Source organism: Vipera ursinii, assembly GCF_947247035.1.
Source record: "Vipera ursinii genome assembly, chromosome: 9".
Lineage (NCBI taxonomy): Eukaryota > Metazoa > Chordata > Lepidosauria > Squamata > Viperidae > Vipera > Vipera ursinii.
In genome coordinates, this window is record NC_139523.1 from 11568827 (window position 1) to 11629774 (window position 60948).

Here is a 60948-nt window from a genome sequence, read left to right on the forward strand (position 1 = left end):
CACGGTAGGCTTTGGGCAGGGGGAAAACCAGTCAAGGAGGGGGCAGCGCGGGCTGGGGAGAGGGCTGCAAAATGAGGTGAAAAGCCTAACAGATGCCACCTAACACGGGCCCTCAGCTCCCGGGAGAGAGAGGTTGCTTGCGCGAAGGACAGCAGCTGGAACAAGCTGTCATCACGACCCAAACCTCCCCGGAAAATCCGTCCGGGATCACCCTCGAGATGCCAGGCGCAGCCGACTCCGAAAGATCTCCTGCTCCGTTCCAATATAACAGAACTGGAAGGGACCTTGGAGGTCTTCTAGTCCAGCCCCCTGCTCAAGCAGGAGAACCTATATACCATCTCAGAGAGGTGATTGTCTGGCCTCTTCTTAAAAATCTCCAGGGATGGAGCGCCCACAATTTTAGGTGGCAAGCTGTTCCACTGGTTAATTGTCCTGACTGTCAGGAAGTTTCTCCTTAATTCCAGGTTGCTTCTCTCTTTGGTCAGTTTCCAACCATTGTTTCTTCTCCTGCCTTCTGGTGCTTTGGAGAATAACGTGACCCTCCCCCCCCTCTTCTTTGTGGCAGCCCGTCAAATACTGGAATACTGGTGGGAGAACTGCACCGCAGCAGAGGTCCGAAGGCGCTTGCCGAATTTGGGTGCCGCAAGGCAAGCAACGCAATGCAACACTCCGGGCACGCAAGCAGCCGAATAGGACTAGAGCCAGGCAACAGCCACTCTGCAGGGTCCCGGGCAAGCGCGCCAGGTTAATACAGCGCACGCGACGAGAGAGAGAGAGAGACAGCGAGCGAGCGATGGGCAGCCAATGAGAAGGGGCGCGCGCTCGTCCCCCGCGCTCCCCTCCCCAACCCGTGCAATGGAGGCCAAAGACCCGCCTCTCCTGCAACCAATCAGAGCAGCGGACCGAGCAAGCGCCGAGGCCGACTTCCCGGAGCGCGGCACCGCCCCTCGGGGTGCGCGCGGCGGGCCCAGAAGGGGGTGTGTCAGGGAACCCGGGAGAAGTAAAGGGGGGGGAAGGGAGCCCGATAATGGCGGCTAGGAGGAGAGAGCTCGGCGGCGGCTCTGAGGTAAAACATAAACATTGAAAGCGACGCTTGGCCGCGTTCGGGAGGCCGGGGCGCGCCAGGGCGGCGAGGACGCCTTTTGACAGGCCCGGCGAGCGTGGCTAGCAGCTGGTGCGCGGCCCTGGCCAGGGCCCGGGGAGGTTGCAGCGAGCGGCCCGGCCCTCGGGCGCCCGTGTCGCCGGCCTTGGTGCCGCGGGCGAGGCTGCCGCTACCACGGCCGCCTGCTTTCCCGCGCCCGGCGGGTGGCTGCGGGAGGCCGTCGGTGTCCCAATACGGAAGCGCCCGCCGCGGCTGTCAAAGCCCGGCCCGTTCGCACCTAGCTTGACGCCGGGCTGTCGAGTCCGGTGCGGCGGTGGAGAATGAGGCCGGCCGGGGACGCTCTTCGCGGCTGCAGCCGCTCAAGCGCTTGGGAGCCACCCGCGGCGGCGGCGACCGAGGGCGAGCCCGGGGCCAGAGGTGGACGGTGGGTAAACTGCCGGGTTCGGGTCTTTAAAGGTGGTGTTGCCTTGTCCTGTGCCTGAAGGGTTTCCCCCGCCTGGCCTCGGCTGAGATGTCGAGCCCCAGATGGGGTGTTTTCGGCTGCTTTCCACTGGGCACCGGCCCGTTGCCCGCTCCTTCCGCTTGGCGGGGCAGGAGCGTTTGGCGCATCTTTGGGAGCCCCCTTGGACGAGGCCCACAGCGTAGATTAGACCAGCGTTTCCCAACCTTAGGAACTTGAAGATGCGTGGACTTCAACTCCCAGAATTCCCCAGCCAGCTATAGCTGGCTGGGGAATTCTGGGAGTTGAAGTCCACGCATCTTCAAGTTCCTAAGGTTGGGAAACGCTGGATTAGACCGAGCCGAGCTACAGTGGTGCCTATCCCTGAATAAACGCGCCTGGGTTGTACAAGGGTTGCGCTGACATCCCGCTCCAGGTTGTGAAAGAGGAAATTGGGTTCCTCTGGGGTTAATTTCATATCCCTGTTGACAATTCTCCTCCTGAACTGAGTAGAAGAATTTGGACCTTTTCCACCCAGGTGCTTCTTTTGCTTCATAGGAGTATGATATTTGTTTGTTTGTTTGTTTAATTAGTTTTATATACCGGCCTATTCCCGAAGGACTCGGGACGGTTTACAGGGCAAAGTTAAAAGACAAAATATGCTTGACTTGGCATAAGGAGAGCCTGCCAGAGAGTTCAACTGAGCAGTGGGATCAAGCCAGTTTTGTTTGGGGTGGGGGTGTTTGAATAATTTTGCCTCTAAAAAGATATTTCCATAACAACTATAAGCCTGCATTGTTATCTTTAGAATGTGGTGGGTAAAATTCTAGCCAACTCTACTAGAATGTTCAGAACTGAGCAAAGGTATGAGCAAGAAAGGTGATATTTTGTCCATTAAATAAATATATGCAGAAAATATGTTTTGCTGCTGCACAGATTGACCCAGTTTATTTATTTTTTTTAAATCCCATTTATATCCCGCCCTTCTCCGAAGACTCAGGGCGGCTTACAATTTAAGCACAAACCAATGTGCTTAGCAATATTTACGCTTTTATTTTAAAAATGGGTTTATGAAGATAAGTGAAAGTTAAATGGGGAAGGGAATGAGTAGAAGCAGAGCCATACATAAAAATTGTCATGATGTATTTCTGTAACTTTCAATGGCTATGAAAAGCTGTTGAATAGCTATGAATTTCCCAACACAGCTCTCTGCTCAAATATGCTATGTGTATAATACATTCTCCTTTTTTTCTGCCATTGGAGGATATTTAGCAGCATTCCTTGTTTCATTTGATTATGGTGATCTCAGCATTGTTTTTCTACTGCTATAAGAAAAAGATAGCTAAAACATATCTTCCCCTATACTGAGCTTATTATTCAATCTTATCCATTTCATAGAAAAAAATAAGGTGCCCATTTCTGGATTGTTAAAGTATATATGCCTTTGTTTTATACTTTCATGCATCTTTATATGACTTCCTTAATGTTGCTGAGTATTTTGTTTGTAATATTTTTACATATTATCAAATGTTAAAGACTTAACAGAGGTATATTCATATCAGCATTATTTACTGTCCTGTTGGGGGGTACCAGTAGCAAAGTGGGGTACCAGTAATGAGGTTTTGTTTGTTATTCATACTGCATTTTAGGATGTAAAGGGTTTAGAATGTAAATGGTAGAAACATATAAAATTAGCCATAAATAGCATTTATTACATTTTTCAACTATGGTAACTGGATCAGTAAAACTCCTATTTAAAATCATCCAGACATGTTTTCTACAATGAGATAGTTCTTAGCACCAGAATTGTTTTCTCCTGTTCTCTGAAATGATAGATTATACTTGCAGCCAGGTGAGCTATGTTAGGCCTTGACAGGTTCATAAAGCTGCAAAAAGATTTTCAAGTAACGTTATACCAAACTGCTTAAGACTTTCATTCTAACGGCTAGCAGTTGAATAGATACATTATATTACCGGTATATGACTGAATTCATACATGATGTTAAATAATAGTTTCTTGACTAAAGTAATTGCTTCAAATGTGCAAAATGTTAAGCAATAAATCATGCATTATTTTGTCAGGTACAGTGACTGCATTAACAAAAACTCCATTTTTCTCTTTAAGATGCATGAAAACAAAAATCAGGTATATTTTTGTTTTTATTTCCATAGACACCTTGACCTTGAAGATGGTGAGTAGCCAGCCAAAATACGATATAATAAGAGAGGTTGGTCGTGGCAGCTATGGTGTGGTATATGAAGCAGTTGTAAGAAAAACCTCTGCACGTGTTGCGGTGAAGAAAATTCGGTGTCATGCTCCAGAGAACGTAGAATTAGCCTTGCGTGAGTTCTGGGCACTTAGTAGTATTAAAAGCCAACACCCAAATGTAATCCACTTGGAAGAATGCATATTGCAAAAAGACGGCATGGTTCAGAAGATGTCCCATGGTTCCAGTTCTTCACTTTATTTACAGGTAAATAAAGATTAATTGTCCTCCCCATTCAGTATGCTACAGAATTATGAAAGTCTATGAAAACAAATTAGTTTTATTTTATGCCAGATTTATTTTTAAGCACATTGTCAAAAGATCTGCTCAGCAATATATATTTCATTAACGGAATATAGAAATACACTTGGGACATTTAAAATTAACTTTGAAAATTAAAAGCTAAAGCTTTTTGTTTTGTAGCTGTGCTATTTTATTGTTTTTTCAGGTTTGTCTGGTCACAGTTATATAAATAAAGAGTTGTGCTCAGTGGTCCATTAAGTAAGTTTTATTACCAAGAGTTAAATTAACATTTGGCATTTATGCTCATAATGGTAATCTGTGATATCTACCTATAGTTTGTAGTATGTGTCATTTAACATATTATGCTAATTCATGTTGAACAAGCTACCAGCCCATTATGTGATTTTTCTGTCAAGCGCAAAAGACCAGGTCCACACATGATGATTCAGTTAAATTGATTTATTGATAAACAGCCTATGCATAGGAATCTTAACTAAATCATTTGTATCTTCTTTGAATTAGATAAGTGTCCATGGCGTTCAAAGGGGGGACTTAGTTCACTTGTGGCTATGTAGAAATTCTAAGCTGGTCCTCCTTTTAACTCCACCCTCAGGTTCTGCCATTCCTTCTCCTACATCTTGTTTGTTTTGGCTTAGCATATATTGAACACGAACAATTATCGTTTATTAAGCTATAAAGGTTTGGTTTACACAACAGCTATAAACCATCACGTATAATCCGTAAGGATAAATTCCTATTAAGCCCAAACCAAACTAATAACATTTTGGATTAGCGTAATATCTAAACACAGTTTTAGCTGACAAATCAGAAATGAAAGTGTAGTTTGGATTAGCTTTATAAACCACATATAGGCATTTGCAGGAGAGAATGAAATGATGTAATTCATATATTTTTTATAGTGCATCCTGACATAAATGATGCAAGAGAATCCCTTACACTAAAGAACAGAAAATGTTGAGCAAATGGAAAATGATATTAAGTGAACGTAGTTCCAAACCATGATTTACTTTTTTGTTTAGAAGCCAGCATTTTCCTAGATTCGGAGGCCCTTGGATAGTCATTCATTCTCTGATACCTCACGGTTTGATTAATGTGCTGTACATTGGGATTTGAATCATGTATGTTCAATATATACCTGAAATATCTTTCTGTTGTAGCTTGTAGAGACCTCCTTGAAAGGTGAAATTGCCTTTGATCCCAGAAGTGCCTATTATCTTTGGTTTGTGATGGATTTTTGTGATGGAGGTGATATGAATGAATACCTCCTATCCCGTAAGCCCAGCCGTAAGACCAACACTAGTTTTATGCTTCAGCTCAGCAGCGCCCTGGCTTTTCTGCACAAAAATCAGATCATTCACCGTGACCTCAAGCCTGATAACATCTTGATCTCTCAAAGCAGGATGGATGCTAGTGACTTGGAACCTACTTTGAAAGTAGCTGACTTTGGCCTAAGCAAGGTTTGTTCAGCATCAGGACAAAATCCTGAGGAGCCTGTGAATGTAAATAAATGTTTTCTGTCTACAGCTTGTGGCACAGACTTCTACATGGCTCCTGAAGTTTGGGAAGGTCACTACACTGCCAAAGCAGACATTTTTGCATTGGGGATTATAATCTGGGCAATGTTAGAAAGAATCACTTTCATAGACACAGAGACAAAGAAAGAACTCTTGGGCAGTTACGTGAAGCAAGGGACTGAGATTGTACCTGTTGGAGAGGCATTGCTGGAAAATCCAAAAATGGAACTACTCATACCCGTCAAGAAAAAGAAAATGAACGCTCGCATGAAACAGCTGATTAAGGAAATGCTTGCTGCTAACCCACAAGACCGGCCAGATGCTTTTGAACTAGAACTCCGGTTAGTCAAAATTGCGTTTAAAGACAGCAGTTGGGACACGTGACTTGTGAAATGCTTTGCCTTTTTGGCAGGAATGTGTATAACAATGGTGCAGCATTTTAAAGAAGCGAAAACCAGACTTAACTCACTTTTTAAGCGTCAGGGTTCCCTATGTTTTCCCCATTGCATTTCTCTTTATTTTTGTAAGCTAAGCAAAAGGTTGTTCTTGTTTCAGTATCCAAATATGTATATTCCCAAACTACATCTGTAACAAGCATTCCAACTTGTCAGGAAAATTAACAAGTTATGCAATGGTTTTCTAGAAATACTTTATGGAATATTTCAAACATTCCAATTTCTTACTGTAGAATCTTGAATGTCCTTGAAGGAGAAGACTTGCGTGCTGGTAATGCAAATCATCAGTCAACTTTGTAGAGTAAATGTGTATATATTTATGTCATAATGGGTGATGTAACCCCTTCCGATATGGAAAAGATATGTCCCAAATTCATAGAATTGAACGATTGTGACACATTCTTTGATACCCCAGTTTCTGTGTCCATTACTTTTTCTTCCCCATAAAACAGTGTGATGAGACAAAATGAGGTCTACAATATGATGCACAAGGAACCTCTGATTCAAGCACTGTAGGGAAAAATTTAGTTTTGGAAGATTGCATTTGTTTGGAAGGTTGCGTTAAATATGCTGATGGCTCATTCCGGTTGAGGTGCCAACACTTTGTCATGGTAACATTTAGCCATATTTTTCAAGGATAACCAAATGAGTATTTGGTAGACCCACAGTTACTGATCACACCTCTATTTTGTATTGGATCTTCAGTCTTATTTTAATTCAGGATTTTTTTTTAAACTAGCTTTGGGGTTTGTTTTTTTAAAAAAGGAAGATTTTTCTGAAAATCTTCAAGTATGGTTCCCTCAAGATTTAGTTTGTTGTCTGGCAGAGATCCATTACTTCTGTTCCCCATACAATTATAGAAAGTTGGCCACTGTTTTCCTAACATATGTACAGACAGCAGCATATATAAGTAGTCCAACCAGAAGCCTAAATCTTCATTCTGCTACCATTGTGCCATACTGACGGTCCATTACTACTGTTGCCACTGTACTGGATCATAACTGGAGTCTGTACTGCTAAATCTTTCCCTGTTTTTGTTTTCCCCTGAAGCGCTCAGCAACCTGCTTCTCTTCCAAGTTACTGACTTGCAGGTTGCAGCATTTTGTTCGTACATACAATCGAAAAGAATTGCAAACCTGGTACAGTAAACAAATGAAAACTCAATTTATGAGGAAATTGAGAGGAAATAGTGTAGTATATGTCTTCATTTTGTTGTTGAGAATTTTTTATTGTACAGGTTGAAACTGTCCTGGTGCCGTCAGCTACAGCAGAGAAACCAGAAAGTGAACCGCCCTATGTTTTCTTACAAGAAGCACTGTAGAAATTATGTTTTAAAATCCTTGTTTGATACGCCTAGAATCTGAAAAAGTAGATAAGAAAAGGTATTTGTTTACTCCTGAGCTGCTATGTCTACATTAAACAAGGGGACATATTTCTAAAACTTGAAAAATACATGGTTTTTTTTGCTCAGTGTAGTTATCGGTCGTGTAGTATAATCCTTTGCTTGCTAATAGGAAGGAAGTTCACAGAGTTTCGTGAGGTAAGTGTGCATAGGATTGTTAGTTTAATAAGTATGCATAGGATTGTTACTTTAATAGTTGATACAATTTTGGAAAAAAAATCAAATTAAAAATCTTTGCTAAAATAACATTTAAAGAAATGTCACATTTACACAGATATATTTTAAGAGAATTTCAATGGGGTAGCATATGTCTGGCTTGCAGTGCTAAATTGTTTTAGCTGAGGATCCAGGTAATGTCCATCCTTTAAATGAGAGGATAAGAAAAGGGCTTGACTTACATCCTTTTAGAATATCAACGTTTCAAAGTAAACAAACATCTTCATTCTTTAAAGCACCATTTGTGCCTTTAGAGACAAGATTGCATTGCATATAGCAGCGTTTCCCAACCTTAGGAACTTGAAGATGCGTGGACTTCAACTTCCAGAATTCCCCATAGCTGGCTGGGGAATTCTGGGAGTTGAAGTCCACGCATCTTCAAGTTCCTAAGGTTGGGAAACGCTGGCATATAGGATGACTCTTCTGTGGTTATCCTGTGCTTAATAACATTGTATCTCCCATCAGCTGAACAATTACATAATATTTGTGTTAAGCAGAAAGAATGTGAGTGTAGGATCTTGACAGTCCTTGTGTATTAGAAAAACCAGGAACTCTCAACCATTTATGTCCTAACTAGTCTGATTACTACATACAGTTTCTTGGCACTTAACAAGTCTTTCAGATTTTGGATATACTATTTGGTGTACCTTTTAGTGCTGTACAGAATCTACAAATAGAGCAAATTATAATATTGCCCAGTAACACAGTTAATTTTAAAAGTGCACTTGTTTTTTACTTTTAAAAGTTGGGGAAACTTCCCTGGTCACTTCTATTTATGGTGCTTAGTATGTTGGCATTGAATGTCAACTTGATTGTTCCATTTATTACCTACTGAATAATTATCCCTTAAAATATCTGTGTGATTTTTGTTGTTGCCTGTGTTTGGTTTGATTTCCTGTAAATCTTTGAAACCAATTGTAGCAGTTACAGAACAATCCACCAGCATAACATAAAAGAAAAAAATAACTCATCAGCACTTCAAAAGAGAGGGGAGTTTCAAAGCTTTCTCTTATAAATTGTAAATTTTATTTTGTGAAAAATTTATTAAGGGGGAAATTATTGTGTAATTTATTGAGTTCATGATTTTTTTTAAAAAAAATAAAAGTCTGAATTGGCCCATGAATTGTAATATATATATTTTTTGTTCTTATTAGCTAAGTGAATTATCTTTTGTCCACTTCTGCAGGACAGAATTTTACTGTGTGGTGAAGACAGATGGACAGACATGTTTTTTTGAGCACGGACTTGAGTTTGAGCGAATGTTGACATCTCTTTCATTACCATGTCTAGAAGCAGTTTTGAAAAATGGCAACTGGTTCACATGGCCTATTTTAGGAGTTAAAAACAATAGATGGACAATTTTGTCAATTGAGGTACAGCATATCTGGATATTATCTACAAGCTTGGCTTCACCCTTAAATCTCAAAACATTCTGTTTTTGTTAGGATTACTGTTCTGCTTCTTAAATACCTGTTCTTCAAAGTAATGTCCTAATTCAAGCACCAACAGGCACAAAGTTTAATCTGATTGTCTGTTCAGGTTCAGCTAAAGCAACATAGATTCTCTGATAGTAGTTCTATTGGACATGCTTGGCTATAAAACTTTGATGAATAATTTTGTTCACTGTTCATTTCTGTGAAAGAAGTACACAGCCTAATGTACACACCCTGATTTGCAACACAGTTCCCAGAAATCAAGTTGTGTCTATGACTTAGGAGTATATTTTGGCTGATAAAATGAGCACTCCCTACTTGGAAAATAGATCTGGCCGTACTCATTTATTCTTTAGCAATTTTATATTAAAATTATTCTAATGTACCCTATACAAGGCTCTCCTGGAAAATGTTTCAAATCTTTTGATAGTACAAAACGTGGTGGTTCCATTTGTTTGTGCTGGATCTCATTTCCTTAAATTATTTGTTTGTTTGTTTGTTTAGAAAAATTTATTTGCTGCCCATCTCGTATCGAATGACTCTGGGCATAATGTTTTTAATGTTTTAAAGCATAAACCATTAAAAAAGGAAAGATATTAAAATTGACAGTCATGGCACACATCAGATACCGGTAAAACCATTCATAATTACAAACCATTAAAACCAGACGGGAAAGGCAGGAGCTGGATTCACGGAGTGGGCAGGTGGGATTAGGTTTTAATTAATCAACCACTTCCAGTATGAAGCTCCCCCGTCAGATCCCCAAGCCACCCAGCAGAGCCGGGTCAGGAGTGTGGGAGCCAGTCTCACCTCAGGGATTAAGATGTTCCAGAGAGCCACTTAATCATAATTGAAAACTGCTCTGACTGCCGATGCAGCTCCATGTGAAAGTCAATATGCCGATTTTAGTTCTGGAAGGCAGAATGCAGAATGGAATATCTCCTCTGCTAAGGCTTATTTGCGGTCACAGCTGAGCTATTTTAAGAAGGCCTTGGGAAAGAATACCTGGGTACTAATGATGCAATGTTGTTCCTACTTAACTAGGAGTAAATCCCACAGTATAAAATGTAATAAGAGTTGCTTCTGGGCAGATCTATAGAAAATAGTCCTGTAAATGTCCTGCAGGGAAAAAAATAGGTTTACTGTTCCAAATAGTATTTTAAAATGCTATTTGGTGTAAATGGATATAGTTATAGCTGTATCATGAAGTGTATAGTGCATGCATTTTGCTGATTTAATCTTGTTCCTGTCTCAGTTATGGTTCCCAAGGAGAAAACAATATTCCAGCTCCAAGTGCAAATACTCTTGGCTGGGGATCATCTGAATGGAGTTGGCACAACTCACTTTAGAAACTTGGGAGAATTTATAAAGAAGTAAATTCCTCCCATAAAACTGAAAACTAGCTCCTTGCAGATCAGGTTTCAAGAATTTATGCTTCTGCTGCCTCGACCTACTTGCCCCTGCCCTAACTTTTGTGTGCTTATCTACACCTATAGATAAGGAGATGCAGCTTTGGTGGCAATGTGTAGAAATTCACAGTCACTTTCGATTTGTTTGTTTTCTGAGAATGTTTCAAATGGTGCTCTTCCCCATGAATCAGCCAATGAGGGATTCTGTTTGAAACTGCAGCGTAATGATAGACCGTTGCCTGGTGCGGTTAGCTAGATAAATTTTTCATAGAGGAAGCTAAACAACATCTGAGGTTTCTGTCCTTTGAACAATTTCCGTATGAAAACTCACACTGTTCAGTTCAAAATCCTGTTGAAGATACCTGCCCAATTTGTCTTTGTTAACCGCATATTAGGTTTGTATTTTGAATGTTATAAAAAGTGTAAGTTTTCTTTTTTAAAAAAAATATGCATATGCTAGTAGAGCACCTAGCCAACTCTGTCTGACTACAAAAAAACCCTAAGCAAGACGTGGTTAGTATTGGGGATAAACCAGAAAATTTCAGTTTAGTATTTAAGATTACCAAAAAATACTAGGGTTGAAGACTATAGACTAGATAGTACTGTAAGAAAAATATTTTGGAAGAAGACAAAGGCCAAACATTTCCATAATGTTACTAAGAAAACTACAAGGAGTTTTCTGGATGAGTTTAATCTATTGTAAATAGTTTCCCTAACCTGGATGGTTCATTTTAATCATAGCTTATTAATCCACAATGTTCTAAGCCATAAGCCATGTTTATAATCACAGTGACTGGGTTCAGATCCAAACAAATAACGTTATAAATTAAGATGATATGTAGACAGCTTTGTGCAATCCTCTGTTGAAATCTGTTGTGTCCATAATCAAATCTAGGATCTATTTCCTGGAGATCTTTATACATAGCTTGCTTTCCCATGCCTACCTTATAATGCTACCTGTGAGCCAGTATTTTGACAGGCCATATTGTCATTCCTTTTAAAAACACAAAAACACTTTCTCCACCAAGATAACTGCAACTGAGAAATATTGATGTTCCCCAGAATTCTTCAGGCTGGACAACATATAAAATAAATAGATTGGTAACCAACCCAAATCAATTATTTTCTAGACATGATAAAAAAATGTGAGGTTTTTGCTTTTCAAGATGGCATGTTAGGCAGGTTGGGTTAATGCAAAAACTGGAGGAGGAGGAGGAGGAGGAGGATTCAAAAGTAAAGTTTTCATAATTTATGGGTTGAGCAATTCTGGCCAGAAATACACACGATAGGAAAATAGCAACTGGGAATTGTTGCAGTACCGTTTATACCCCCTAGGTGGTGCATTTCCCTAGAATTTGTTTCAAATTTTATTGTTCTTGGCTTGATGATCTCCAACTGCATTCAATCTCACCTGAAGGACAGATGTGATCAGTTAATAATAAGTGAATAATCAAAACAAGTGCCATATCCCAGAATGCTCAGAGGCACCTATTCCTAAATCTGACATTCATGTCATTCCCGTACAAGTCTTGCTGGGGAATCTTAACTTTCAGAAAAAACAATGCACTACATATTTGGCAAGCAGGAAACCTATTTCCTAATCCTGTTCAGGCTCACTTCCTGAGAAAGGCTGAGTAAATGACTGGAGGGAAGCTATTTCCCACAGAAGTGATTAATTCCCTTTTCCAGAATCATCTGACCCCTTTGTCAAAAATAATAGTAATGGGAAACGGTTTATATCGTTTCAGTAATGGCTGGCTGGATTTATAGCACCTATGAAGATAGACCAGAATTTCTATTGCTAAGCAAGGAAGTTGTTAAACGAATAGTGCCTGATTTTAGGACATTTTTTGCCACAGTTCTTAAGTGAATCACTGCAGTTGTTAAATGAATCATGGAACCCAACTTCCCCATTGACATTACTTGTTGGAAGATGGCTGGGAAGGTCACAGATGGCAGTCATGTGACCTTGGAATGCTGCAACCATCATAAATACATGCCAGATGCCAAATGCCTGAATTTTGATCACGGGATCGTGGGCATGCTGCAATGGTTGTAAGTACAAGGACCTATTGTAAATCCCTTTGCCATTGTAACTTTGAACAATCCCTAAATGAATGGTTGTAAATCAATGGGACTATAAAGACTATGATGATGGCTTAATCTCTTTCCAATCCCCTTGCCTTTAACTCAGAGCTATACTCAAGACACAATTAAACAACATAGTTTGCTGCTGTCCGATACAATGAGATGACCAAGGGGGTCTTCAAACTTGGCAACTTTAAGACTTGTGGACTTCAACTCCCAGAATTCCTCAGCCAGGCTGACGAATTCTGGGAGTTGAAGTCCACAAGTCTTAAAGTTGCCAAGTTTGAAGGCCCCTGGTTTAGATGTTTTTTTTCAAGTATTAAGCCCATTGATATAAGACTAGGTGGCAATATTATTTTTCTTGAATCACAAGTAACATGCCTTAAATAACAGCTGCTTCAGATTATGGGTGGAATGGGATTATTGCATTAACCTGTTGAGGTTCGCCCTCTTTAACTGACTGGACATTGTATGCCAGAGAATATTGGAATAGGCCAACTGTGCTTTTAGTCTATTCAAATTATGTTTTGTATAAGCAGCATCTCTGACCAGACTATTTCTGAAAATTTTCTTATCTTCATATTGGAGATAGGCTCATTTCTCTTCGGTTGCTATATAATAATGCACGGTGGGAATGAGCTGTAAGAGGGGAAACGGATGATACCCTGGCTTAGCTTTACTGTCTAATTTGGAAAGCATATCAAACGGGGAAAAAAATTCAACAGCATTAGTTCACAATATCCCTTGCTTATGGGTATGGTTGTTGTTGTTAGCTACGAAGTCGTGTCTGACCCATCGCGACCCTATGGACAACGTTTCTCCAGGCCTTCCTGTTCTCTACCATCTTCTGGAGTCCATTTAAGCTCACGCCTACTGCTTCAGTTGCTCCATCCAGCCACCTCATTCTCTGTCGTCCCCTTCTTCTATTGCCTTCAATCTTTCCCAGCATGAGGCTCTTCTCCAGTGAGTCCTTCCTTCTCATTAGGTGGCCAAAGTATTTGAGCTTTAGCTTCAGGATCTGGCCTTCTAAAGAGCAGTCAGGGTTGATCTCATCTAGGACTGACCAGTTTGATCGCCTTGCAGTCCAAGGGACTCGCAGGAGTCTTCTCCAGCACCATAGTTCAAAGGCCTCCATTCTTTGGCGCTCAGCCTTTCTTATTGTCCAACTTTCACTGCCATACATTGCAACTGAGAAGACCATAGCCCTGACTATACGCACTTTTGTTGACAGGGTGATGTCTCTGCTTTTTAGTGTGCTGTCTAGATTTGCCATGGCTTTCCTCCCCAGGAGCAAGTGTCTTTAAATTTCTTGGCTGCAGTCCCCCTCTGCAGTGATCTCGGAGCCCAGGAAAATAAAGTATGTCACTACCTCCATTTCTTCCCCATCTATTTGCCAGGAATTGAGAGGGCCGGATGCCATGATCTTGGTTTTCTTAATGTTAAGTTGAAATTTAACATTAAGATGGGCATGGTACTTGGCAACAATTCTAAGAGAAATACTACATATCCTGCCATTTGTCTCCAAAACTGCCCTGGGATAAAATTTCCTTTGTTGTTATTATAAAATAAATTTGGCACTCGGCTTTCCAGTGTCGACACATTATCAGAGACTGAACATTCCACATTGGACTTTCTAGATTGATGCTTTCTCTGTGTTATGACCTCTTGAATGCATCATAAAATTCAGGGGGAAAAGTGGTTTGGTGACTAAACACAGTGTCCCAAAATGATAAACTTCTTTTAAAAAAGGAAAAACAAGTTTCCACTGTTTAAAATTCCACAGGTCACCGTGCAAGTTATTCTTTGATTCCAGGAATTGACAACTCAGAATCATCACAAGAGTATGAAAAATAAATGAAATAATATTATGAGGCAGATATACAAGTGTGTGACACAGGTAGTCTTCAACTTACGACCACAGTTAAGTGAGTTGCACCCCATTTTACACCTTTCCCCCACAGTCATTAAGTGAATCATGCGGTCATTAAGCAAATCTGGCTTCCCCCAACTGATTTTGCTTGTTAGAAGCCAGCTGGGAAGTTTACAAAAGGTGATCACATGACCCCAGGACAGTGCAAGTGTCATAAATATATGCCAGTTGCCCAGTGCCCAAATTTTAATCATGTGACCATGGGGATGCTGCAACAGTTGTAGGTATGAAAACCAGTCATAAGACACTTTTTTCAGGGCCATTGTAAGTTCGAACTAAATGAATGGTTGTAAATCAAGGACTGCCTGCAGATACATAGGTAGGTAAGACAACTGTTTTAATTCAGCTTCTAAATTCTTTATAGATAAGGCAGGAAAATATGACGACAATTTACAGAATCCAAAAACCTAAACTGTTGTCTGAAAAGATTTAGAAGGAACCAAGTCTTAAAGTTTGGAGACTCCTGCTCTAGAAGCAAAGTTTCCCAACCTTGGTAACGTTAAGACATATGGACTTCAACTCCCAGAATTCCTCAGTATGACTGGTTGGGGAATTCTGGGAGGTGAAGTTCACACATCTTAAAGTGGCCAAGGATGAGAAACTTTGCTTTTCTAGAGACTTGGACTTATACTTCAACCCATTCCTTAAATCCCTTTCTATGGCATTCACAATACTGCAAATTGTTACTCTGTTCTGCCTCTGTTAATCTTTGCTCTTCCCAAAATAACATGAAAAATGACTGGGAACTGAGATGATTCACATCAAAAGAGTTCTCAGAAACAAGATATTTAAAATTCTTGTTTACACTTCTCTGGCTGGCCACTTCAGCACTGTATCCTCACTTCCAGACTTAGTTTTGTTTGCTTGCTGTGGAAAAGCTCATTTCCCTTTCACTGCTTTTCTTCCTGAACTGTAGTTTCACAGCTTTTGCACTGGAGAGCAGGCACCTTGAAGGAAAATGTAAGTGAAGTTCTCAGAGGTGCCTAGATGGAGATCACCCTCCATTTTTAACCCTGCAACAGCCACCTGGTGAGATAGGCTGACCGCAAGAGCGATGGCCCCAAAGGAAATTCTGCATCTTATAATAATAATAATAATAATAAAGTTGGAAGGGACCTTGGAGGTCATCTAGTCCAACCCCCTGCTCAGGCAGGAAACCTTATACCATTTCAGACAAGTGGCTGGCCAGTCTCTTCTTAAAAACCTCCAGTGTTGGAGCATTCACCACTTCTGGAGGCAGGTTGTTCCACTGGTTAGTTGTTCTAACTGTCAGGAAGTTTCTCCTTAGTTCTAGGTTGCTTCTCTCCTTTCCATCCGTTGCTTCTTGTCCTGCTTTATAATGTACTTCAACCCAGATTTCTCCTGTCCTTACTAACATCTTTCTTAATGGCTGAACTACTCTCTGAGGGAGATGCAGGGTCTCCAAATTTGATGAATAAATTTCATATTTATAAAACCTGCATGACAATCCTATAAATCATGCTGGAAGAGAGTCTGTTTTGTGACTGCTGTTTGTTGTTGTCTAACTATTTCTCTCTGTTCTGGGCCTCCCTCTTTATGATCCCCCCCAAGTATGTTATTTTCCAAGTGGTTGCTGCTGTCTGCTCCCCCTGCGGAACCGGTGTTGTTGCATATGGGTGGGAAAGCAAGGGAAAACCACCTTTCCATTTTTCTTTAAAAAGAAAGAGCATTCTGTGCAACAGAAGATTAGCCACAAAAATAACCCCTGGCTTTTCTCTAAGTTTCTCTTGTGGCTTCCTGCAATTTAAATCTCCTCAGGAAAGAGTGTGACCCAAACTTCCTCTTGGCTGTGTAGGCAGCGAGAATAAGGATGTTCCAGTTTTTAACTCTGTTAGTGCCAAACAAAGATTACCACTGAACATATGCATGAGATCAACGGGATGCTGGTCCATTAAAATCCTTGACTTTCTCTAACCTGATGCTTTCCATTTGGGCTGGATTCCTCTTCTTGGTAGGATAGATGTAAATGCAGACTTCTCTAGAAATGGTCAGTTCGGAGAAGGTTGTGTGTTGTGCCATCCCATAATATATGCTTGTTTTTAAGATGTCACAAGAATTTGTTGGTTTTGTTGCAATCAAGGGCTCTTCCTCATAGGATCTTTCTGTCAGTTCTGAGTCAGCTCAAGCATGTCTAATCTTACCTCATTGACCGTCTGGTAGCAAAGTCAGTTTAGGACCTGGTTCAGCTGCAGCATATTTAAAGTAGCAGCCAATTTGGTTTTTCAGCTTGAACTATTGCATTTCTGTAGAGCAGGGGTCCTTAACCTTGGCAACTTTAAGACTCGGTGAGGAATTCTGAGAATTGAAGTCCACAAGTCTTAAAAGTTGCCAAGGTTGAGGACCCCTGCTGTAGAGATTGTGAACACTGTTCTCCTGGTGGTGGGAACAGTTGCCTCAACCTACCATCTGGCTCCTTTCACTTCTCCCTGATAGAAATTCAATTGTCCTCTTTAAACGCAAGGAAGGAATGGTCCCTTGGCAGCTTTGCATCATCCCCTCATAGCGATTGTTACTTGAGTAAATCATCAAGCAGACACACAACATGAATTAAAACTATAGTATATCGGGGCAGGGTATTGTCTGAATGTTATTCTTTGCACTTTCATATTGACCAGCTGGACAAAATTAACCAATAATATTCCCCACCTATCAAGGTAAGTAGACCTTGTCTATGGAGATTCTTAGTCATCCGGGTCATGGTTGTCCGAAAGGTGCTTTTCAAAAGGCAGTTGGATTTTCCTGGGTTTTTCCTTGAAAATGTTTTGCTTCTCATTCTTGGATCTTGATATCAAACTACTTTTGAGGGGTATGGAAGTGCCTTGAAGTGGTGGGTTGATCTCCTTAGAAATCAAAGACATTAAGTAAATTCATGGCTTTCATGAACAGGTCTTCAAATCAAAGTAGATAAGTCTTCTGTTGATGTAGCCCCAGTTTTGCATTTTCTAAACTGAGCAGAGCTTAGACTAGAATAATCTGCAGCAATCCATTCATTCCATGATCCTGTTATTGCAGGAAAGTTCCATAAATAGAAATTTTAAAATGTGGAGTAGTTTGTTGTACTCCATTTTGGTGTAGTGGTTAAGGCCCCAGGCTACAGATCATGAATTCTAGCTGCCTTAGGCACAAAGCTAGCTGGATGTCCTTGGGCCAGTCATTCTCTCAGCCCTCGGAAGAAAGCAATGGCAAATCACTTCATGCAGTTATCTTACCCAAAAACCCCACAGGGACTAGTCCACACAGTGGTCAAGAGTCAACAATGAGTAGTGTTATGTATTGATAGTTTGTAAAAAAAAATGTTCTTTGTATTGTTCTTCCTTTTTGTGTTTTGATTTCCCCCCCCCATGTTTATGTTTTTTTTAGACATGTTAAAATAAAATAAAACCAGTGGTCTATTTTTTCCTTGTCCAAACTCCCAGTGGTTAGATCCCTTAGCATTAAGACTACTTTGTTACTGAAACTTTGCCCCAATATTTTTTTTCCCCAGTACCAGTTTTGAAGGCTAAAATTCTGTACCCTCACGAACATCTAAGCTACATCATGCTCAAATTGAACCATATTATTTTGGCCTTTGAGACAGGAAAGAAAATAAAATACTACTTAGGCAGTGCCTTCTCCTTTCCTGGCAGTAAAACTAGGAGAATAACAAATGGAATAATTAACAAAGCTGCTCCTTCTCTGTGATTCTCAAAATCAGTTGCCCAAGATGGAGTTATTGGCTTTCTTGTTAAAGACAGTGACCCATAATACCAAGTCCATAGTGGTCAAGACTGGGCTGTAACCTGATTTTAGTTCAATTCTAGATGAAGTTTTAAAAAAGTTTTTAAAAATGCCAGTTTTCAGCATGAGAAGCTGGAACTTCCTGAAGCCTGGATTGTGTTGTTTTCTCATTGATGGGAGTTTCCCACACTCAACCCCCATAATCTCCATCAACAAATTGGGCTATTTTGGGGGTAATTCTTGACTTATAACCATTTGTTTAGCGACTGTTCAAAGTTACAAAGGCACTGAAAAAAGTGACTTAGACTTTTAAGAAGTCCTTCTCACTTAGAAGCATTGCAGCATCCTCATGGTCATGTGATCAAAATTTGGGCAATTGGCAACCAGCATGTATTTATGATGGCTGCAGAATGGGGCTGGTGGTGTTATGTTATCACCATTTGCGGCCTTCCCAGCTGACTTATGACAAGCAAAGCCAACGGGAGAAGCTGGATTTACTTAATGACCGTATGATTAATTTAACAACTGCAGTGATTCATTTATTGCTAAGCACATTGATTTGTGCTTTAGATTGTAAGCCGCCCTGAGTCTTCGGAGAAGGGCGGGATATAAATGGGATTTAAAAAAAAACACAACGGTGGCCAAAAAAGGATGGTAAAAACAGGCGTGGCTTGCTTAAAAACCACCTTGCTTCACAAGGACTGCCTGCATTGTCTTCTGAACACAGGGAGCTTTGTAGGGTGTGTGTGTGTGGGGGGGGGGATGGTACCATGTGTTACTCTTCTGAAGCAGAACTAGTTAGGAAACAAACTCCAGGAGAATGACTGGAACTCTTCCTTATTGAGATTCAGAATCTTGAAATCTTGATTGTGTTTTCCCCTCCCTGCTTCTTGCATCCCAGGGAGATAAGATGGAGTTTCTTTTTCATGCTTCTTTCATTGTCCATGTTTTTATTGATCTGATTTGATTTGTATAGCCACCCACATCACACTGGTGACTCTGGACGACACACAGAATTTAAAAAATCATGCCAACCCCCCCCCCCAATGAGATACAGATGTCAATAAAAATATAACCCTATTAAAATCAAACTGAAACCAGATTAAAACCATAAAACATAATAAATAGGCAAATACAAGTCACACATCGATCAATATAACCTCACAGGGTTATTGTGGGGAAAATAGGAAGAGAAGAGGCTCAACACCTTATTTATGAAAATAAGCCAGGAAATAAACAGGTAAGTTGGTAAGTTAGTAAGTAAACTTCCTCGTGGCATAGCTTGTCCAAATTCATCTCTTTGGCTGGTTGCATCATGATAATTTGTCAGCCTGCCCCATAGTGATTCCATGGATAATCCACTATAGATAACCATATGGACAGGAGTGGGGTGCTGGGTCAAGTTCATTTCATGGGTTCTGTTATTGGTTGACTGGAGAGAGTTCTTGGGGAGCCTGGGGGGGGGTGCGTTAGTCACCAGAACCAGCATGGGGTTATGTGTGTCTTGATTTGGGGTGAGTGGTAGTACCCTTAATCAACTGCAACCTCCCTTCCTTGAGAATAAATCCTATTGACTTCCTTGAATTACAAGATTGTAATTCTCAATCTTGCCAACTTTAAGAGGTATGGATTTCAATTCCCATAATACCCTAGCCAGCATGCTCCCTGGGGAATGATGGGAGTTGGCTGGGGAAGGATGGGTTTTGAAGTCCACGTATCTTAAGTTGCTACAGTTGAGAAACACTGATCAAGGTTACGAATATGGTGCCATGAATGATGTAATTTGGAGCTTTCAAGTTCAGGCTTGGTGTTGTGTATTTTATTTTCAAAATGCTGAGGACATGACTTCTGCAAGCATCTGGGTGAGCTCCTGAACACTCCTGAAGGTAGAATTTAACAAAAGCAGCAGACAGGTGTATTATATTCAGTTCTCTGACCTAACAATAGCAGCCAGCAAAACAACACTTGCAGGTTACTCCGTTCTATCCTCCATGAATTTCCTTTTTTTAAAAAACTGGTAAGCTGTGTTCCATGGCTGCTGAGTAGCCTCAGACTTAATTTAAGTGCTGGGGTGTTTTTTTTAAAAAAAAAACTTTATATTTATCTTCGTAGTATTTTCTTTTATTACCTTAAGGGCAAATTTGTAGATAGCAGAGATCCCACTTTGTCTCCGTTTCTGTGGCCACCCTCTGGAATTAGTCTACAAAGGACTGAATTAGTGCATTTTGACATCTTCAGAATATTTCAATAACCAAGGCATACAGCTCCTTTTATAATTAAAGAGCCCAGGGAGGCTGCTCTTATTATTCCCATACTGCAGATCGGAAGACTGAGACCATCAAATGAATTCTTGGCTGTACCAAGCTGATGGCATGGCCACTTTGCGCCATCAGAATCTAACTAAGTTTACAAAACTTGCATCTAAATTATAGGTGCAGGAAATACAAAATCAAAACACACACACACACACACACACACACACACACACGTGCATCAACATGCTTTCCTTATAAAGAAACCCGTTTTAAGGTCTGGGTTTTTCTGTTCCAGACAGCACAAAATGAAGGCTTTGGCAAAAATATGAAACGCATTGGGCGAAGGGGGTCAAAAGCAGGCTGTTGGAACAACGTGGTTCAGAAGGGGTTAAGACCGAGGAGGGTGTGGATTAGTGTTTTCCTGTCTTGACAGCCTGTATATACAGCAGGCAGACCAGCTGCCGGCTGGCCGCACAGAGTTCACTTCCCTTGCTTGCCCCAAAATCTTCTGGCGCTGGGATGTTATTGAAGATGCTGTCATGCTTTTAAAAGGGGAGCAGAAGGTGAGTCCATAAACAGACCTGGTTACCAGGTTACCATATTGGGCGACCCCCAGATTAGAGAACAGCTGTTCAGGAATTGGCCTTCCCTTGGCTTTTGCTAATGATTCTACTGGCTACGAATTCCCTTCCATTTCATTTGAATTACTTACTGTACACCAGCCAACCTTGGCAGTTTTAAGATGTGTGCACTTCAGCTCCCAGCATTCCCAGTCAGCTGTGCAGGATGGGGAATTCTGGGAGTTGAAGCCAAACTTCTAGAAAGTTGCCAAAGTTGAGAAACACTGGGGTAGACTGTCAATTTAGGTTCAAAGAGAAAATCAAAATACTTTTCAGGCATCTCTCTGTGTGCCTTTTAGTGCTCAACTGTGGTGGGGAGAAAGAAACCCCTTTCCTGGTTATGTATCCATCTAGGCTTAACACGGTATGGTAGGTGAGAATGTGGTTGGCAGCTTTATAATTTGGTGTGTTTTATGAACCTAATCAGTCCGCTTCAGGATGCCTTGTAAACCCCAGCAGTTGTTTTAATTCCATAAAGTAAAGATCATGGGTAGAGTGAGACACGACTGGCAGGGGAAATCTTTACCTTTTTTTACCATTTAATGTGCTATTTTTGTACAATGTTATATATTCATTCACCCAGGTAATGTTTTGGCTGACAGAAATTTAGGCAGACTTAGATCCTAATCTTGTAGACTTCAAGATAGGCTTTCTCAAAGTGGACTTTAGTAGACTTCTATCATAATAAATCCATCAGATCCATAGCATAACTGTCCACAACCGTGCGTCTTACACATGCCTTGGATTATAATATCCATCATCCTTAGATACAGTGAAGTGTGATGGATGCTGTTGTTCACTGAAAGGGAAGCAGGCCTGAGGATGAAGCCGAGGTGGCAGAAGGCAATCCACACATCCAGAAGGCATCAGTTTGGGGTAGATAACCCCCAAAATAGCACAAGATTCTTGTCTGAGTGCCACCTCTTGAGACTGTGTTGGTGTGTTTCCTCTGGTGAGCAAGTCACAATTCAAAATAAGCCTTTGGAGGAGTCTCCTGTGGCTGGTGCGGTGTTTGGCTTCTGGGCATATGTATCCCATTTGGTGAGGTCTGTACTTAAACCTCCAAATTTGGAGGGTGTGGCCCAGAGTGGAAGGAGATTGCTAGTACCAGACTGGTTTATTTATAGCTGTGGATTGAAGAGGCAAAAGTTCAATAGAAATTCGTTTTCTAGCTGGTTTTGTAAATCCTCTTCCTCAGATCCACAGGTCTGAGGGAAAGCTAGCTTCTTGAGGAGAGGAGTCATGACATGGGCTTCTTTTGAAGCCCTTCCATACATTACATGATAGCAAGATCACCAGGTCTCATAAGAAACTGAGGTCGCTATGACTTTTGGATATACTACTAAAGAACACAAGAACATCAGTGATAGTTTTAATTTGGGAGGACGGAGGATTTTTATGGGGTTCCTCTTACCTGTCAGTGAGCCACGCTTCAAGAAAGAGAGAGTAAGTGAGCCAAGCTGCCTTTTTGGTTAGGATCACCAGAGAAACTGTCTTTGGACAGCAGTACCTCACCAGGGCTGCCCAGTTCCAACAAGGAGAATCTTTGGTTTGTCCCCACAACTGGCAGCAAACAATATTTGATTAGGTCTATAACGCTTGGGACGCAGTGGCTCAAAGGGATGTGGTGGCTCAGTGGGTTGGGATGCTGAGCTTGTCGATCTGATGGTTGGCAGTTTGGTGGGTCGAATCCCGAGTGCCGCGTAACAGAGTGAGCACCTGTTACTCGTCCCAGCTTCTGCCAACCTAGCAGTTCTAAAGCACGTAAAAATGCAAGTAGAAAAATAGGGACCACTACGGTGGGAAGGTAACAGCGTTCTGTGCGCCTTTGGCGTCTAGTCATGCCGGCCACATGACCACGGAGACGTCCTCGGACAAGTGCTGGCTCTTTGGCTTTGAAACAGAGATGAGCACCGGCCCCTAGAGTCAGAAACGACTAGCAGGCTGTGCGGGGGAACCTTTACCTTTACCTTATAACGCTTGAGATAGGATGTTATTCTAGATCAGGCGTAGGCAACCTTGGCTCTTTTATGACTCGTGGACTTCAACTCCCAGAATTCCTGAACCAGCATGACTCAGCTTGGAAACCTCTCCCTTTCCCCTCAGCATGGCTGGCTCAGGAATTCTGGGAGTTGGAGTCATAAAAGGGCCAAGTTTGAAGACCCGTTCGAACTGTTTGTAGCCATCTAAGTGTCAACTAATTTTTGCACCCCAAGTATTGGCAATCCAGCTCTGTACTTGAAATAATTTTCGCCCCATATTGTCATGGTTCTGACAGTTCTATGTGGCAACCTAGAATGAAGAGAAAGATGGCTGCAGCCAAGTTCATTCCAGAGTTGACACACATACTAAAATGCTTTGACTCTTTCCTTTCATTTGTCCCACACACGAATATTAGTAATGTGAGGAAAGAGGTGATCTCCACTAAGAGCCAGTTGGGGCAATGATTAAGGTGCTGGAGTAGAAGCCAAGAGATAATGAATCTTAGACAAGTAAAACAACTATTCAATCTAAATATCTTGCCAAATTGATAGGATTCTCTTTTGGGGAACTGGGCGACCTGGCTTCAATTCTTAAATGAGACAATAAGTGGAGAGGGGAGCTGCCTCCTTAAAAAAATATTTGGAAGGAGATGAGAAGAAGGGACAACAGCTGAATGACTGAATATTGGTTTTGCATGTAGAACAGGGGTGTCAAACTCGTAACGTCACATGATGTGTCACGACCTATCACAACTTTTTTGCCATTACCGGCAATGGGTTGGGCGCGGTTTTGCTATGATGCATCCAGCCCACAGGCTGACAGTTTGACACCCCTGGTGTAGAACATCTCATGTTAAAATTGTTTCATTTTTTTAAAAAATCTTAGATATTAAGTGATAGCATGATTCCAACAGGAAAACCTATGCCCGTGACAATAGCTCTCTCCCAAAATATAATCTTTCCATTAGCATGGAAGTTTAAATTCCATTAACAATCTGTGTCACAGTTCCCATATCCATGTTATTTGCATGTAGAAAGAGGCTAAGTATGCTTAAGCGAGATGTTTCAGAACTCTTCAGTCTATTTGGATTAGCGAGGCAGTACCAACTTCATTTCCCAAAGCCAAATGGTTCTGGGTTAGTTACAAGATGCTAGATATCGGGTGTGAATCCAGTTTAGGGATCTATTGGCTCCTGTGAAAATATTTATATATTTTCCATATATAAATAACCATCTGCAAACTCACTGAAGGGCAGAAATAGGCATAAATCATTGCCTTCTACCTATTGAGCTCAATGGCACTCTTTCACATATCAGCCATTCCTTGATTTACCATCTTTCCCATTTTTAATTTCTGTACGAGAGCAGGCCCATTAAAAAGAAGATCAGTGGCAGATATAGGAAGAAATTGTTGAAAATCTTATTTGGGAGCATTTTTTTAAAGGACCTATGGCCCATCACCATAACAATTCCATTTACTATCTTCCTGATTCTGCAAATGATTAACTAGAGAATATCTGGAAAGGAAGGCAAAGTCTCAGCAATTTTTCATTGCAACCTTCTTTGTTCGTTATTTATTCATCCTTTAAAATTAGCAAGGGTGAATGGCTGGGGAACTGGAAATAACCTGAAGAGGCAAAGGCCGCAATAATTTTACTTAATTCCATCAGCATTATGCAATTCTTCAACCTGATATCCTCCAGATGTGCTTAGGTTTACAATTCCCAGGATTCCCAATCAGAGGGACCTGTAAATCTTGGAAGTATAGTTCTGATACCTCTGAAAGGCTTCAGATTGGAGAAGGCTAGCCTAGCATAGACTTCCTCCTTTGTTGAAGAAGCAAAAAACAAATTTGGTCTATGGCATTCTCTATTTATGCTACTGCAAAATTCCTACCACGAGTCAAGGTTGGGATATAGGTGTAGTCAGAGGTATATCAAGAACAAAAGAGTGCATCAAATCCTCTTCTTGTGGAAAAACCATAGGCTCAGGAAACCCTAAATGTGAACAGGAAGACATTTTTGTAGCTCTTTCTGCCCAGCAAAACTCAGTGGGCACATCCTGGATGGATATTCCCAGGTAGATGTTTCCATCGTGTCATTCTGATTGGTTAATACACAAAGGATTCCCGATTCAGATCTCAGAAACTCACTGCATTCTGTCTACCTAACTACTCTTCTGCAAGCAGCTTTGAAACTGAATGGTAGAATTCCTCCAATGGCCGTGTTGGATTCTAGCGCACTCTGCCTATCAGATCCTATCAGTGATCTACCATTTCCACCCATCCTGGACCCTACCAGACTTTTCCAAGATCTTTCCCAGGATGTCTCTCCAGTTGTTCATAAACTCAAACTCTCAACTGGCTCAGTCAAGTTTTGCCAAGAATGAGAGATGTTGGCAGCTTATAATTCAGCGATATCTAAAAAGAGACAACTTCTCCGTGCCCACTTTTCCCCCCAGATAAAAAGTCGGGCATCCTGTCCTAAAACATCACCAGCATTTCCTGGCATTCCTTTATGAAGAGGAAACAGGCATGGTGGTCCACCTGAGGCCAATCCTCCTTTAGGAACAGAGATTTACTTCAAATTGCGTGAAACGGAAGGGAAGTCCCTAACACCCAGTCTGGCTTTTCTAACCTCCCACTCTCTCCATCTTCCTGCCTCAGACTTGGCTACCTTCATACAACTGGTTGCCTAGAGCAGGGTAGAAGAGCTTTTATGCTAACTTTTGCTTGTGGCGTTTGCTTTGTTCTGGGAATGGCTGAGCCAATAAAGATAAAGCCGCCAGTTCCTCTATTTTTTCCTGCTTGGCTTCCTCTTGAAACCTCTGTATGAAAGTGTGGAACTCATTTGATATCCTGCCCAGCAATCTTCCTCTTCTGAAATAAATCTTTCTGGGGCATCTCTTGGCCCTGCAGAGGGTCTTGAACATGTTGGAATAAACATGTTTTAAAAAGAAAATCTGACATTTTAATTTGGAGCATAAAAACAAAATCCTTCTCTTCTTGTCCAGGGTCAAGACTTTGGCTGAATCTAAGTGATATTGCCCGACTAAATGAAATTTGCCAGGAAGAGTATAGAATAACTTGGTGGGTTAGTCACTCAAGGGAACCACAGAGATGACCTTGGAGAAAGGATTCAGAAATTGTTCCAATAGCAGAAGGTGCTAAAACGTGCTTTGAGCCAAGGAAACTATTAGGAGGAATCTTAATCCCTGGGGTATAAGAGGGGAAAACATGGTCAGGCTTGTAAGATACTGTTATATTGCAACATCCTGTCTTAATAAAGGATAGTTCTAATCATTGTGAGGACTCTATTTGTTGATCTGGCCAATTGAAGGGCTGACAATCATACAGTGGTGGATCTGCCCTTCAATTCTTGTTAATAATTGATTATATTTAATGTAGCAGGAAGGGAAAGATTCATCTATTGACTCTTGCATCTTCAAGTCCTTACACTGGGCAAGTCCTTACACTTTTCTTGGCAAGATTTTTGGAAGTGGTTTGCTCTTGCCTTCTTGCTAGTCCTGAGAGAGAAGGGCTGGCACAAGGCCATCCAGCTGGCTTTGTGCCAATGATGGGACTAGAATTAACAATTGCACAAAACTGTCATCCAATGTAATTGATGTTAAAGGAAATCAAATTTAGTTTTTGTCCAGGCCTACTTACTTTTTGGAATAAGTTTCTCCCATATGCCAACACAGTGTGGCCACTGCTCGAAAAACCCATGTCAAGTCCAGCTTCCTGCTAACACAGGAAACTATGTTACATAGTGATCCAGTCTTTGCTTAAAATATCTGATGAAAGGAAATACTGTTTTCTAAGTCAGCCTGTTCACTACTGAATCTAACACTATCAAGAATTCTATCTAGTGTTTAGCTGAAATCCCCTTATCATTTATTCATGCTGGTTAGGAATTATGGAACTTAACAAGTCCAATTCATCACAAGAGCTATAATTAAGAAAGATTATCCTAAGTAGGAACATTCAGAAAACCATAGACCAAAGAGGGAATTACCTTGGAGTAAAACTTTTTACAATTTGGCACGTTGTGGCCAATCCATTTTGAGCTGGAACATTGGAGTTTCCCAGATGGTAGATCAGCGCTTGAACAAAAATTCACTTCATTTTAAAAAAAACAACCCACCAAAATATTATTCACTGCTGATTAATTGTGTATTTCCCAGCAATTCTCATCTTTCAAGAATCACAATGTGATAGAAAATACCATTCTGATTCTCATTAATCTTCTTCTCTGCTTCTAGGACAATTGTGGAGTGGCAAGCATCCAACAGTGTTCTTTCTTCACAGAAAGATTTCACTCCTCATTGGAAGCGTGGCTGAAGTCTAATAAACAGAAACAAATAAGCAAGTAAACTGGTTTCCAGCATTGCAGAAGAGATTGTGGAAGAGTAGCTAAATCTTCATGTGGGACAACCATATACCTTTTCTCTAGGGTGTGGTGTTGGAGAAAATTCTGCTATTTTTTTTTAACCTGTTAGTCATAATCTGTTCATGCAATTACTGCAGACCAAAAACATCCTGGTTTTGGAAATTGCCCAATATCTGAAACTGTGGCTACAGAATGAGGCCTCTTTCTCCAGGAGATGGACTTTCTCCTCTGGGTCTGCTCACACGAGGGCCTGACTACTTGCGTAAGCAGCTGGAGATGAGCGGTGGGGGGCGGACGCCGAGTGCCGTGGAGAGGCTGGAGGCTGACAAAGCCAAATATGTCAAGTCTCGGCAAGTGATCAACAGTCGTCAGGAGCCAATACTGCTCAGCCACACTCCCCAGTCTTCCCCTTGCTGCAGGAGACCCCTAACGCTCCACCAGCAGAGTGAATGTCCTCAGTGCTTGACAGCAGACCACGATGGCCTCAGACCCAAGAAGCAGCCCCCTTCCCCTCAGTCCCCCATAGCGCGGCGAGGGGGCAGCAGGCGCCTACTGAGGCCTGATTCACTTGTCATCTACCGGCAAAAACGTGACTGTTCTCTGGTCAACAAGGAGAACAGCAAAGGGTACAGCCTAATGAGGTGGCTGTTTCAGGGTCCACTGAGGGATGGACATCATAACTGTCCTTCAAGGAGTCTCTTTGGAGATGGACACCTGGAAGTGACCCAAGAAGAGAACTCCATGGTTTGGGTACCTGCAGAGAAGGAGGACACAAGGACTGCACATTCAGTGGACCTCCTAGATGGATTCGTGGGTTGTGAGTCTGAGCCTAGTCAAAAACCCCAGGCCAGCTCTCAGCTCAATGTTGACCAGCCCTTTCCTTCCTCAAGCCGTTACCAAACAGAAGCCAAGAAAGAGCTGACTCTGAGTTATTCTCTTCCTCTTTCAGAGAAAGAACGATTCTTTAATTACTGTGGCTTGGATCGGAATTTGGTAGAGGTGCTTGGAGTTGAACGCTTCAAACCAGGCAGCTGGGAAGCTGGTTCCCTCTGCATTGGGTCAGCTAGTTCTGAACACGATGGCCTTTCCTATAGTGGGGAGCCCTTGTCTACTGAAGACCCAAGCGACAAGCTGTCTTCATCGGTCTCCGTCGTGGAGCGAAATGCCCGTGTCATTAAATGGCTTTACAGCTGTCAGCAGGCCCAAACGAGATCCAAAGAATCTACAGTATGAACTCATAAAGGTCTGGGGTCCAAGGCTCTCCCTTTACCCCAAGTGAGGGGAAGTCCTGTTTTGGAGGAGATGGCAATGTTCCCACCAGGGCAAACACAGCAGGGAAAAGCTACTATCTGTCACCCGATGTGTCTTTCTCAAAGGAATACAGATAGTCCTCGACTTACAACCATCCTTTAAGTGACTATTCGAAGGGACTTATGATCATTTTTCACAATTATGACCATTGCAGCATGCTCACAATCACAGGATCAAAATTTGGACACTTGGCAACTGACTCATATTTATAACAGTTGCAGTGTCCCAGAGTCATGTGATCCCCATTTGCAACCTTCTGACATGCAAAGTCAATGGGGAAGACAGACTCACTTAACAGCCATGTTACTAACTTAACAACTGCAGTGATTCACTTAACAACTGTGGCAAGAAATGTCATAAAACAAGGCTCAACTCACTTAACTGTCTTGCTTAGCATAGAAATGTTACGCTCAATTATGGTCGTACGTTGAGGGCTATCTGTACTGTTAAAAACCAGTTGGCCTTGATCTTTCACTGAAATTTTCCCAGCCAGGGTCTAACCATCATGGTTAATAATGATTAATTACCGTGTTGAGAATTTGGGAATTGAAATCTAACAAGTGGAGAACCTCAAGTGGAACAAGATTCCCTACAGGTATCCTCGGCCATAAGGATACAGTGTCCAGGCTAATTTAAGGGCTGAAATTTCTTGCCTCCATCCAGAGCAGATGGACATATTTCCCCCCCTTTTTTTGGCATTGATTGAGACCCTTTGTGGTACAGCAGAGAACACAGGGAGGATTGGTTCAAATCTCTACTCGCCCGTGAAGTTTCTTAAAGTGAAAAATTAACTTTGCCTGTCACTTTTTCTACAAGGATGATCCAGATATCCTGCTAACAGACAACCCCTGTGTACACTGGCTGGTTGGGTTATTAAACACTGCTCCATTTAGGCCTCCAACAAAGTGCTGAGCAATAAGGATTTTCCCCTCCTGTTGGCAGAACCATCTGAATGTAGTTCTATAACTGAATCATCCAAGGTTTTTTTTCCCTGATAGCTTGGTTCAAGGCCAGCATGCTTGGCTCTAGTTCTTCCTTTAAGCTGAAGCCTGCATGACTTGCTTCACTGTGCTGCAAGATGTTTCTGCTTCCCTGTGTTTGTAATTTAAAAAGTTGTTGGTAAACGTATCTGCTTTTGCTCAATACCAACCAGCCTTGGGAAAACAGCATTCTGAGGGGGTTCAGCAAATGTCAGGCTGATGTTATGGGTTTTACATTGTGGATTTTTAATGCTATAAGTCTCCTGGAGTCACCATGTGTGAGTTGGATGGTTCTATAAATTTGATTAATAGATAAATAAATTTATTTTCTGGTCTGGGAGAAGCCCTAGGCAACCACAGAATATAACCCTTGACTTCTGTAAGGTGGGAAAAAAAATAATGCCTGTACTTCTGGCGAACTGGAATTATTTCTAGGGGAGGTGTGAGGGTTTTATTCAGCTGTGTTTCCTTCTGTTTGGACTGTTCACTACTCTGATGGTGGGAGGAATCAAAAAGGACTCTCTAAGAATCCTTCCATGCCTCCTCTGCTTCTAATCTTTAATCACAGGACCCCTAATCCTGACGACCCCGGGGTAAAGAAAATAAAGCGAGAACTCCTCACTGATCAATGGTTTAAAGACAATCAGACATCCCTAACATGCAGGGATGGTCTGGCTTACAAGGGGGCAAAATTGTACTTGCCTGAAGCTCTTCGTCTTAATGCCCTCAAACACAGCCATGATGTCAAATAGGCTGGGCATCTAATTTCACTGCGACCTGGTAGCATTCATGCGGCTGGTCGGGCACAGGTCAGTGCAAACATTGACACACAAATTGAAGTATATCTTATTGCATTTCTTGCAGCTTTGAGAATAAGGAACACCCTGAGATTCTGCAGCAACAAAATTCTCCCTTCACCTCCACAAAACAGAAAAGGGAACAAATAAATCAACACAAAGAAGTAGGAATATAGTCACAACTCTTGTCAATTTCATCCCTGCTTCATTGGGAAGCAGGGGGAGGATGCAAAGTTGTAAAACCATCATTACCCTTTATGGACCCACTAGAGTAATGGAAGTGCAAAGAGCAATAGCTTTTAGGTTTATACAGTATACAGCCCCTTAGTGCTTTACCTCACTCTCTGGGCAGTTTACAATGTAAGCATTATTTGCATATTCTCCCCAACAATCTGGGTCTTCATTTTACCAAGTTCAGAAGAATGAAAGGCTGAGTCAACCTCATGATCAAACTCCAGGCTGTGGGCAGAGTTTGCCTGCAATATTGCACTTTAATCACTATTCCACCAGGGCTCCTTACAAGTATCCAGGAGAAGGGAAGACACAGGAATTCTGCCAATAGAAAAATAGCTTACTTTTGGGCTCTTCAAAGTTCCACAGTTTCCAGTGAAAAACTGATTTCAGAGCATTTTTTATTATTTCACAACAGAGCTGCAAACAACAACAAAAACCTCAGCACACCTGTCAAAGAGTCAGGAGTAAAGGTGTGGAGGTGATCCAGGAACTGTCTAGATATCCTTTGTAGAACTGTCATGAATTACAACTGCCTGAGTTGGGCAGCCATATACGTTTCTCAAATAAGATCAAATAATTAAATGGTAAAGCGTCCTCTTCAATAATATGGATGCTCAAGATCTCAAACACCATTATGGTATCAGTTTGTGAAAGGTGACTTTTTTATAAATATATAACTGAAGGTTCATTTCAGAAGCAGTGTGCTTGCACAGATCTATTATGGATTCTAAGACAATTGATATTTTCCACTGAATGTACATGAAAAATTGCAGCCTACAATTAATGAATGCTGCTCAACAAACTCTGGATTATTGTTCTGTAGAAAACGAACAAGATTTTAATTTCTGAAGACAGTCCATCTGTTGCCATCTTGTGGTAGCTAGATATATCATAATCATCTAATAGAAAACCTACATTTACTCTGAATAGGCAATTTATTTTAGCCCATTCCGTGAAAATACAAGATTCCATTGAAATGAACAACTGAAGCTACATTTCCAAACCTTATAATTGCAAGCCTATATTTCAAAATGTGTGAACGTGGTCAGCGGCCATGAGCTGAAGACACGGTAGAACATTCCCTGTCCTTCAGGAACCCTATTTTAATGTCATGCTTTCCTCCTTAATGAGCAAAAACAGAATATTTGATCTGTAACATAGGTAACACTGCAAAATTATGCAAAATACCTACTTTCTTTAACTTGAGAATTGCTTATGCATGTCTTTGTTTGCTGTATTTGTGCAAAAGGTTTACAGATTATATTATAGTTTTAACTAAGGAGAAATAAGCAAATTTCTCTCTGCCTCTAAGGCAGGGATTTTCAATCCCAGCAATGTTACGAAGTGTGGACCTCAATTCTCAGAATTTCCAGCCAGCATGCTGGGGCAGAAGAATTCTGGGAGTTAAAGTCCACACTTCTAAAAGTTGTTGAGATGGAGAAACATTGCTCTAGGGCTGCATATCAAGAAAATCATGAGTATATTGTGGTGGATCTTGAGTATATGCGGCTGAACTAAGATATGGCTATAGCCACACTATGAGATCAATACGGATACAGATTCCTTTCCCTCTGATATTCTGCTGCCTCTCCTCCAAGCAGCAAGCTGTAGGAAAGAGGCAGAGACTAAAAGCATGCACACAACCCAAGATCCGATTCAAATTATTCATTTAATTCGGTGAATTGAATTGATCCAAATTGTGGAATCTGAGTCCAACTATCTGCTCAGAGAAAGGTGCCTGTGGATGCACAAGAGAGTATTACATTGTTGAACTGATTCAGAGACATTGCTTTTCTGTGACTTCAGAAGAAAATAGCAATTTGATTCAATTATCCTATTCAAAGTGGTGATAAGATCTAATTGTCGTTAAACAGAATCTTCACTAAATTCTAACAGGTAGTTCTTTCCAGAAGTCTGAACCAAAGTCTTGAATGGGAGAGTTAAAAATTGGCAAAGGACTGCCTAAAATTAGAATTATAACCACATTTAGCAGGTTATCCACGATTATCTATGAACTTACATTTCCATAACATAAAAGACAATGAACAATCTGAAGCTATTTCTGGCTATTAAAGTATTTAATTTTCAACACGCTTAAATTAAACATTACTTGGGGCTGACAGTTGGGGAAGGCAGAAGAGAAACAGAGGACACCGTGTTTGAACAGAAGCCTCTTCTCAAGCAGTGAAACACTAGACAGGTATCTAGAACATCCTAACAGATTAGGATATTTTTTTAATGATAGTCATCAGCAAAGATCTGAAAAAAATGAAGATGTTAATGAGGTAGGTATGTCCAATGTCTGTTTGGGCTGTGGACTGGAAGTTCTTCAGAGAACTGCTGAACTCACATGTAGATAGTCTTACACAGTATGACAAACCAGCATTGTGAATCCAGGGATACTGTCTTCTTTAAAAATGATGCCAGCTTCAGCAGAAACATTTTGACAAAGCTTCTTCAATCTTTCTGTTGATGAGTCTTGGTTCATAGAAGACAAGGATCTCACTAGATGCTTGAAGCTTTATTTTTCCCCATCATGCTGCACCAATAGTCATAAAGGTTTGGGCTGAGTAGTTAGAGACTAATTACACCCTGAAGGTTACCTGTTGTCCATGTGTGTTACAGAAGAAAAACATTTTTGTCCAGGAAGATAGAAGTGCCAGAAATAAGTGAAGGTTGTAGAAGAAACCTGAACACTCTGTGCTATAGTAGGTTTTGCAGCCTGAATTCTCTCTTATTCCACATTATCTAGCCAAATCAGTCTCCAAGCTATTTTCCTTGATACATTTTAGGATTATAATCCTTGTCTACCTGGACTACTAGCTTCCATAAGTTATGAACCTAGAAAGCTATCTTACCCTGATTTGGGACCTGTCTTCCATTATATGATCTGAAATCATCTTCTAAACCAGCCAACCTTGAAACAGGATTTACACTGGAATTTTCTCCAGCCCAGGGATTGAACTGGTAACTTTGTCTGCATACTAAGTATGCGCTTTGCCTCGTAACTATGTCCAACAGGGATAAAGATCAAACCAGTCCTTTAATCCTTGGTCCTTGGTACCTTCTGTGTTGTTTACAGCAGACTTTCTGGGCTTTAGATCTTTCCCAGCCATTCCTGAGGTGCCAGGAATTGAACTTCACCTCTGGATGAGATGAGCAGCACATAAATCCTACAAATAAATAAATAAACTTGGAGATGACTGGAAAACAGAATTTCCAGGGTCTGACAGCACTGCAAACACAAGCACCAAACACCTTTGAGATCTCCTTGGCAAGCTCGGAATGCCATTATGGGTTAGGGGAAAACATGAACAGATTTAACTACTTTTGGTAACCAACATTTGCATCATACTTTTCTTTCTGTGAGGAGTTTGGAATTTCCATGCGTGGAGCTCTCCCATTTTATCATCATAAGTCTGTGAGATCTCTTGCACAGGTCTCATCATGGCTGTGAGGGGATCTGCATCCAGGTGTTCTCCATCCAAGTCTATCAATTGCATCACGTTATCACAGAAACAGCTTGTAGGCAGCTATAGATTAGACTCTTGGATTAATCGTTCTGCGACCTCTGTTTTCTTAGAAAGTCATTGTTGGTGGCATCAAAATAAGTGAATGTGGAAAGAGAGAAGGAGATGCTCGTTTTTTGATAGGCAACAATCTCTGGCAAGGGAGATTTTCCTACAGTAAGTGTCCATTAGCATTACAATTATTCTAAGAACTGTCTTATAAGGAGAAAAGGAGAGAACTGGAATGAAGGCATTGGAGACACGCACTCTGGGAAGGCTTCATAAAGTTACCATCCTTAACAACACTCGTGCCTGGAACTGCACATTTCACATTAAGCCCAGCACTTTTTTCAGAAAGCTGTTGGAAAATAATAAATTATATTGTTATTACTGAGAAAGGGTCACTCATTCAAAGTCCTCCTTTTCTGTGTCTGTCCTAGTTACTTTTGGGAATATTCTTGTTCTTCAGCTCAGCCAGTTTGTTGGTTAGGAAGCTCCACTTGAAGGCCACACCTTCAGCTTCTTGGAGATCATTGTCATGGCCAAGGTCACTGACTTCCTCGGCTGGCATCACCCCAGAACCCCCACTTCCCTCAACCATTTCCTCCCTGGGGTCCACCTTGGCAGTCATTTTTTCCAGGGCTGAAGTTTGCTGCCACTTAGTAGCAAAAACATCCCAAAGGCCAGCGGTCTTCTTCTCAGATGTTTCTTCTGCTGGTTTTACAGCTAGAGGACTAAAAGGAGAAAAGAATTTAGAAAAGGACAGGTACTAAAGCTACACCGGATAGCGCAGGGGTAGGCAACCTCGGCTCTTTTATGACTCATGGACTTCAACTCCCAGAATACCTGAGTCAGCATAGCTGACTCAGGAATTCTGGGAGTTGAAGTCCATGAGTCATAAAAGAGCCGAGGTTGCCTACCCCTGGGATAGTGGGTTAATATAAGTCCCCCAAATTCTAAGAATAATCAGAAACACAGGAAGCTGCTTTAGGCCAAGCCAGATCTTCCATTTGCTCTTAGCGGAAAGTGGCTCACCAGAATTTCAGACATAGGTCATTCCCAGCCCTGCCCAAGAGTAATGGAAATTGAAATAGATGTTTCTCGTGTAAAATATATTCTCGGATCTTCCCTAAAACAATATTGTAGTAGTTGATTTAGTTTCATAGGAGATGCTTACCTAAACTGTCATAGATGGAATGTACAGTAAAAAAAATCCTATTGAGTTAAGTGGGAAACAATCTGGAAACAATCTGGAAACAAATTAATCCAGACAACACGACGTTTATTAAGCACTAATTAAATGTAATAATAGAAAATTAATAAAAATTTTCATAAAAAAAGAGAAAAGAATGTAAGGCCAATAAAGTACTATCTGGACCATATCTTGAGTTTGGCATGTTTGGGAACCTAGCTGTGAATATGGTTATAGTACGATGTGCAAAAGAAGACCTTTCTGATAGTAGATCTCTCTCCTTTCTTATGTTGTTCTCCCTTGTGAGTTTTGAACGCCAACTTAGTTATTTCCCCAAAGAGCACTTTTCCCAGTTAGATCTTCACTGTTATATCTGATATTGCTTTGCTTTCATAGATTTAATAATTGTAGTTTTTACCATTTTAATCTTGTCTGAGCTTTTTAAATGATGAACGCAGGGTAATGGATACCATAAAAATAAGGAGCATATTTTCTAGAGTTCAGTTTAAACAACCATTTGAGTTGAGCAACTATAATAAATATGAATGAATGAATGAATGAATGAATGAATGAATGAATGAATGAATGATGACTCTTGGAGGCTGAAGACTCCATTCGACTTTTGTGTGTCACGTTTTATCTGCCCACTGGAGGGCAGAAGGCCAAAAGGAACAGCTGACTGATTCTAGCGCTAGCTAGGCAAAGAGAGAGAACAAGGAATGATTGCAATTAGTTTGCAGGGACCCTGTTTTGATGGGCACCTGAATGGCAAAACCCATATAGAATAATAGGTTGGAATGGACCTTGGAGGTCTTCTAGTCCACCCCCCTGCTTAAGCAGGAGATCCTGTACCATTCCGGACAAATGGCTGTCCAGTCTCTTCCTCAAACCTTCCAATGATGGAGCACCCACAGCTTCCAGAGGTAAGCTGTTCCACTGATTGATTGTTCTCACTGTCAGGAAATTTCTCCTTAATTCTAGGTTGAGTCACTTTATAATGGTCTTCTACCTGTTGCTTCTTGGCCTGCACTGAAGTGCTTTGGAGAATAAGTTGACTTCCTCTTCTTTGTGACAGCCCCTTAAATACTGCTATCATATCACCCGTAGTCCTTCTCTTTGTTAGACTAAAGGTAAAGGTAAAGGTTCCCCTGCACATGCGTGCTAGTTGTTTCCAACTCTAGGGGCCGGTGCTCATCTCCGTTTCAAAGCCGAAGAGCCAGTGCTTATCCGAGGACGTCTCCATGGTCATGTGGCCAGCATGACTAGACGCCAAAGGCGCACGGAACGCTGTTACCTTCCCACCGTAGTGTTTCCTATTTTTCTACTTGCATTTTTATGTGCTTCTGAACTGCTAGGTTGGCAGACACTGGGACGAGTAATAGGTGCTCACTCTGCTACGCGGCACTTGGGATTCGACCCACCAAACTGCCGACCTTCTGATCGACAAGCTCAGCGTCCTAACCCACTGAGCTACCGCGTCCCTTGTTAGACTAGACATACCTAATTCCCTTAATCATTTATTGTACAGTTTAGCCTCCAGACTCCTTACCATCTTTGTTCCTCTTCTCTGCACTTTTTCTAGGGTCTCAACATCTTTTTTATATCATAGTGACCAGAACTGAATGCAGTATTCCAAGGGTGGTCTCATATTTGTATGTAATTGAAAAAAGATGCAAAACCATCAACCACAATGTGACAAAAACCAAGCCAACAGTCCTTAATATCAATCTGGTTTTACAAGGTGGGCATGACTAGAAAACAAAAGGCTAAAACTTATTTCTAGACAAATGTAAGGAAGTTGAAGGCCCAGTGCATTTCCTTCCTGATTCTTTGGGCAACAATAGCTTTCTCTGTCAATTATAGCCAAGAACAGCTCATATCAGAAAAACATAAGGAAATGAAACCTTCAGGGTAGTTGTGGTTTTGAATGAAGTGCCAAGGATGTGAATTGATTGGTAAATGATATTTTTATTTTGGGGGGCATTCTTAGTTTGGAGGGAGAAGTTCTTCATAAGTGCCTGTTTGACTATAAAAACGAACAGGCATTCTGGGTAAAGGGATGATTCTGTGTACATGCTGTTTCTCTAAGACAGTGTTGGGAAACTTGACAACTTTAGGATATGTGGATTTCAACTCCCTTATATTTGTCTGTCTGGCTGGGGAATTCTGGGAGTTGAAGTCCACATATCTTAAAGTTCTCAAGGTCTTTTATCCAAAGAGGATAAAAAATGATTGTCATTCTTATGAAGGGGTATAATCTGCTCTATTCAAGCAATTTGAGAATTGTAATTACTGGTCTGCAGATGGTTCAGGAGCCAGCAACTGATCTTCATCCTCCCGACTGAACAAAGAAGACATGGTCCTCCAGCCTTTGACTCCAGCTCCCTGGACCTACATACCAAAATCAAAGAAGAGACAATTTGGTTGTGGGTAGACATCATGGTAAGGGGCTTCCTCAAATAAACTTCGGAACTCTTTCATCAATGAAATTTCCTTTCAAATCAAGCATATTTATGATTCTTTAATGGATAGTGTGCTGGAATTCCTCAACCCAACTGCTCAAAAAGAATCTATGGAGATTCTCAGTCATCCAGATCATGGTTGTTCCAAAGATGCTTTTTCAAAAGGTAACTAGACTTTCTTCTTTTTTTTTTCTTGAAGATGTCAGAACTGAAGAAGCTTCTTGGATGAGAAATGAAATGTCTTCAAGGAAAAAAACAAGAAAATCCAGTTGTCTTTTGAAAAAAAAAAACACCCCTGGGATGCTCAGTAAGAGATGACTTTTTTTCTTTGGGCTGAGTAAAAATCTCTGAGATGATGGTTAGTTTCTAAATCAGGTCTGAGTGACTCCCTTTGGGCCACAAGTGGTTTCCCCATCCCTCCTTTTTTGGCCTCAAAGTCCACCAAGATGCTCATCTTCTGAAAACAAGATTGAAAAAAAGGTCTTCTTCACTGATATGGAACTTGGTAGAAGACATTGGATTTCTGTAGTGATTTTTGCCTTTTTGTGTTATGCATTCCAAATAGTTTCATCCATTGGGTTAATTAAATAGTGAACTATTTTTGCAATTCAAGATATCCTCAACAAGTTTCTCCAGCACCACAATTCAAAGGCATCCACTTTATTTCATTCAGCTTTCTGATGGTGTAGCTTTTACAATGCCAGTTAAAACTGAGAAGTCCATGGCACTGATAATACCCAGCGTCATAATAATCATTGTGATGTCTCTGCCATTTAACAGTTTTAATAGATTTACAATACAATTTCTTTCAAGTAGGAGACATCCCTTTATTTTATGGCATCGGTTCTGAAATGTCCTTTATGTCAATATAAATCTGCACCGGAGACAAATTCCTTGTATGTAGAGCCACACTTGGCCAAATAAAGTATTCAATTCAATAAATTACCTGTCACTTGGAAGAAAACTACATTTTCACTTCATTTTTCCTCGCTGTGTCTCACTTCCTTCTAATGTGCTCAGCATCAAATGCATATTTTCATACCAGAGGATAAGTATCTCCTATTGGCCCAACTAGCAACTTTTCATTGACAATTTAAGATCCTTCCGACGTGATCTAAAGACCTATTTGTTTGAACAAGCCGGCCTGGTCTGATGGGTTTGGGTTTTATCACTGTTTTTATGTAATTTATTTGTTGTATTGGGCATTGGTTTAATCTCTTCTTAATTTTTGTATTTCTGTATTTTAGTATTTATTGCCCTGTTCACCGCCCTGAGTCCTTTGGAAGAAGGACAATACAAATTAATACAAATTAAATTAAATAAATAAATAAATAAATAAAATAAATAAATATTTCTGCACAGTCTTTTTGAAAACTGTGCCGATTTTGGAAATATATTGATGCATTATTGTTATTGATAATCGTAGAGCCTACAGATTCCCCTCCCTTCAAGTTGCCCTCCCCTCAAAGGCTGAGCCAGCCATTTCATTCTCACAGGATGATACCTTTAGTCACAAGTTGCCTTTTGCTTGGGCCTCAAAGGTTGCACAGGCATTTTTTTTTTGCTGTGCAATAGCAACTTCAGAAATCTAAAAGGAGGTTTAGCTCTGTATGAGGACAGTGACTTTTCTTACCCGCCGAGCCAACTGAGAAACGGAGTTCAGTCCCTCCTCCGACAGCAGTATGGAGTCTGTAGTTTCCACCAGTTGAGGATTCTCACTCTGAAATAAGAAATCATCTTTTGGGAATTGTTAGTGCAAGAGTAGGCTGGAAACTGTGGCTCCGTTCAGTAGAGAGAGCAGAATAAAGACAGCTGAGCTGCCTTACCAGTATAACAACTTTCTACATTCAAAGAGACTACATCAGACTGATAACAGCAGTTGAACATAAAACAGATTGGTGCACATAAAAAAGATTAAAAGATTATTTAATGATTTGCAAAGGTGATCCCAGTATTGTCATTGGGCAGAATGGAGCAACTTCATTCCAGATTGGGATGGGTATCAAATTTCCTAAAGTTATGAAGTTTCCAATGCTTTTCTTACTTAAAGGGTGGGGAGCATGTTGTTTCTTTTCCTGCATGACTGGGAAATTAATTCAGGCTTAGGTTGGTAGATGATCAAAAAATCTGATTCAATGAATCAATAGAGATTTTTTAAATCAAGGGACATAACTGCATTTTCAATTAGGGTTGGGGAAACTTTTGGTTTTAGTATAATGCAGGGGTCCCCAACCCCCAGTCCGTGGACCAGTACCGGGCCGCAGCATGCCAGCAACCAGTCCGCACAGACAAGCAAATCCCCATCTATGGGATTCAGGCAGCACACAAAACCACATGCTGGCTATTGAGGAAACATTACCCATTCAGAAAAAGCTGCCACGCTGAGGTTCACTACAAGTAGTTCTCTTAGCTTAGTGACCATTCAAAGTTGCCACAAACAATCCGAAAAGATATTTATGACCCAGTTCCAGAGTTCTGAGGGCAGCACACACACTCCCACACTGATGGTCACATGACCATGTTGCAGGCACTAGACATCCAGCTCACCATTATGGCCAGTTGCAGCAATCCATGGTTACATGACATGATTTACACATTTTTTTGCTGGAAATCAGACATTTTGGGCAGTTTCCACCAAAAAAATGCCCATTAATACCTCCACATTTGCTTAATGACTGCCACAAAAAAGATATACTGTAAAATCAGGTCAGTCACATGGGTGCCTCATGTTACAACTCTTGTGATGGAAATTTTGGGCTCCATAAAGTTGAAAGTCAAGGACTATCTGTAGCCAGAAATAACCACTTGATCAGACATCAGATTAGTTATTTGTTCTTTGCCACCTCTCTTAGCATCCTGTCTCAGGATGCTCCCTACCATCTCAACTTATCCTCGCAGGTTTTTTTACTGATCAAACAGAAAAAAAGTCTCATTTTGAAAGAATCAGTGGGGTAACAGCCTTCCATTGTTGTTCTTTCAAGATGAGACCTGTTATATGTGTGGTCCACCACAAAGCATTTTTGAAGTTAAAGATGATGTTAGAAGTGATATCATTTTACAGCATCCCTTCTGCCCCTTATTTATTTATTTTTTTAAAAAATGCAAGAATTAGAATGCTAGTAGATCATTGATAGTCACATATATCCCACTGTCTTGTTCCTATTCTGGGCTAAAGAATTGTTTCCCATAAAAAAATAGAAAGCAGAAGATATCTGGGATCTTCCCTACCACATTCAAGTTGTGTGGCCTTTACTCCACTCCCATCCACCCCCAGAATTTTTGTCAATGGCTTTGCTGGCTGAAAAATATTAGGAGTGAAGATCCCTCCCTTTGGAATGGGTGGGAAAGCTAATGAAGCCTATGTTGAATGACCAAGGAAAAAGAAGAGGTGTGATCATCATGGATTGCTCTACCTCATCTTGAAGCTCCTCTTCCTGAAGCTCTCCACCAAGGGCTTGCAGTACTTTTGTCTTGTAGACTCTCCAGAACCCCTGAGACATTATTGCAACAACCAGTTCAGCTTTTGTGGTTTCTTCAGGTGCAAGAGAAGCTTTAAGCTTTACGGTTCTTTCTTCAGTTTCTGCATTGAGCGCTAAGCAAGATAAGTTCCATTGGCCGTTGTGCCACAGCACTCAGCTGCTTTAGAGGCTTTGCGGGATATTAGTAGCTCAGCTAGAAGCTAGTGTGTCCTGCTACTTCACACCTGTTTCTAGCTGCCTCCTCCTTAGATCTGGTGTCTTCATTAACAATTCAGAAGCATCCAGCATTCATCTCAAAAAACAAAGTAGAATCAGATACGTGGCTGAGCCAGAATAATAATGGATGACAGCTCTTGGAAACAACAGGCATCCCACCCCCAGATAAGTTGTGCAAAAAATATGGTTGTCTTCTTCATCTCACACATGGAAAACTAATGCTTCTTGGCTACCCTTGTCCATTAAACTTTTCTTTATGGGCAAACCCCCTTTTTGTGTAGAAAGCCCCCTCGTCTTCAGCATGTGCCACTTGGCTTCAGAAGTTCCCTAATCCCAAGCAGACTGTTTCTCCCACTTTGGAATCACAAGGAAATTGTAAAGGAAAGCGTTCCTAAGTTGCTGCATTACACCCCATTGTCTGCACCCTGTAACTGATATCCTGCAAGAACGGGCTTTGGAATGTAGGAGCTAGGCAGCAGTCTTAAAATAGCTGCTGACAGATAAATTATTTTGTAGGGGCGATAGCTTGCAGACCGTCGTCTTCTCCTTCCTGGATTTAGTTTCTGCTTTAGGCGGAATGCCAATCTCCCCCCCCCCACTCTGCCAAATGTCCAAAGGGTGTCTTAAAACCTTCAAGGAAGCTGGTTTTCCAGATTATGCTTTAGCTGTTGAAGAGAAGGCAAGGAGGTGCTCTCTTTCCATCACCCAGCTTGCTTCAGCTGGGGCCCTTCTCCCCTTAGCTAATGACAGATGCCTGTCCATTGCCTTTAAATGTGGGTAAATGTCTTATTATTTCTCAGCCTTAATGAAGTGGCTACTCCTTTGCCTTGTGCTGGCAACCATATGCTAATGCCACAGACTCATTTGTGCTATGCTGCATATAGCCAATATATATCAAACGTAGGTTCCTCACAAAGCTGAACCCTACTGGGAAGTGTGTTCAGATCCAAGAGTTGTAAAGTGAATTTTGTCTAAACTTAAACTTGGGATCAATTTATCTACTCACGTCTTTTATTTACCCAACGTTTAATGAGCATGACTGTGGCTCAGAGGTCACCGGGAATATTGTAAATCATGGCATTGAGAAATTCTGATGCTTCTTTGGAGATGGGGGTGGTGGTGGTGGGAGATAGAAAACAATTTTCTAATGAACTGATTTGCAAGAAGGGAATACCTCCTTCTAAAACTATCCTCTCTCCCAAACTCCCCCCAAAACCTGAGCCCTGCCCCTTCATTATATACCGCGACATGCATCTCAACCACTGGAGATTATGTGTGTGCACATGAGCACGTGTGGGTGCTGTATCCCAGCTTCAGAAATCTGTCCACTTCTGCCATAGGGATAAATACTCAGGGTAGTTAACCCATGGCAAGCTATTGAACAGATGGAAAAGTAGAGCATAAACGGAAACTAAACTTGAGTGTTCGTGCAAATCTATTAATAAATAATTTGAAGTTCACTCACCTAAAGAGCATGTGGTGTCAAAATTTCACATCTTGAGTGATGCATGATACCCCATTGATTGCAACCTGTAATGGATCTAATTATATTATTTATAATATTTGGATTATCTCAATTCCTAAGATTTATGGGTTGCTAAGAAGGAAAAATCATGTATTTTTCCATACAATTTGTTTTTATCCGTTTGTATGTCATGGAGACAATGGTGTATTTTATTTTATTTTTTGTCATCACTTTAATGAATGGGGAAATGAATGGGGTCCTAATGCAGATTTTAATCAAGAAGGTCCAAGGCCATTAGGCCTTAATCTCCCAAGAGACGTTTTCATCATTCCATCCACAAGGGAAATGCTACTCATAATTTTGCAGTTAGATCATCTTTCATGATTCTGCAATGCAAACTCCTTTCCCAGAGAAGTGTCATCTGTTGTAACATAAAGCAGTGTTCATATTATAGAACAGGAAAGAGAATAGTGTGATCCACTTGAAAGGAAGAGAAACCTAGATCAATACAATGTAATGACCCCCAAATGAAACCTGATCAGGTCAGAGGGATTATTATCCTTTGCTTATAAAATATCTTGATGAGGAATCCTAAGGATGTGTATTTCCTTCACAGAGGATTAGCTAGACATTAGGAAAGCACATACACACAAACCACAATAGTGCCTTAGGTCAAAGGGTTACTTTTTGTGACTAAACATTAAGCAGTGGTGAACTACAACACAACCTCTTAATGGGATAGAATTACATTCTAATTATGTTCATCTTAAAGGTTTAAAGTGGAATTCCAAGGAAAGATAAAGAGCTGGAAAGTCACTGGCTTTTCTTTTCAAAGTACGGTAGAATCAGACCTGCAAATCAGAACAGGAAATAGAGGCTGAAACTCTATTAGTTTTATTTTTTAAAAAAATCCTCTGCATTACATTATATATAATACATAGTTGCTAACGACAGAAGTGTTACAACAAGAAACATGAAGTTTAACAAACAGCAACAGAGCAGAACTAAAAAATTCTACCTAGTCAGTTTAACAACAATCTTTTTGTTAACAAAATGTGAAAAGGATATAAATATAATAAATGCACTAAATAATCAGAAATGCATGCAGACATATCTATTGATAGATAGAGGAATTAGAAATATGTCTTTTCATGTGGAATGGAGGTAAGTAGATATCTGGTGGTGGTTCTCTGGACAGGACGCTAATATTCTTTCTTGCCTTCTTCTACTAAAAACAGTGGCGCTTTGGGGAATAATCTAGTCACTAGATTCTACTGTATTACTGCCCTGAGCAAGACATTGGAGTAGATGACCTCTAAGATATCTTCCACATCATGCATTCTGAATCTTTAAAAAACTGATTGTAAGTGGATTTCAAATGGTTTTATGTGGAAATTGGAAATACTTGTGCTACGGAAATACTCTAGCATTGGGAGAACAGGGTCATATTAAGATATCCTGGAAAAAGACAGTGCAAAGCTAGTTCCATGATTCTGCCAAGGAAACCATATAGATGCAGTCACTTAAGTCAAGATGGCACCTTTATGTTTAAGAACACACCAGTATTTCTAATTAACACTATGTTAAATAAATGTAATTGCCAGCAGCTTTGAATGTTATTCTGTAGCAGAAATACAGTACATCTCTAAATCCAACAAACCAGTATGCTTTTCAGTCCTTTATTTTAGGTCATGTTGCTTGTTAATCCACTATAATTGTTTTTCCTTGAATTTGGTTAAATTGCAAGCTTTTGTATCTTTGTAAATGAGGCTTTGAATTGAAGTGCGCCATTAATATTTGATGTTAGGATAGTTCAGTGTTGTTCAAATTCAGCAACTTTAAGACATGTGCACTTCAACTCCCAAAATACCCCAGCCAGAGTCAACTCTGGGAATTAAAGTCCACACATCTTAAAATTGCCAAGTTTCGCAAACACTTAGTTAATTTATGTCATTTATTTTTCCAGCTATTACATTCAGATGAATTGTGGAAACTCGGAGATACATATTAAATATCTAGAAATATATTCGTAGAAGTTATGCTTCCTTGGTGCTTCCATTGGTCATTTCATTCATAACCACGATTGGCTACTGAACTTCCTCTTATCCATACTGAAATTATTTTGAAAACGCCCAGAGGATGGCGCCGTGAGATGACGTCACGCGCGCTTATAGGAAGCGGAAGTGAAGCTTCCTTTCTTTCTACGGCGAGCGTCGGAGTTGCAATATGGCTCCCAAGAGCTCCCGTCGAACGGGTTCGCATAAGGCGCATTCCTTGGCCCGCCAGTGGAAAACGAAGCGACGGCGACGAGATCTGGATCAGATCCACCACGACATGTTGCCCGAGAACGCGACGAAGCTACTGCGCCAAGAGCTGGATCCCGACCTGCCTGGCAATGCCCAGCATTACTGCCTGCATTGCGCGTGCGTCAACAGAGACAGGCGGTGGGGGGGGGGAAAACGGGTTGGTCCTCGTGGAATACCCCTTGCATATAGAGATAAGAATTAGAGCCGACCAACTTCCTCCGTTGTAGGATAGAAAACTTTATGTTCCTCCAGACCAGTGTTTCTTAGTCTTGACATTGGTAAGGTGTGGAATTCAACTCCTAAAGTTCCCCAGCTAGCATGGTTTTTTTGAGGAATTCTGGAAGTTGAAGTCCTCGGCTTAAAGTAGCCAATTTTGAAAAATGCTACTTTGGACATAAATGAGAGTTGCCTATCAAAGTGTAAGATTTTAGCTGCAGAATGTATCCTGGAAAAGTGAAGAATCTGCTTTTTTCTCTCAAAGCTGAAGAAGTCCCATTTTGTGGGGTTAAAAATTAAACTAATTAGGATGCAAAAAACCTTAGGCAGTTGCTAGGTGATAACAAAGAGCCAGAGATTTCTGCATTATTTTGCCATCCCATCCAGATTTTTGCAATCCAAACCTGGAGCCCCAATTGTAGACAAAGGGAGCAAAGATGAAGCTGAGCTCTTATGTTTCCTTTCGGGTTTTTTAGAGGGGAGGGGAGAGAAAAGAAAAGAGGTTGTTTCTTAAACTGCAGCCCAAATCTGGTCACTATTTTAAAATTTTTATTTGATAGTCCTGTAGGGCTCATTATTTCCATTTTAGGACAAGCGCTGGTTCTTCGGCTTTGAAACAGAGATGAGCACCGGCCCCTAGAGTCGGAAACGACTAGCACACATGTGCGGGGAACCTTTACCTTTTACCTTTTTATGTAAGTGGGAGCAGCTCATGATAACCCTGTAGCACAGCTCTCTTTTAAGGTTCAAAAGGCATAATTCTGCAAATTAATTAAGTCATGCACTAAAGAAAGACTGGAATGATGGGTCCTTACTGCTTTTTGAGCTTGAATATTGGCAGACATTTTATTACCCAAACTAGGTATCATCATCACAGCTAGCAGGGAGTGGGGTTTCCTATCATTTTATATTCTAGTGGCTTGGCTTGTCAGTTTGGGTGGGAGTGGCAGAGGGTTGTTAACTGTTAGTTTGTTTGGCAGTTCCTTGATTGGGGTTTACTTCTAAAGAGTAGAATTCAGCTTTCCCTGCCCATAGCCCAACAACTTAATCGCTGGGCCCAGCTGACTTTCCACCAGCTTCCAGCATGCTTTTTTTCTTGTTCTCTCTTCTTAGGCGATATTTCATTGACTTAACAAGTATGAAGGATCATTTCAGATCAAAAGTTCACAAAAAGAGGTAATGTTAATTTTACTTATTTTTGGGGGGTGGGGGGCCATCCTTTTCTTGTCGACATATGCGACATATACCTGTCGCATATGTCTACCAACTATATAATCAGAATATCTTCCAATGCAAAGAAGATGGGATTCCATTAAGGTTTTGTGTCCTTCGTCAACTGGAATATCAGCATTTGCAAAACATTTGGATTTGTTTCTGTTTTCTTTTAAGACTGAAACAGTTGAGTGAGGAGCCCTACACCCAAGAGGAAGCTGAGAGGGCTGCAGGAATGGGGTCCTACATTCCTCCCAAGAAAATTGAAGTCCACACACAACCTCTCGATGAGATGGATGAATGCAGCTAAGACACAAGGATGTTTTGTCCCCATCTGAAAAATCGAGATAGTGAAAGCATCGGTATAATTAGGTGGTTTGGAGTATGCTATTTTTCAAGTTGTACTATTATTTATTGCATTAGGTTTGCAGTATTAATACTGAAATGTATATGCAGATGAGAAAGATCAACCCTTGTTGATTTTACCCCTTGTTCGGTATGGATTAGAATTCAGCAGCACGTCAGAGGCAGGAGCCATGCTGCTCAAATGAACTTGCTTTTGGTTCTCTTAACAGTGGTTTTAAATGTGACTGTGGACTTCAGCTTTTTGTTCTTAATGTTCCACTCTTCCATTGAGCCCACTTAATAAAAGAGCTGATAATAAGTTGGCTAATCCTTGCCTATTTTGCTTTGGGAGTTTGATTTGAATGTGTTGAAGGATGTTTTCTATAACTTGTAAGAAGAGGAGCAGCTGATGCCATTTTGACTTTTTGTTTGTTTGTTTGAACTTTTAAAAATCACATTGATGGCACGGATCAGAATCTCTCATTCAGCATGCCTAAAAACTGAAAAGTCCATTTTCTTTCCCTGTTTTAATTTGCACTTGTTGAAAGTAGAGTCAGGTTGTTCAGTGGGTGAATCCTCTAAATTGGAGCGTTACAAGTTTATGCTACTGATGAATCACTGAGGAAGGAAGGCAAATTTGGTTCAGGGATAGAATATTGGTTCAGAATTATATTTTAAAACATAATGGTAGAGGTGAACCACCTCTTGATGACTGGGTAGCCATGATTAACACCTGGGAGAAGACGAGAGCCCTGCAGATAGTGTGAGCCGAGTGGGCAGATCATGTCAGAAATTCATTTCCTTAGTTAACTCTTGAGACTTTTAAGCCACTACTATTAGCAATTACTCTAAGCAAATTAATTCCTCATTTCCCATACTAAGATTAAAACACAGTAAATACACTTGATTCAAATGACTAAAACGGTGTTTCTCAATCTTGGAAACTTTAAGATGTATGGACTTCAATTCCCAGAATTCCCTATCCAGCCATGAAACATGTTCTCTTGCAATCTCCCTTAGTTAACTCACTGCTCACTCCAGGAGTTCGAATCCTTCTATCCTGACTGGCTCAAGGTTGACTCAGCCTTCCATCCTTCCGAAGTCAGTAAAATGAGAACTCAGATTGTTGGGGGAAATAGGCTGACTCTGTAAACCACTTAGGGCTGTAAAGCATTGTGAGGCAGAATATAAATCTAAATGCTATTGCTATTGTTGCTTTTCTCCATGATTTATTTAAACCATTGTTCTCACTTAGAGCAGAGAAATGAGTTAGATCCCAGTTTCCAATCCAGTCTTTGAAACTAGAGACAATGCAAAGTTATTTGGAAATAGGCAGTAAATGCGATTGCTTCCTGGAAATAATTTAACAAGACACAGTGCATCATGGCTAGAGATAAAAAGTGTAGGATATATGACCACACAATTCAGTTTAGGGTTAATAGGCTACAATTATAACTTTAGCAAAGTAAGTCGTCTTGTTTTGAATTTTACTTATCTCTAGTTCAGTGTTACCAGTTGCACACTTTGATCACCCTTTACCTACACAAAAATCTTTTCCTGCCAAAAGAAATTTACATTTTAATTTATATAACTTTTGCAATTTGGTAATTCTATTATCATTTTTCCTTGGAACACTTTCTCTAAAATCAATATTCTTAAGTTTTGTGGAAGTGAAGTATTTGGAGAATGTATTTTGAAATTTCTTTTTACAAAGTGGAGATATACAATGCCAACCTGGAGCAGGGAAGATAGATTCTGGGATGCACTCACACATTTGCAACATGTTGAGTTTATTTCCTGACTACAAGTGGTTTATTTTCCAAGATGTGGGATGTGGAGATCTGCCAGGGCCAAACTTTCCCTTCATAAAGTTGTATTAAATTTGCTACCCATAACCATCTCAAATGAAGCTCTCACATGAAGCTTTCTCTTTATGAGTTGCATAAATAATTGCATTGTTTAGCATTTCCTATCCAGCTTCTGTTGCCTTGATTTTATATCTGGTTGGTCAATTCTGGGATCTGTAAAGGAATTTCAAAGGAATGAGCAAACCATTAAGGAGGACTTGACGATTAAACAGCCCAGAGAAAGAAGAAATGATGAGAAAGAAACTCAGCCGGACTTGGATTTTGTTTGATATAAGACTGAGATATTCTTGGACTGGCTTTCAAGATTCAGTTAATATACCTTACAATGATACAGTAACATTCAATGAATCCTCTGTTTTTTATATGCTGGCTGGGGAATCCTGGGTGTTGAAGTTCCCAAGTTGCCAATTTTGGAGACCCCTGCTGTAGCAGTGCAGGCTTAGTTGGAAAGTGGGGTTAAACATGTCATAAATTTGGAGTCATTGCACTGCCACTAGATTCTTATATAGAGGTAGATGTAATAAACTCTTCTGTGCTTTGAACTGAACGAATGTTTCTGATTATTTGTGTCTGACACTTAGCCTGTCCTAGCTCAAAGAACTAACAGCATCGAAAGGAAAAAATAAAATAATCAAAGATTCCACGTATTCCCCCCCTCCCCATTTCCCCAGGACATTCTTTCTATTTATTCACATTCTAGGCCATGTGGAAGTATTCTAGCAATTCTTGTGTTTGTTGTATTACCATAGTTATTCACAAATAACCGCTTTTATGTATTTTCTGCTGTGGTATGTTGAGCACTCTTAAGATAGTCTTCAAATAACAAAGCCAGAGGAATGGATTTGCATAAGCCAAAAGCAAGCCAAATTATAGTTTAGATGAGTGATCTAGATCACATCTCACATTCCCATTGAATAGAGGATTTGTTCCATTAAAATATTTAGATGATCTAAACAACACACTGGGAACAAAATTAATCCTTGGCTACATTAGTCAGACATCACAGGGTGCACATCTAGCTGTTAACATCTGCTGAAGCAGCATATTGTTAGCTCTGAATCAGCGAAGCTATTTTTCTTTGGAAGAAGAGAGAAAAATGTTTTTCATCATTACTGCACTCCCCTTCCGCCGTGTGATTGAGACAAAGTGCTAAATTGAATTTTGGTTATTGCTTTCAGTGATTAATTCTGTTATCTCCCTCTACACTCCCAATATCCTGCATTTTTGAATTTTCTAGTCCTCATGGTTAAGAAATATTATTTCAGAGATAAAGGTATTTATTGCTAGTTGCTTTGGGGTAAATACACCAACCTATTGCATGAGATCCTTGGAAGATTTTGTAACCCTAAATATGGGTTCAGAGTGCATAATTATATTCACATAATATGCTGTGCTCAAAACAAATATTTAAGATTTTCCTTGACACATCGTGCTAAGACAAACCTATGTAGATTTTTTTTAGCTTAATCTGGCATTGCATAAATTATAAGTACAGCTTTTCTCTTGAAGGCTGTTGTACGCTGGCCTATATGGGTCCTTCTGTTAGAGGCTGCCCAAATGGGAGGGGCAGACCCAATACCTATTTGGGGACCCCCTTTCTGAGATCTAAAGCTCTGGTTACAAGAGACAGGAGTTGAATCTGATTGCTTGAACAGGAAAAGTAGAATTAAATTACAGACCACATATTAATTAACATCAACTGACTATTATTAATCAACATTATTATTAAGGAAATGGCAGCATAAAACACTCAGCTAGGTGGCAGCAATGAAGCTTGTTTGTTCTCAAACTGCTAAACAGAATTTGACCTGGTTAGAAATCCATCAGGCTGAATGGATTGAAATTGCTGGCCAATTTGAGAATTCAACAAGAAGATATTTCATGTTTATTTAATTATTTTATATCCCACCTTTATTATTTTTATGTAACTCAAAATGGCGAACATATCTAATGCTTATTTTCCCCACAACAACCCTGTGAGGTTGGGCTGAAAGAGGCTGACTAGCCCAAGATCACCGTGCCAGTTTTCATGTCTAAGGCAGGATTAGAATTCACACTCTCCAGGTTCCTAGCCTGGTGCCTTAAAACATGACTATTAAATCATCAAGAACCCAGTTATTGATGATTTATGTAAAAATTTATATAAAAAGTTTTATAGATGGCACTTAACCACCTGCGAAATTAACAAAAATGTTTAAAAACATGTCTAGTAACTGTTAGAACTGCAATCAGGCATGTACTACCATCTTTGATGGATGTGCCCTAAAGCAAAAAAAAAAAGGACAAAAATATATGTCTGCTTAGAAAGGAGGTTAAGAAAACATGTAGATTTTAAACCGGAACTATTTTTATTAGGTATATTATCAGGAAAATATGATAAAGAAAGTGTATATTTAATGTTGCATGTATTAACAGCAGCAAGAATTGTATTTGCTCAGTATTGGAAAAATGAAGAAACACCATCTGAAGAAGAGATAATCAAGGAAATACTAGACTGCAGAAATGGATAGACTTACACTGAAGATTAAAGAAAAAACAAAATTTTCAAATATGGGATGTATTTTATCAGTGGCTGGAAAAAACGGGGTAGAGATTAGGAATTTAATGTGTATTATTAAGTAAAACAAATGGACCAGACAACATGATGTTTACTAAGCACTTATGAATTGTAAAGATCTGGAAGGAAGGGATCAAAAGCATCATAAGTCTTGAATTCCTTAGTGCCCAAAAGAGATCTAAGTCCAGCCCACTTTGGATTCTATTGACTCTTATGTACCACCAATTTGCTTTGACTGTTAGTAGTTCAGATTATTGTAAAGAGCATAAGATTTTGCAATAAATCTTTACATTCCTTTGAACTGCCTGGACTTCGGATTTTCCTGCCCTTGACAGCTGGTTATGATCTATGTAAATTTTACTGGGCATGTTCCCTGTTGTGGAATTGGGGCCAGACAGGCAATTATAGCATGCTCTAAATGCCGTTGTTTACCCTGCAGCGTCAGATTAATGCAAAACTGAGCTCTTGGAATGTAGCGTTCAAAACTTTGTTCGCTCTTGATTTTTGTTTTTCTTTGGTGCAAACTCAGAAAAACAAGGGTGTTCCAATTTTCCACTCCACATAGCTTTTGCTCAGAGTAAAATACTTAGCATTTAGCTGTACAACAGAAAAGTCCAACAGCCTGTATAAAGCGTTACATAACCTGTCTTCCCACATGTCCTATTAGCAATTCCTTTTTTTGTGAGTCATGAATTGAGACAGGCAAGGAATTACACAAGACAGAAAATCCCTGGTGTTAGCCTCTGCTTTAAAATATTTTATTAGGCATTTCAAACATTACTTTGTACTCACGTAAGTTAGAAAAAATATATATTAAAAATAGCTTTTAAGAACTGCAATTCTTAGGGACACATGTCAACATTTGTTGATCATGATCAACAATCATGCGACAAAGGCTGGATTAATTTCTGAGAGGTCCCCAAATGACACAGAATATTTAAAACAGATTTTTTTGGTAAACTATAAGGGTAGAGACCTCTTACTGTAAGCAGGTGCAAAGTGCCCCATCTCAGTTTTTTGGTACTGGGTGCAGTAACCAAGCTGACGGTTGGGGCTGTGGGTTCTTGGGAATTTTGGCATGAATAGTAAGAGCCTGAGATGGAAAGATACAACAGGAGATCCTGCATGAAAGTGGTTTTTAGGAAGCAATCATACCTTTGATGAGAAAGCAATTGCTTTGCCTGACATGGAGATAGACTCAGTCCCCAGCAATTACATATTGAAAGGTAGCTCATCACTGCCGATAAAATAAACTATAATATTTGCAAAGATGTCTGGCTTGGCTGGACCCATTCAGTCATAGCTGACCTTGGATGTAATTGTCCTGATATGGGAGGTTTTTTAAAAAAATTCATGATAGGAGAAGAAACATACAGCCAACCTTCTGTTCATTCCCCTTCGCCCGTTGATGCATTATTCTAATTGAAAAAAGAATATTCTTCTGAATCCCCAGTCTCCATTCTAATCACTAGTTTAATGTTATTTAGGTCACAGATGTCTGGACACATGTTCTCTTATGCAATGCTGGCAGTCTGCAGTTTCCCATAAAGCAGCTTTTCTGCCTAGAGGCACAGGAACATTACACAATCACTTGCTCTGCTGTTCTAACCTTCTCTTTCCCTTCTCCCAAAATTTCCCTTCATCACAGATTAGAAGGAAGGAAATGACCCATTGGAAGCCTCTTTCTTTAGAACTCCACAAGGAGGTTTTCCTAGGAATTCTCTTTTTCCACCGGTAACACGGAACCCAGGCTTTATCTGATTTTATTTTCTAATTGTCCATCTTTTCCCCTTTTCCTTCTCAGTTCACATCGGATATTTCATGACCCTTTGCCTTTATGTTAGCTACGCACGTTGACTAGAAATTAAAGAAAAATGCACCTAGAGGGCAAGAGATCAAGTAAAGCCACCTCCAAACAATCTCAAGGGAAGCCCAGAAGCACTGCTTTGGTCAAAACACCATTCACTGGATGGAGAGGTAGTTCCCAATCCACCTATTGAAGACTGCAGCGGCAAAGCAGCAATACGATCCAGTCAGCGTGTGTCTAAGTCACTGCTTCGAAAGATGTCCGTATAAGAGTTTCAGGTGAACTGGGGCAATGGAGGATTTGAGCTGGGAGCCACACATGCAAATGGGAAAGTGGTTTGCTTCTCAAGGGCTTCTTTTTCCCACAAGAGGTGTCCAAGGTGTCAAGGTGATGGCTGTGACTCTTTGATCAAAGCCCTGCCCTCTCCCCCCCACACCATTTTTAATTAATATTGCACCTTCAATGCCTGTAGAAAACGACTAGGGCTTGGATTGCATAATCATCATATTGATCTTTTGACATGCACCCCATAGATATCGTAATTTCCAGCCTTCGGAAATTCAAAACCAATTCCTCCCAATTTGACCATGCCTTTCCAATGCCTTTTCTTTATAGCCTTCCAGGAATGAGTTTCAGGTTCTACCTGGGAAAATGGTCCTCCCTTAAAGTAAGGTGACCCCTCTCTGAAAGTCATGGAGAGGCCTGGCAAGAGCCTCATGGAGGTTTTGGGCTGCCAGTACCAATTCAGGGTAGGATCCATCTTCTAAATGAGTTTGCATGCATTTAGTCCTTCTATATCAGCTCAGATTATTTCTGTAGGATGCTAATCTCCCATAATCTGAAGGCCCTTCTTCTCCTCTTTGAGAGACTCATACAAGATGCTATATCCTATCTCCAGATTACTGAACAACAATTCCACTGTTCATGTCATACAACCTGCTAAGACAATTACTGGGTTTCCTCAAACTACTCAACTCTATTTCCCTCATCCTGGTTTTTTGTTCGTTTGTTTATCTATTTTAAAACTCCTTAGGGATTAAATTACCTGAAAGGTGATGCAGCCAGACAAAAAGAAAGCAGGGTGAGATCCAGGGAGAGCCTTGTGAACCAACCAGATCTTCAGCCAAGACAGTTGTGTGGAAGCCTGCAAGCTTGTAGGTGATGGCCCCACTTGAAGGGGATGGTGTAGGTTTGAAAACATTACGGTCTATCCTTTTGGGTGAGAATTCAGAAAAGCAAGCAAGCACAGAGGAAAAGAGTATCAAGGATTACCCTTCCATTATAGGAGAAGAATATAAAAGGTAATGCAATTGGAATGTGCCCAACTAAAGGCTGCATACAAACTCCACCCGAAATACGTGCATGAGTCCCCAGGTTGAATACAGTACCGGAGACTCTGCCATCTTCAATGGTCTGGGTCACTCCTGTTTGGTGGTAGCTGGGTCTAAAGGTTCTGGGGGAGGATTGATCTCTTCAGACAGCTGCCGGACACTGTAGTAGGAAAGGCTCAATCCCATAACTGCTAAGATCAGGGCCAACTGATTCATCAGCCGATCTTCAGACTCCGATTCAGAGGCACTGGCCAGCTGCATCTGTAGGAAAATATATTCATGGAAAGTACATTAAAATTTAAAAATAGAAGGATGCAACCATTTGGGGACGGAATCTACCTGGTGCCCCAAATTACTTTTTGGGACTTTGAGAAAGCACATGATAGGCATAGTCTTCCACAGGCTGTCATGGTGTTTGTATGTATATATGCATTAGATTCAGTGTTGATTCCTGATGAATGCTTGGACTAGTTACTACAATTTTCAGAAGTGGTTTGCCATTGCTTTCTTCCTAGGCTAGGGCTGCATTGGCTTCCGGTTGCCCTCCGGGTGAGATTCAAGGTGCTGATGATGACCTATAAAGCCCTGAATGGCTTGGGTCTGGGTTATTTGAGGGAACACCTGCTGCCAGCATCAAGTTCCCTTCGTCCAGTGCGCTCGCAGAGGGAGGGTCTTCTCAGGGTGCCGACGGTAAAAGATTGCCGACGGATAACACCCAGGGAGAGGGCCTTTTCTGTGGGTGCACCTGCCCTCTGGAACCAGCTGCCCGTGGAGCTCAGGACTGCCCCTGACCTACGCTCATTCCGCCGAGACCTGAAGACTTGGCTCTTTGAGCTCTCTGACCCAGGCTGAGAATTTTAACTGGGGTTTTATTTTCAGGGATAATTTAAACTTTTAATTCTCTTTTAACTTTGTGTTTTATATTGATGTGATTTTAAAATGCCCTGTAAACCGCCCTGAGTCCTTCGGGAAAGGGCGGTATATAAATCTAATAAAATCTAAATCTAAGAGATAGCGACTGGCCCAAGCTGATGCAGCTGGCTTTGTGCCTAAGGCAGAAGCAGAACTCATGGTCTCCTGGGTTCTAGCCTGGCACCTTAAACCATTACGCCAATAATAATAATAATTGGAATAATTGCCTTACAAATGGCCTAAAGCTTGAGCAATTATGATTTTAATATCTTTGCATTAAAATACGAACAAGCGAGTTTTGCCTCCTTCTTATTAGGAAACATGTTTTACTGTACTCAGGGGAAACTACTCATAAGAAAACCCACTCAGGTTTGCATTGCACGTGGACTCTCTTCTGCAAAGATCAGTGGGATGCCCGTAGCACTTTCATAAGGCCCTAAAGACCTGGCTCCAAGTGTGTGCAGGGACCCACTTCCTCCTTGTATTATTGTTTATTTTCTCAACCGATGTATATTTTAATTTTTGTATTGTTACAATTGTTTTTACTTTAATTTTGTACTCGGCCCAAATTCACTCGTTAAGATGAACAACCCTACAAAATGAATACAGGTAGTCCTCCAATTACGACCACAATTGAGCCCAAACTTTTTGTTGCTAAGTGAGACATTTATTAACTAAGTTTTGCCCCATTTTACAGCCTTTTTTCTGAACCTCTGCTCCGCTTATCTTCAAACTAGATTTAAATTTGATTTAAATGGGGAACTCCATCTAACAGCAAAGTGGTTTTTCCCCCCCACAAAACAACACATATTGGCACATGGCAGGTTCCACAGCAAAATGTTGCAGTGCAGAGAAGTCCCCGTTTTGAATTCCAGGGATTCCATCCTATCCCCTCTTTTCATGAGATTTTCATTCCACTTTTAGATGTCAACCTTCCTTCACCACCAAGCCATCACTGCTTTCTTCCTGGTCTCTCCCCATAGCAATCCCTGAAGACTGTTTCTTCCTAAACATGTACTTAACCAGGTTTACCCTTCTACAAACCTTGACCTTTCTATAGGTTTGAAGACTTTCCTCTTGTTCACGGATGTTTTAGGCTACAGTAGGATCTGTCCTTATAGCCTGAACATGAGAAAAAGAGGGAACCCTGCTAATTTTTTTCTTTGTCGTCTTTTCCTGGATTGCTAAGGCCCCTCTGAATTTCGACATCGGTTACTGAATAATTATTCAGGATTTTCCAGCAAGATAATTCCTATCTGTCTGCTGTCCTTCTATCGCTCTGATCTCTAACAGAAGAGGAAATTCTGCTTACCTGCAAGAGCCGAAAGTATCCTGGGGTCAGACGTCGGAGGCGGAAGATCATAGCAGAATAAAACTCTTCTAGAGAGAACTCCCCTCCGTAACTCTCTTCTTGTGGGTTTTTGAGTTATTTAGGCAGAATCAAGCTGTAGAAGGAAAAGGAGAAGCTTAGGACATGACAGGAGGAAGGGAACCACAGAGAACATTCTTTGGTATCTGGCAGTGAAATGGTCTGCAGGACTTGACTGTGTAGACCACTGTTCTGGTGACCCCCAAAGTTCTTCTGGCAAAAGACGTGACGTTAATTGCATGGGTTGTTGTTTGAGTTATTCATTAGTTTAATGAGCATCTCATGCTCATCCCTGTCTAAAACAGGGGAACTCCCTGAAATGTATGGTATGTGGAATGCCGCCATCACTCTCTCTGGTGGAACACGCTCCTTGGTTCCCTAGCGTTTTCAACCAATTTCAGCATTCTCCAACTGGCTATCTTCTGTCTCTTATTTCTTCCTCCGATGTTAAGGCAATGGACATAAATGTACATACCGCTCAAGATCCCGGTCCTTGCGTATCATCTCCCAGCAATAACGCTGGACGATTGTGTGCAAGAGATTTTTTTTTTCATTTTGCCCTCCTCCCTTCCTGCCCAGTGATGAGCCTGCCACTGCTTGCCTTAGCAGCAGCTGTCACAAGGAATCAGCACTCCCTGCTCTGTTGACCGCACGCGATCCACGCATCAAGAGGAACGTTTTTCCCGGCTTTCATTGGGGAAGCAAAATTTGGGAGCAAGGTACATCATGAGAACCTCAGTCTGTGAGAATTAGTTTCCAGTGTGATGTTGTAAAACAGACCTTCATGGAGAACCAGATATTCTAGATCACAGAGGACAATCCATAACTGAAAGAGTCTTTCACTCCAAGGGCAGTATAAATATGGAGGGAGGAGGAGGAGGAGGAGGAGGAGGAGGAGGAGGAGGAGGAGGAAGAAGAAGAAGAAGAAGAAGAAGAAGAAGAAGAAGAAGAAGAAGAAGAAGAAGAAGAAGAAGAAGAAAGAAGAAGAAGAAGAAGAAGAAGAAGAAGAAGAAGAATCTACCCAACCAACCAGACCAATCATTGGGCAACATTGGAGCTGAAGTCCAACAACTAAAATCTCACTGCTGAAGTTCATTTGGAGGTCCATGATGGTGAGCAGTAATGCATTTCAATAAAATGATTATTTTTAGATATTCAACTCTAGGTAAGATATGCAAATATTAAGTGCAGGAAAAGATGCAACTTTATTATTATTATTTTTTTAAAAAGTGGAAAGTATTTTTCCCCAAAACATCATGGAAAAAGCATTCAAAAATATTATTAATTGCTTTTCAAAAACAAGCAATAACTTCAGAACGAATCAGAGAAAGAAGTTAATTGAGCAGCTTCAAGTTTTCTAGAAGAACATTTCCCCATTTCTCCTTCCAGGGTCTCCTACCTGGAATAGCTTGGCCTCAGATTTCATGCAATATGTCTGAATTAGGATTTCACAGAACTCTGGGGCATAATTATATTGGGGTTGGCCAACACAACCTGAATCCAACCCTTGTGGTAATCAATGACATATTGCTTATAGTGCAGCTAACTGTGATTTAATCAACCAACCAGGCAAAAGTACAAGGTATAATCCCAGATAGATCATCCCCTAGTTGTTTTCTATCAATTTTTGGTCCTTTCTCCTTTTCTTTCTTTTCTTTTTATTAAGCTTTTAGTAAAATTGTAAGAACATCACACCAAAATAAAGATACAAAGAACAAAGTAAAATAAAATATAAAAGCTGACTATAAGCATTGCGGAAAATGTTTCACCAATGTATTCTCCGTTTGTTTTCACAATTACTAACCACAACTTAAATATTTGTACTCTACACTGAGGGTTATTGCTAGTCTCTGTTCTATTTGTTTGTTTACATCCCATCTTTATTATTTTTATAAATAACCCAAAGCGGCACCCATAGCTAGTGCTCCTGCCTCTTCCTCCTGTTTTCCCCACAACAGCAACTCTGTGTGGTGGGTTGAGAGAGCGCAATTGGTTCAAAGACACCCAGCCGGCTTTCGTGCCTAAGGCTGGACTAGAACTCACAGTCTCTAGTCTGGCGTCTTAACCACGAGATCAAACCAGCTCTCCAAATCTCGTTTAAGTGATTTCATCTGTTGTTTTTTTTATCTGTCTCATTTTTGTTCCCTACAAACCAAATTCCAAATGTCTAAAGTTACCTTGCTGTGTAAGGTGTAGTATATAAGGGAACCATTCATGCTTAAATTTGGCCCAGGGATAGGCAACCTTGGCTCTTTTATGACTCGTGGACTTCAACTCCCAGAATTCCTGAGCCAGTGTTGGCTCAGGAATTCTGGGAGTTGAAGTCCACGAGTCATAAAGGAGCCAAGGTTGCCTACCCCTGGTAGACTTTTCTTATAGCTGCATACTGCTAGTTTTACCATTGCTGCATTTTCTCCCATTTTAGCTCCCATGGAGCTATTTTCTACAACACATTTTACGGTATATCATTTTCCTTTAAATTATAACTTTGAGTAAATTTTATTACCTATTGCCCATTGTTGTGCTCTGATTACTTATTTGTTTTATGTCAATTTTATCATACAACTTTTGATTTGTTCCATCTTTACATGCTATTTCAACAATTTGTATATATATCCTAATAAGCATTTTTGGTTTTATATAAGTATTTCAAATTCTGTCATCCTTCTAAAATTGCTCTTTTCTTTAGATCACTTTTCCCCCCCAGCAGTTTGTAAATACTGTACAACATCGTAAATTCCTACTTTAACTAAGCAGTTCTTACAGTGTGTTTAATCTATTTTCTGATTTTCATGTACCATACTGACATAAGTGATTTGATTTTTCTTGCTGTAGTTATCCGTGAAATAAAAATAATTTATCAGTAAAGCTAATGGTGAGGTCACTGGACTTATTTCTTGTTTTTAAATAATTCCATATTTTTAAGAAACTTTGTTTTACAATTTTTCCTTCCTTCCTTCCTTCCTTCCTCCCTTCCTTCCTTCCTTCCTTCCTCCCTCCCTCCCTCCCTCCCTCCCTCCCTCCCTCCCTAAGTACCTATAAACTGGCTGCTTTTCGATATTTATCCTTTGTTTATAGATGTTTTTATGCTCTATATTTTATTCTCTCTATATATCAGTAATAATAAAAATTACCTTGCATTCTTTAAAACCATTTCTCTTTCTCTGGTTTTACTCTCAATGCTGATCACAGTTTGGATGGCTTTTAATAAGAAGTTAGACAAGAGGATAACAAATATAGAGAGAGGATAAAATTAATTATGTACAGGAATGTAGATATTTTTTCTATTCTCTGCCCTGACCTTCCCACTGTTCAGCTTCATTGGTTTGATGTGAAATGGAGAAAGCCTTTTTCCCCACCCATGTTTTCCATATCATGCATTATTTATCCCTCCGTTGTATCTCCCTCCTTTTTGTCTTTTTATTTATAACTTAGCAATCTTCAAAAGGCAGTGGTTCCTATTTTTTTTTCCTTCATAAGGATCACATTATCATTGGATGCTTTGGAAGACCACGGCATACACCAGAGATTGGCAGTGGATCATCTGCAGATACATGTTCAAATAAAAGAGAATCTCTGTAGGTTATGGTGTCCTTGGTGTTCTCTAAGCCTGGTCATTTGCTTGTAGACATTTCATTACCTGACTAGGTAACATCATCAGCACTGCAATCCACATAGTACATTTGTCCACATCCCTAATGGTGTCTAATGGTCTAACGAAATGCAAATATCTAAATACAAGATGAACTGCTGTAAATCAAGGTGTAACTGTCATTTGAAATTACAGAGATAGATTCCCCCAAGCGTGAAGACAGCCTGGTCTGATCTAGGTATATAGGAGAGAGTGAGGAATGTTGTTTTCCTCAACCCCACCC

The 60948-nt window shown here is 40.6% G+C and overlaps 4 protein-coding genes across 6 annotated transcripts; 3 read left to right on the forward strand and 1 right to left on the reverse strand.

Moving 5' to 3' along the window:
• The first annotated feature begins 984 nt into the window (after positions 1–984).
• On the forward strand, positions 985–9547 carry PDIK1L (PDLIM1 interacting kinase 1 like). Of its 3 annotated transcripts, none has more exons than XR_014493320.1 (4): positions 985–1066; positions 3714–4015; positions 5230–6312; positions 8846–9038. XR_014493320.1 is itself a non-coding variant. In XM_083369778.1 (4 exons), the coding sequence occupies exons 2-4, from the start codon at positions 3731–3733 to the stop codon at positions 9102–9104; spliced, it is 1242 nt and encodes a 413-aa protein (XP_083225904.1). In that variant the 5' UTR covers positions 985–1066; positions 3714–3730; the 3' UTR covers positions 9105–9547. The 3 variants fall into 3 exon arrangements, 2 of the variants coding, with proteins under 2 accessions (XP_083225904.1, XP_083225905.1); XM_083369778.1 differs by having other exon boundaries at positions 5230–5927; positions 8846–9547; XM_083369779.1 differs by lacking the exon at positions 8846–9038 and having other exon boundaries at positions 5230–6450.
• An 11401-nt stretch (positions 9548–20948) lies between these two features.
• On the forward strand, positions 20949–30142 carry FAM110D (family with sequence similarity 110 member D). The gene is made up of 2 exons (XM_083368947.1): positions 20949–21075; positions 27378–30142. The coding sequence occupies exon 2, from the start codon at positions 27698–27700 to the stop codon at positions 28736–28738; it is 1041 nt and encodes a 346-aa protein (XP_083225073.1). The 5' UTR covers positions 20949–21075; positions 27378–27697; the 3' UTR covers positions 28739–30142.
• Positions 30143–34772: 4630 nt separating this feature from the next.
• On the reverse strand, positions 34773–41490 carry LOC310644166 (uncharacterized protein C1orf232; the record flags this gene model as incomplete). Its single annotated transcript, XM_083368948.1, has 4 exons — positions 34773–35070; positions 37822–37919; positions 39624–39710; positions 41404–41490. The coding sequence occupies 4 exons, from the start codon at positions 41488–41490 to the stop codon at positions 34773–34775; spliced, it is 570 nt and encodes a 189-aa protein (XP_083225074.1).
• A 3860-nt stretch (positions 41491–45350) lies between these two features.
• Positions 45351–49644, forward strand: ZNF593 (zinc finger protein 593). Its single transcript, XM_083369636.1, has 3 exons — positions 45351–45573; positions 46786–46848; positions 47062–49644. The coding sequence occupies exons 1-3, from the start codon at positions 45377–45379 to the stop codon at positions 47192–47194; spliced, it is 393 nt and encodes a 130-aa protein (XP_083225762.1). The 5' UTR covers positions 45351–45376; the 3' UTR covers positions 47195–49644.
• Positions 49645–60948: the final 11304 nt, after the last annotated feature.

Bases quoted from the DNA above. Each gene is read 5' to 3' on its own strand.
- FAM110D (XM_083368947.1), top strand. From the start codon at position 27,698: ATGAGGCCTCTTTCTCCAGGAGATGGACTTTCTCCTCTGGGTCTGCTC.
- ZNF593 (XM_083369636.1), top strand. From the start codon at position 45,377: ATGGCTCCCAAGAGCTCCCGTCGAACGGGTTCGCATAAGGCGCATTCC. The intron at 45,574-46,785 runs GTGCGTCAACAG...CTCTCTTCTTAG, and splicing joins CATTACTGCCTGCATTGCGC to GCGATATTTCATTGACTTAA. The intron at 46,849-47,061 runs GTAATGTTAATT...TTTTCTTTTAAG, and splicing joins TCAAAAGTTCACAAAAAGAG to ACTGAAACAGTTGAGTGAGG.
- PDIK1L (XM_083369778.1), top strand. From the start codon at position 3,731: ATGGTGAGTAGCCAGCCAAAATACGATATAATAAGAGAGGTTGGTCGT. The intron at 4,016-5,229 runs GTAAATAAAGAT...TTTCTGTTGTAG, and splicing joins GTTCTTCACTTTATTTACAG to CTTGTAGAGACCTCCTTGAA. The intron at 5,928-8,845 runs GTTAGTCAAAAT...CCACTTCTGCAG, and splicing joins GCTTTTGAACTAGAACTCCG to GACAGAATTTTACTGTGTGG.